The 72,089-nt window shown below is 39.9% G+C and overlaps 1 protein-coding gene across 1 annotated transcript; it reads left to right on the plus strand.

Annotated features, from left to right (window-relative positions):
- Window positions 1-13,898: 13,898 nt before the first annotated feature.
- Window positions 13,899-47,902, plus strand: LOC140244495 (protein phosphatase 1L-like). Its single transcript, XM_072324125.1, has 3 exons — window positions 13,899-14,434; window positions 19,307-19,475; window positions 46,696-47,902. The coding sequence occupies exons 1-3, from the start codon at window positions 13,997-13,999 to the stop codon at window positions 47,214-47,216; spliced, it is 1,128 nt and encodes a 375-aa protein (XP_072180226.1). The 5' UTR covers window positions 13,899-13,996; the 3' UTR covers window positions 47,217-47,902.
- Window positions 47,903-72,089: the final 24,187 nt, after the last annotated feature.

Consider the following 72,089-nt stretch of genomic DNA (forward strand, 5'->3'; position numbering starts at 1 on the left):
CCCTGGATCCGCCATAATCAAACATGAAATTTCAGTCATCAATATTTTACTGCTAAAAATGGCAAACATGTCATTTTGTCCGTCAATAATTCCCGAAATGAGGTGGGGTTTTTTTTCTTTTTTTGATAGAAAACTCTCCAAAGTTAACACCCAAAATGTGCACTAGATCGTTGAATTTCAGCTCTGAAAATGCAAGATATCCCTTGCGTGGGAGGGAGATACCCCTCCCAATCCTTTCCCCATTAGGTCTCCTTCTATAAATTTAGTACACTTGAGAGATTTTCTGAGAGAAAATAAATTTCAGAAATATTATTATTTCATCAAAAACATCAGATCTGTCAATTAAATTCAAATAAATTCAAAAGTTCTCTCGATCATCCTCTTCACTTACCCTTCCCCGGCTCGGTTCTTGTCCATAGATTTAGACTAGGCATACTTATGGGGTTGATAAGTTTCGAGTATTCCACAAAAGTGCGCATCAGATCGTTTCATTTTATTTCTTAAAAATGCAAATGCTCCGTCTTGTCGGAGGGGGCTACCCCTCCCATACCTCCCCGCCCCCGTCAACTTCCATTACACCTACAGAGTGATGTCGCACACGCGGAACAAGAGCTGAAATACCGCCATTTAGTCATTCACATGTCTGGGAATAGGCATGATAGGGGGCCTATTATTTAATTTTTCTTACTTTTTTTAATAGGAAAAATAGGAATTCCACAAAAGTGTGAGTCAGATAGTTTTATTTCATTTCTAAAAATGTAAAAGCTCCGTCTTGTCGGAGGGGGCTACCCCTCCTTCACCCTCCTAGCTCGCCCCCGTCAACTTCCATACCCTTAGTAGGCCTATACACTACACTATGATGTCGCACACGTGGAACAAAGAGCTGAGATACCGCAATTAATTAGATTTTAGTCATTCGCATGTCTGTGAATAGTCATGATAGGGGGCCTATTTTTTTCTCACTTTTTTGATAGGAAAAAAAATTACAAATGTCACCAAAATTGTGCATATATATATATTTATAAAACTTTTGCATCGATTTTCCTCAAACTTTCACTAATGTGTTCTACTAATGTTGCTGCTTTCACTCAATCCACATTTCTCTTTGGATGTTGGTTTCCTTTGATGCAACACCCTGTACAGAATACAGTTGACGTAGATGGCGCTATTCATCCTGTCTGTCGTGGGTCTTCTTTCCCTAGTGTCGGTCTCGTGAGCCTCTTTTGCGTAGTGCACGTCGGTCTAGTGAGCCAGCCCTTTATTGCGTAGTGTCGGTCTCGTTGGTTTTGTTTGGGTAGTGTCAGTCTCGTCAGCCTTTATTTGCCAATTGTCGAACTCATGGGCTGTGTAACTCGTGAGCTGTATAACTCGTGGGCTGTATGACTCCTGGGGGGTGTTTCATAAAGCTGTTCGTTTAGTTACGAACGACTCAAGAACGACTGGTGATCAGTTCTTGTGCTGCATTATTGGAATTCTGATAAGTATAGCACATCAGAACTGATTACCAGTCGTTCGTAAGTCGTTCGTAACTTTAAGAACAGCTTTATGAAACAGGGCCCAGGACCCATATTCAGTGTCGGTCTCGTGGGTGTCGGTCTCGTAGGATGACCCCGTTAAATCTCCCTCGTGTTGGAGGGGGTTATTTCCTTACAACACTCCCCCCCCCCCTCCCCCCCCCCGTCCGCACATTTCCCTGAATATATTTGTTTGTTTGTTGGTGTGTTTTTGTTTGTTTGTTTGTTTGTTTTTTTGGGGGGGGGGGTTTAGAAGGAAAATCGAATATTTCACTAAAGGGGTACACGAGATCTCTGATTTTCAAGTTCGGAAATGCTAGAATCTCCCTCCACACCCTCTCCCATCCCAACACATTTACCCAAATACATATTATTCTTATTATTTTTATTACAAGCAAAAAATCGAATATTTCACTAAATGAGTGCACCCTATCTCTGAATTCCAGGTCTCAAAATACAGTAGTCTCAATAGTGTGGGAGGGGTATCCCCCTAACAACACTCATTCCCCGTCCCAAAACTCTCCTCCGCACATTTCCCTGAACATGGATTGTTTTTACATTACATACATTAGAAACAAAAATCGAATTTTTTACCTAAGAGGAGCACCAGATCTCTCAATTTCAAGTCTGAAAATGCAAAAATCTAGTCCGTGCGGGAGGGAATGTCTCCCATCTCCCTGCAGATTTCCCTCACTATTATTTTCTTACTTTTCATGGAAAAAAATAATAGAACATTTCATTCAATGGGTGCAAATGGGGGCATTTCTTTTCTTCTGTTCGCAGATGATATAAGTCTCTTTTATTCTCACTCAGATCCTTATGTTTTGCTCGATTCTTTGAATAATGAACTTAAGTTGGTGTTTGAGTGGATTCAGGCAAATAAATTGTCACTTAACATAAATAAGACCAACTATATGGTTTTCAGTAACACAATAAAATCTCTTCCAGGTTTAGTTTTAATGAACGGTTTACAGTTAAATCAAATAGATTCATCAAAATTTTTAGGTATTTATATTGACAGTAACCTTTCATGGAAGGTACATGTCGATTATTTATGTAAATTGTTGTGCAAGAATTTTGAAATTATTCACAAACTGAAATATCTCTTCCCAAAGCCAATATTGCATTCTCTTTATACAACTTTATTATTACCTTACCTGAATTACGGAATATTAGCCTGGGGGAATTGCTCAAAGACTAAAATTGATTCGTTATTTTTGGTTCAGAAAAAGGCCTTGCGGATTATAAATCGAGCACAATTTTTTGATCACACTGATGAATTGTTTGTTTCAAGTAAATTGTTAAAAATTTCTGATTTGTATTTATATCATGTTGGAATTTTCATGTATAAGTTGAATACTGGTGACCTTCCTAGTATATTTTCCTCAATGTTTGTGAAAAACAGTGATATTCATACTTACCCTACAAGACACAGTGAATCCTATCATTTTTCCCCTGTTCGTACAGTTTTAGCCCTTAAGACAATTACATCGACCGGCCCTTCTTTCTGGAATGAGTTAGATTCGGTTCGGTTACACTCAAGTTCTTTAAGCTCCTTTAAGAAAAATCTCAAAGCCAATTTTCTAAAATCCTATGTTTAATTATTTTGCCGTAATCACTTGAATTTTTTTTTTTTTTTGCATTTACTCAAATGATGCCTCGCTCGGATGACTTCATTAGTTTGATCAACATGCTACTTTTCTTAGCATTTATACCATACGTTATTCATAAACATTATATACTATATACCTTGTACATCCCGTAAACATTGTAATATTCTCGATATTTTGAATTTTGCATGTTACGTCACTTCTGACATTGATATACTGTACTAAAAACCTATTTTTAGAGCCCACATCCTACAAGCTTTGCTTTTTAGTGGGTTCCTCATATTACACGCCAATTATATGTCCTTATACATTTGTGCATTATTGGTTCAAACTGACCATTGTGTGAAAAACATTTCTGCTTCAACAAAAATGGAATATAAAACTTGTATGAAATGTGGAATATGGAACATGAATAAAAAAATAAAATAAAAAATTCATGAAGCGTTTTGGTCGGATATTTTTCTGACAAACTGTTACAAGCTAATGAAATCCTTGCATCTGATTGGCTGAGAGCAAATTTGTCCGACAACTTTGTCGGACAAAATGCTTCATGAAATGCCCCCCAGATCCCTAATTTTTCAGTCTGAAAATGAAAAAAAAAAAAAATCTCCCTCGTGCTGGAGGGGATGTTCTACACCCTTCCCGCACACCTTCCCTTATTGCTATTTCTCTTGCGTTTTGATAGAAAAGGAACGTAAAAAGAACACCGAACGTATCACCAAAAGTATATTCCAGATCTCTGAATTTAAGGCGTGAAAATAAAAAATCTCCCTCGTGTGGGAGGGGGTATCCCCCCATGTCCCTATCCCACACTTTCTCTGAATACTAGTTTATGTTTTCTTACTTTTTTGATAGAAACAAAAATCGAATGTCTCATCAAAAAGTGTGCCCCATAAATCACTGTATTTCAGGTCTTAAAATGCAAAATCTCTCTCGTATGAAGGGGGGGGGGCCTATTTCCCCTTAATATAAATATTTCTTACTTTTTGACAGAAACAAAGATCGAATGTTTCACCAAATGAAATGCGCTATAGAGATCTCTGAATTTAATTCAATCAATCAATTCAATCATAGTACAAAGTATACATGTCATGAAATGATATTGTTCAAACATTTGCAAAAGATTCATGTAGTATACGAGATAAATTATATAACAACATATCTACAATAATTAGGAGGAACGATGCATATATACTTCGTGAGCGTGCGGAAAGTAAATTCGATTATGGAAAATAGTGATCCACTAGAAAGCAAAGCTTGTGGGACGTGGATCACTAGATAAATAATGAGTAAACATGATATTATTCAATTTTTATAGCTATTGTATTTAATATCAATATTGATTATTTAAGTCATTTGTAGAGATATACATGTAGTTATTTTGAGATACGCAGGTCGGAAAAAAAAATAATAAAGTATCAATGCTAATGCCTAGACACTGTTAACTGAACCGCGTGTACCGGGAAAATATGACAAGGACAACACACTCGTACACACATTCAATTACCCACACACATATAAGACCCGAGACAGTACCGAGAAGAGAAAAGACGATAACAATATACAAGTCTACGAAGAACAAAGGCAGGAAAGGAAGAGGAGAGAAGAAAGAAGAGAGGTCTGCATACAGAACACGCCGAGTGCTGCGACATCAGGACAGGTGAAAGCTCAAGCATGAATTAAAGCAGTTTGAATTAATATCTAGAATTATAAGTAGAGAGTAGGTATTTTCTGAATTTGTATTTGAATGTGACAAATTTGGGGGAATCTTTTAAGCTATTATCTAGATTATTCCAAAGTCTAGGTCCGGTATAAAGAAATGTATTTTGGGCATGTGCGGTTCTCACTAATGGAAGATGGAATTCATCGGATCGTCGCGTGGGATAGTTATGTACATGACTGTTTCGATGAAATGAGTCGTGAAATATTTTGGGTAGAAAATTGCTGTTATAATTAAACATGAACTGGCCAAGTTGAAACACATGCAAATCTTTTATTTTTAATATTTTATGGTCAAAAAACAATAAAGTATCTGTATGTTCTCGGGTATGTAGGTTAAAAACAATTCTGAGCGCTTTCTTTTGCAATAAAAAAAAGTTTATCAAGTAATATCTGATATGTATTACCCCAAGCAAGGATCCCGTAGTTTAAATAAGGTGGTATCAAGCTAGAATAAAGAGTTGATAATGCAGATGAAGGAAGATAATATTTTAATCTGTTCATTACGCCAATGTTACGTGAAATAGTTTTACATAATTATGTTATCATAGTTTTACATAATTATGTTATCAATATGGTTCCTCCATGAAAGCTTGTTATCAACGCAAACACCAAGAAATTTAAAGGAAGAAACTTCTTCTATGGGAGTAGTATCAAATGTTATATTGCCTGGGAGGCTATCTAAGAAGTTACTAAAAAGCATTAATTTTGTTTTTTGAATGTTTAATGTCAATAGATAGATGCTTTAGATAAAGAAACTACGGACAGCCATAGAGGACTCAAAGACTGATGGCATTTTTGCCAGGTGATTTTGAAAAAAAAGGACCTGCATTATATAAAATAGCACGTTATTAATGATGAAACATTACAGTGAATATGATATAGAAAAATAATAAACAATTATTAAAGGAGTTATATTGAAGAGTTAAGCCTTAGAGTAAAATGTAGAGTTAGATAACTCTGCAGAGTGCCAAATAGTGGCGCCACAGAACGCTGTAGTGCCGCTTATATCGATAGGCGCATTTGATAATCATGGGGAACCGATCGAGTTAGCCTCACACAGACAGGCCGAATCCGAGCATACGAATATGGGCATGCCCGAATATGAGTGGAACAATTCAAAATAAAGGGGTAAGAATTCACCGATTCACATGCATCGGCCGAGGTCATGCCCGAGGGCCCCACTAAGACCGTATAACTACTGCAGTACACATGCATAAAACTGTGGCTTCAAGACTTCGGCGAACTCTGCATCAAAATGCACGTTACGGTAGCTGTGTTCAGACGGAGGCAGTTTTCGTCGGAATAACTTCGGAGGAAGGGTCGGAGTAACTTCGGAGGATGGGTCGGAGTAGTGTCCGTCTGAACAAGGTCGTGGTAACTTCCTCCGATCGGAGGAACTTACCACGACCTCTTCCTCCGAACGAGATACTCCTGACTTTTCTCAGGAGTATCTCGCTACCACGACTAGCCGGTCGGAGTAAATTGCCCGTGCGGACAAGCCCTCGGAGTATCTAAGAACTTACATACCTTACGACCTATAGGTAAAACTTCCTGGGTCAAATCGCAATGTTGACATTTCGCGAGTACACGTGCAATTCTAACCTTGTCGATCGCGACGAAGAAGCTAGTCTAGCTTCTGGACTCTTTTTACTCGTAGCGTTGATTCAGTGTACGCGACAAGCCGTATGAGGGCGTGACACGGCGAGGATTGCGATACGCCGAGAACTGCGATACCCGAGAATAGTTGGGCGCGCAGTCTCTCGATTATCGCAATCAGAAAATTTGCGCCCTCTCTTGGTTTATCGCACCAAGGAAAAGGGGACGGAGCCCAGACCACAGGCCCAGACTACGAAGAAGCTAGCGCTCATGCAGAAATTTCCATCAACAAGAATGGAGGAGACAAATGCCACTGGTAAAAAAACAATCGCATGGTCGACGTGCGCGGCGCTACCACTTCCGGAAGTTACACCGACCCTCGCACATAGATTGGTCGGAGTTTCTTCCCACGACCGTCGTGTGGACACAAGGGTCGTGGTAGTATATATGCATATATATGCATATATGCATTAATTTGAACTTTAATAAGCCAGTTCGGGGTTCCACTTTGAGCATGAGCAGAAAAAGGTCATCTGTACCAGCAGAGCATGGTGGTTTTTAAATTCACTGAGATAAGCATCTGTGATGTAATGATTATTTAAGTGATCCCTATAAGTGGTGCTTGCCAGCACATCCACCTGACAGCAAAAGCGGTGTCTGACAATATCAATAGAAAGAAATTGTTAATACATTCAATGCAAAATAATGAAATGGATGCTTTCCAAAATGCCAATGGAAGGATCTTTCTGGTCACCTGACCTATGCAAGTTCATCCTTTATTTGAGCATGACTGATGAATTCCATAAATTGTTACGTTGGGCAAGCTCATGCCTTCTGTCGCTTGAAACTAGTGGAGTGCCTAATCAACTGAGAAAGAAGAAAGGTCATTTGTACCCATGTTCCCATGAGCTAACCCCGAACTGGCTTATTGCAGAGACTCCAACTCTCCCGTTTTCGACGGGAGATCTCCCGCCGAAAACCCATTTTTGCAAAATCTCCCGTTCTCCCGTTTGAGATTTAATTTCTCCCGCCCTGGCTCTGTGTCTCCCGTTGGAAAGGATTTCTTACTTATTGCTATTGTATGTTGAAAAAATAAGCCTTAGATAACACCAGAGGGCATCTAGAACCCTAGAAATTTCGCGCTTCGCACACATCAACTTGGAGTCTCCCGTTTGCTAGGGGTTTCAGGCGGGAGAATCTCCAGATCAGAAGGTGCTATGGGTTGGAGTCTCTGTTATTGCCGTGCCATAAATTTTTACTCCGACTAGAAATACGTCTGAACATGACTAGTGACACATTCAGAATGGCTGACATTTGAAATGCAGTCAATAAATTCACATCGTTGTAATTATAATTAAGGAGACGTTTTGGCTCGAGAAAATTTGTGAAAGTTTATGCGGGTCTGTATACGTCATAAGGCGTTTTCACATCAGCCCGATAAAAATCCAAGCTCGAAATATTTACCGCGATTGCGAATTAGAGCGCTATTTCATTTCTTATTCACATCAGCCCGAAGAGGGGGTAGCCCGAATAGTTAAAAATTTTAAAATAGCTAATTCGACAGCTGAGTATGTGCAAACAGCATCAGTAATATGTGTGTCCTCTCAAAAATTCCTCATGACTTGTGTGCAGTTTGCCTCGGTCAATCGGGTCACACACGCTATATAGGCATAATGGGATTCATCGCGCTAATTTCTCGAGTCGTTTTCACATTATCAAATAGCGCGCTACTATCCCGCTATTTCAGAAATTTCCCGAGTTGGAGTCGAGAAATTTTCTCGATCAGAGCGATACAATTAGCGCGGTAATTTGTGTTCACATTATCAAATAGCGCGCTATTTCGCTATCGGGAAAATTTCCCAAGTCAGAAAATGGCGCGCTATTTGGAGACATCGGGCTGATGTGAAAACGCCTATTGTGGATCTACATAAATACTGTTACGTAAATGACATGATTCCGGATATTGAGTGTACCACAGAACAGGGGACCTGACATCCCTATTATATTGCTATTGAGTGGGGGTGAGTGAATTAACTAGGTCACATATCCACCGGGGCCCGTACGAATTTGTGGATCGCCTGGGTGTGGGCACCTGGGTGTCGGCACCTGGGTGTCGGCACCTGGGTGTCGGCACGGTGTGTCGGCACGTTGTGTCGGCACGTTGTGTCGGCACGTTGTGTCGGCACGTTGTGTCGGCACGTTGTGTCGGCACGTTGTGTCGGCACGTTGTGTCGGCACGTTGTGTCGGCACGTTGTGTCGGCACGTTGTGTCGGCACGTTGTGTCGGCACGTTGTGTCGGCACGTTGTGTCGGCACGTTGTGTCGGCACGTTGTGTCGGCACGTTGTGTCGGCACGTTGTGTCGGCACGTTGTGTCGGCACGTTGTGTCGGCACGTTGTGTCGGCACGTTGTGTCGGCACGTTGTGTCGGCACGTTGTGTCGGCACGTTGTGTCGGCACGTTGTGTCGGCACGTTGTGTCGGCACGTTGTGTCGGCACGTTGTGTCGGCACGTTGTGTCGGCACGTTGTGTCGGCACGTTGTGTCGGCACGTTGTGTCGGCACGTTGTGTCGGCACGTTGTGTCGGCACGTTGTGTCGGCACGTTGTGTCGGCACGTTGTGTCGGCACGTTGTGTCGGCACGTTGTGTCGGCACGTTGTGTCGGCACGTTGTGTCGGCACGTTGTGTCGGCACGTTGTGTCGGCACGTTGTGTCGGCACGTTGTGTCGGCACGTTGTGTCGGCACGTTGTGTCGGCACGTTGTGTCGGCACGTTGTGTCGGCACGTTGTGAATGACAGCTCTGAAATTGCAAAATCTCCATTATCCCAAACTAGTAGGGTACCTAAGGGGGGTCACCGTGCACCCCCCCCCCCCCCAGGTCTCCTCGAAACTTACATTTTCAGGATCCTCATGACATACCAAAGCATAATCAAGATGTTAACAGGAACGCAAAGTGGATGTTCTAGGTGAAATTTAATGTATTCCATTGTTTTCATAATCTCTTATGTATTTCTTTGTTTTTCAACTTTTGTTTTTTCTTCGTTTTTCTATTGGAAATTGTCACTGACCACTTTTCTAGCATAATTAGCACAAAACTAATCAATGAAAGTGATTTATTGTAAAAATAATCAGGTTTTCATGACTTTCATGACAGAGCACCTGTTTTCCATAGGAAATGTACACAAAATCACAAAATTGTGCACGTTTTGGGGGGACATTCCGTTACAATAATGGGCGTGACTTCGCAAAAGTATGCGCGGATGTTGCAAATTTGGTCTCAAAGTTGTGCGAGACTTGAACAAACAAAGTCAAGAAGCCTCGCGACAGATGCACGAAACTTCGAAGGGGGCGGATTCCCCCCCCCCCCCTCGTCCTTAAAGGGTTAATGTTGCATGAAAAAAAATCAATTTTCACATATTCTCATTTCTAAGGAGGTGGTATGCTTTACTAAGTATTTATCCATATCCTTCTTTTTGATAAACCGAAAGTCACTTAACTTCGTGGGTGCGTTCGACATAAATGTATTTCTTCTGTTTCCACGACAACACGGTGTGCTATTCAAAGACCACATTTCATATGTATCCCAATCTGTAAGATTTCATTTGCGTAACCTGGGCTCAATTCGGAGATGTAGATCAGCAGCAGAAAAACTGATGCATGCTCTTATTTCGTCTCGTCTAGATTTCTGCAATTCTCTGTTTTGCAGCCTTCCACAAAAAGAACTCAGTAAACTGCAACGTCTTCAGAATTGTGCCGCTAGATTACTTACTTTCAAGAAGAAAACTGTGCATACTATGACCCCATTACTTCGGTTCCTACACTGGCTTCCTGTAGAAAAACGTATTAACTTCAAGATTCTTCTTCTTGTTTACCGTACATTGCACAAATTTGCCCCTGTCTACTTTCAAAATACTCTTCATCTTCACCAAACACCATGTAATCTCCGTTCATCAAACTCGCTATAACAGTACCTCGAATCAAGCATCATTGGGGGGGATCGGGCTTTTTCATAGGATATGGGCCCAAAACTATGGAATGCCCTACCAAAATCTCTTAGAGAAGCATCTTCCATTGATGGTTTCAAAAAGAATCTCAAGACATATGTTTTCAATTTAAATTAACAATATTGTATACCTGTATGTATAGTATGTGTACGTATGTAGGCCTATTGTTTGTTGGTTTATTGTCTTAGTTTCTGTGATATTGTTGTAACGTGACACAATATGTACTCTGTTCTATAGCGCCATGAGTATCTTTTTTAGGTAGAAATGTGCGCTTTACAAGAGTCTCACTATTATTTTTTATCATTATATATAATATATATATATATATATATATATATATATATATATATATATATATATATATATATATAATGTGCTTGCATGTAGGGCCTACACTGTACATGTCTGCTAATAAAACACAGCCTGGGGCTATCTTGACTATATATAGGCAATGAGTTATTTCACTTGTGCAGTAGGAGTTCCCTTAACTACAATTTGTGAACATCATAGAGATCATGCTGAGCAATAAAAAGATGAAATATCACGTAACAAAATTAATGCAGAGTGCTTTGTGTGAGTTGTATTGGCGGGATACTCTGTACACACTTATAAATGTTGTGACGTTTCGCGCTATAATTCTGTAACGCGAGAAGGCCTCGTCGCGAGGCTTCTTGACTTTGTTTTGTTCAAGTCTCACGCAACTTTCGAGACCATATCTGCAACTTCCCCGCATACATTTGCGAAGTCACGCCCATTTTTGTAATGGAATGTCGTCCCAAAACGGGCACAATTTTGTGTTTTTGTGTACATTTCCTATGGAAAACAGGTGCTCTGTCATGAAAGTCATGAAAACCTGATTATTTTTACAATTAATCACTTTCATTGATTAGTTTTGTGCTAATTATGCTAGAAAAGTGGTCAGTGACAATTTCCAATAGAAAAACAAAGAAAAAAATGTTGAAAAACAAAGAAATACATAAGAAATTATGAAAACAATAGAATACATTAAATTTCATCTAGAACAGCCACTTTTCGTTCCTGTTAACATCTTGATTATGATTTGGTATGTCATGAGGATCCTGAAAATGTAAGTTTCGAGGAGTCCGGGGGTGCACGGTGACCCCCCCCCCCCCCCCTTAGGTACCCTACTAAACCTTCCCATTCTCGGTCGCTCCGCTCCCTCGCACATAATTTTCAAGTGTGCCCCCCCCCCCCCCAGGGTTTTAATTCATTTTTATTCATTCAGGAAAATAGAGAAAACCGATAGATTTACGGAATACTGCATTAAGTGTTACGGTATCTCTTTCTGGAACATAGTCGTCATGGTATAGTTAGGAGTTCATGAATGTGATATCGGACGGAGAAGGGTGAGAAGACATGTTCCTGTGAGATTTCTGCGATAGTTGTTGGTAGCGGGCCTCACGGACTGTTAGTAGGATGTCGAAACATGAAAGACTGCACCAAATTCCGGTTCACAATACGGTTCAAAAGGCTTTATTACGGCGACAGGACACGCGCCGGCTCCAAATTACATTCGGTATAACATTGTAACTCTCTAAACAAGGCGAATACATTCTCCCCAGTGCATGAAGATCTCTCACAAAAGGTCTGTCTACATCAGCCCGAAGTTTCAAAATAGCGCGCTATTTTGCGGTTACGAAACTAGCCCGATATCAAAATAGCGCGCTATTTGTGTGGTGAAGACGCGAATAGCGCGCTATTTGATCAGGAAAATTTCCCCAAAAATCTTGGGCTAGTTCGTGAACTAGCGCGCTAATTCGGGAAATAGCGCGCTAATTCGTTTGCATTTCCATCAGCCCAAAACTGTCTCGATCCCACCATGCAGTAAATTGACATCTGTAGTTCGTCTTGCTAAAGTCGGAGTTGTGCACCTGTGACGTATGCCAAATTGTGTGGATCGTTCCATGGCTTGCTCGTTTTCATTTTTTTTTCCCAAAAAATCATTACAGGCTTATCCTGGGTTTTTAGAATCCTCTCTTTCCAATAGTAGGCATCAAAAAATGTAGATTAGAATTATCAGACAATTAGAAAATGTCAGTACAGTTTTCTTTTAAGTCACTTTAATTCTGAAGACTCACTTTTTTTTCATATCATTTAATTCCTCCACTCATTATGTTACTTGAATTTTATCATCTTTTGTGTTTAATTACGGATACACTCTGATGTATGTCATGTTCTGTACTTTGTACATTGTGACTTTTTGTTACTTTTGTTCATGTCTCATTTCAGCTTTTAAACTAGTGAGTGTGGTCATGGACCTTAGGTCCATGGTGTGATCTATATATTTTTCTACATTATTATTATTTTTACACTATATAGTATGGTTGGGTGTTCATAATACCGGACACCTAGCGTTTTGCTATCAATAGAAACGTGAAAAATCTCACAATTTGCCTGAAATTTTACTCACGTGTGGAGAAAATACTCCGGATTCACAAGCGCGCACTGAAAATGCGATCTGAGGTACGCGCTCTTAGATGGCGGCTTCGAACGCGTGGGGTGTCATTTTTTCCGCACTCAGTTGCCCTGCTCATTTCAACCGACCACCCTGACAATACGTATAAAGGGCACTTAAATGCGTTTTTTCGACAGGCCGATTTTTTTTCTAGCCGTCATTTTTTCTCCAGTAATATTTGAATATATTTTGAATCCTTCGATATTACTTTTGAAGGACTGTTTGATGAATTTGACTTGATTTTCATTAGGAAACTTTTCTTCATCGTAATTGAAATAAATTAGATGAGTCGGTTTGTTTTTTCACATTCATTTCTCGTTTCTGCATCAACTCGTACGGTCGTAGCGGGCGACAAAATGTTTATGTCATGTGTATGTGTAACGTGTGTGCACGATCGTACAAGCGGCGGTGACAATTTTGCGGTCAAAATCGTCAAATTTATTACGGAAGGATACTCTACATCTAACGAGTCAGCAAAGGTAGGCCTAGTTATATGTAGTTACACGATAAACCTTATTCGATTTTGCTAAATTTCGGTAATTTAGAGGGAATACTTAACTAGTTGTTTTCGCCACATTTTACTCGGTAGCGTAGCCCAGTGAAGAATCGAACACCGTTGCGCGTAGTCCCATGCGTACATTTTCTTTCTGTACGCGCAATGCCATTATAATGCGCGGTCGGTCGTTATGGACCCGGTCGGTGGGTTGAACACCTACCATGTGCGTTACTGTATGAATGAGCGTTTCGATCGTAGTAGGCGCTGTTCGTTTTTACACTATAGAATCTACTAGAGGATGAGGAGGATCGAGGGGGGAGGGCTCCGTTGATTCGTCGATCGTAGCCATACAAACACCGTGCGATCCATACCGCGACCGTACCGCCGGGCAGCGGGCGGGTCGCGTCGGGGGTCGGGTGCGTGCCGGTAAGTTACGTACGAGTATACTGCGCCTGGTATTTGTGGTGAAGAGAAACCTTCTGAATGGTCAGTATAATGAATATCATCTGTGAGACGATTTTATGACGATCCGTTGTCTTATCGTAAGATTTATGAAGTGATGTGATACACACTTCGAAATGACTCTTCTAGCATTATTAAGTCGCTTTGTTCGTGGAACATTGCTGAAATACGAAACGCTCGCATTGGTCTTCGCGCTGTTATTTCTCTACGGCTACGTCTTCCACAGGGACCACATACTTCGCTCTGTGTTCAGACGGACTCTCATGCACACGAACACCGGGCCTGGGCCGCCTGTGTTTACGCGGTTACCTGGAGGAAGCAAGGGCGGTTCATCAAACGCTAGATCAACGGGAAATGGCAATTTGAGATATTTTAGGGAACCATGGGAAGATAATGACGCAGTTGAACACTGGGAATTAAGGAAGGATAATGTAGCAGTGTATGCCATACAAGGTAGGAGGCCTGGAATGGAAGACCGCTTTGATTACGCCACTGGAGAAAGGGATGGATTAACTGAAAAATTTTATGGGATATATGATGGCCATGGTGGAGAGGTAATTAACCTGTGTGTATGTGTGTGTGTGTTTGTGTGTGTTTAAACAGTTTCAGTCAAAATGGTGCATGATATATCGAGAAGAATTTAATTTCAAGACAAAGTTGGGCAAAATCGTGAAATAGGCCCCACCGCAGTGCTTGTGCAATCCTTGACCGAAAAATCAGTCTGTATCTGGTCGTCAGGGATATGTTCCACAGAGACTGCATAGCGATATCATCAAAAAAATAAAAGACTCCATCCGACATAATACGTGGATTTCTTCAATTATGTACGAACGAAGGCTGAACTTGCATAGACCAGGTGGCCAGAAATGTCCATGATCAACACAGTCATGTGAAAGCATGCATAGCGTTATTTGGCATTAATTAAATCTTTTCGTATTGATATTGCCAATTACCACTTTTGCTGTCAAGTGGATGTGATGGCAAGCACCATTGAGAAGGATACTTGAATAATCATTACGTCACAGATGCTTATCTCAGTGAATTTCTAAACCAACTTGCCCTGTTGGTACAAATTAATGACCTTTTTCTGCTCACGCGCAAAGTGGAACTCCGAACTGGCTTATTAAAGTTTGCTTTATACGTATGGGACAAATGCCTAATACGTATGGGACATTTAGGTACATGCAGATTGAATGGGGAAAACCTCCTTTTGACATGGATACTATATGTACACGTTGTACTTACATTTGTTTGGTTAATGGTTATCTTTGCAGCTACTCTGAAAGATATGTCTATATATTTGCCTAGAGCTCCTATTCAGGTGACCTCAGGGAGAATGTAAGAATGTCAGCATTATTGAGTCATTCTAAATATATTAAGAAAGGAAAATATACATGTAGAATCTATTTATTTCTATTTTCTTACTTTCATAAAAGGCTGTGCAGCTGGTCTTCAATTAACATTTTTCCTTTTAACATTTTGATATAGGACATTTTCATAATTCAGTTATCATTTTCAACTTTACCTCTCTACAAAATGAATTTGTCCAAGTATGGGATTCTGTGAGCGTCATTTTAGGTACATTACACTGTTCAGCATGTACTACAGCCTCAAAAGGGAAATCAAAACAATTGTGCTTGTGGCGCTCATCAATGACAGCATTACAGGTCTTACTGTATAATAAGCCAGTTCGGGGTTCAACTTTGAGCATGAGCAGAAAAAGGTCATCATTACCAGCAGAGCATGTTGGTTTTTTATTCACTGAGATAAGCATCCTGTGATGTAATGATTATTCAAGTGATCATTATGAGTGGTGCTTGCCAGCACATCCACCTGACAGCAAAAGTTTTATTTCACAATATCAATAGAAAAAGATTGTTAATACATTCAATGCGAAATAATGAAATGGATGCTTTCCAAAGTGCTAATTGATGGATCATTCTACGCAAGTTCATTCTTTGTTTGAACATGACTGATGAATTCCATAAATTGTTACGTCCGGTACGGTAAGCTGAAATACCTTCTCTCACTTGAAAACTCATGGAGTGCCTAATCAACTGAGAAAGAAGAAAGGTCATTTGTACCGATGTGCCCATGAGCTAACCCCGAACTGGCGTATTGTACATGTCTCAGAGTGCTTTAAAAACTCTTTTTTTTTTTTTTACTACTCACCTAGTTGGTCAAGCAGATAATTTCAAATTGTTGCAGAACACTTGCCCGTGCATGAACTTGCCCGAAAAGAAAGTCCAAAGATATAATTAAAGAAAATGATGTAGGAAATCACTTGTAAGTTCAGGGTTTGATGAAATATAATGATTTCTAAAAACAGTACCAAGTGGTTTGCACATTTAAAGACATTGGAGTAATAAACTTGGTTCGATCGTGTGTTGGCGTCACATTGCATTTGGACTTCTTCCCATTAGCGATTGGAAAGTTGCTGAAATGTATCACTACACAGTACACAGTCAGTATGGTGGACTTCAAGGGTTTGGGGGTGAAAAAAAAAAAAGGTGGCTTCAAATATTTTTTGCTTGCCCAATTCGCGCAAGCATTTCTTTCTCACTGTTCCTGAACACTTGCCCGACTTGGATTTTTACTTGTCCCGGGCAAGCGTTCACACAGTATGTACGAGTAGCATGCACGTCTGTGTTCAATTGCAATCTCAATTTGTTGAAATGCTGTACAATTGTGTATGATGCAGGATTCCTCCGCCATGAAGGGTTGATGATATGTTCTGACACACAGTGGGATGCATATCACCAGTTACTGTAAAACCAAATCTTTTGTGCATTCATGAAACATTCATAAATTTCGCGAGGAGCCAAGATTCACAAAGTTAATGTTTTACAAAAGCTTTGTGTTTGTTGAGGGCAACTTTTGTGAACAAAGCATGCATAAAATCTGAATACGCATACAAAACTGGTCTATTACATGGTGCGAACAATGTGTCTACACAATGCATCCATACGTGTATGGCTGTACACTGTCAATGTCAGCAATTGTGAAAATTTCATCCATCAAGCATCCATCAAGCTTTGTGTTTGTTGAGGGCAACTTTTGTGAACAAAGCATGCATAAAATCTGAATATGTACACAGAACTGGTCTTTACATTGTGCCAACATTGTGTCTAAACAATGTGTATTCATGTCAGCAATTGTGAAAATTTCTTCAGCAAAAAAAAAAAAAAAAAAGTTTTGTCTCTGAATAGTGGGGATACAGTGTACAATAAGCCAGTTCGGGGTTAGCTCATGGGCACATCGGTACAAATGACCTTTCTTCTTTCTCAGTTGATTAGGCACTCCACGAGTTTTCAAGCGAGAGAAGGTATTTCAGCTTACCCGACGTAACAATTTATGGAATTCATCAGTCATGTTCAAAGAAAGAATGAACTTGCGTAGACCAGGTGACCAGAATGATCCATCAATTAGCACTTTGGAAAGCATCCATTTCATTATTTCGCATTGAATGTATTAACAATCTTTTTCTATTGATATTGTCAAATACCGCATTTGCTGTCAGGTGGATGTGCTAGCAAGCACCACTAGTAATGATCACTTGAATAATCATAACATCACAGATGCTTATCTCAGTGAATAAAAAACCAACATGCTCTGCCGGTACTGATGACCTTTTTCTGCTCATGCTCAAAGTGGAACCCCGAACTGGCTTATTGTACCTCTGAAGCACAGGGCTTTGTAGTGATCCTCAAATTTTCTAACAGCAAGGAGAGGTCTATACCGTACAATGTATAGATATTGTACATACACCGTACAATTAAGTTGAACCAGGGAGGTGCTAGAGAAGGAGAGACAACTACTGCTCTCCTTTGAAGTCATGCGCGGCACCGCTGAGAAGTTATGCGCTCAACTACAGGTGTTACCCATGTGCTTTGACAAAAGAGAGCATCAATAATCGGGACTAGCGCTCTCACATCTAGAAATACTTGCCCCTACTGCAATTCGCTCTCTCTTTCAGTGTGATGGCAACAATGAATTTGTGTACAGTATTCATCGCATAATCGGGACAGGTTGGGAGTAGCAAAAACGGCCCCTTTAAGCGAGGTGCCCGATTTCGCGATGAGCACTCACCATACACTAACGGCATACGACATGTACATGTAGTGCACACACACACACACACACACACGTCAACACACACACATGCATACTGACGTACTGTACATGTACATGAATACACAACCACGCTACCCCTCGGCGCGACCCTCTAGCTCTCCCTGCATTCTCGCAATGATGTAGAGTAGTCGCAACCGGGTTCTTCTTCTGTCACCTGTCTTCGAACACAAAATATGTGGATTAAAAGCTAGCACTTTCTTAAACATTCGTAGAATTCTTGGACACGTAGGGCGTTCCGTATAAATACATAATCCACAACCATGGGAAATGATTACCTAGAACTGATGTGGGAACGTCAATGAAAAGTCCTTCAATCATTCAATCATCACGGCTTGATTGTTTACTTGCCGCGATCACTGCACTGTAGATGTGTTGTCAATATGTAGCGATCTACAATATGTGTAGCTCGCCATCTTCTACAGAAAAGCGAAGGCGGGCAGCGAGCTGAAATGTACGTGTACTGGATGGACGGAGGTCAAAACACACCAGTCCGAAGCTTGCTTTGCAAGTTCGATGTAAACGACAACTGATAGGGAATCTCTGAAATATTGTTGTGGTATTTTGGTAGATTTTTTGTGTAAAATATCAACAAAATCAAAGATCGCTTGAAGAAAAATTGTCCCGTTTATCAGAGGTCCCCGCCCGATTATCCAGTGAAAATAACGTGCATTGGAAATGTTTCTGGGAAGCGTATGTCATTTAAGCGAGGTTCCCGATTATCAGATGCCCGATTATGCGATGAATACTGTACCTTGAATTGGAGCAGCGAATCAAAATGCAGTGTAAAACTGACAATTTTAACAGCAAATAGTTTAAAAGCACGCTGGAACTCGCTTTAGTGGAGTACTTTGTTTGAAAGATCAAAATATCCCAGATTAAAAGATAGAAAACTAACATGCTGAAATGTGCACATAGCAAAATATTAGGTTTTTAAGAGGGCCTAATTTTCATTTCATTTCGATTTGTGCATTACTAAAAAACTAGAAATACATGTTTATAATATTGAATTCTTTCCTAAACTATTCTAAATCAATTCAAGTATTTCGTTTAAAATTTTACGGTGAAATAAGCTTGTAATTAAACAAAAGGTGAAATGCGTTCTTCGTCTCCGAACTTCGTCTTGCAGTGCAACTAGAGCAGTGCCGAGCTTGACTTAAAAGCGTAGTGGAATGCTAGACATCCCATTGTAACGCCTTGAACCCAAACATGTGTTTGCATGAATTACGAAGAGTTTCCACTCCATCTCTGTAACACCTCCCTGGTTGAACGCTTTTTGACTTGCATTTCAACAGTTTGCAGCAGAGTTCACTGAGAAGCTGCTTTCCCAGACTGTTCTGGCCAGACTTGCTACAGCAAAGAGACGAGACCTCCCAGTCAATCACTCCCGCATCCTCATTGAAGAGATTCTGGCTGTTGATGAGAAATTCCTCACAGTGGCAAAGTCCAATCTGGACATGGCAGGTAAGAGCAGTTACGTACGTAATGATATTGATTGTAGTGATATGATTACGATCATGATGAAGTAATTGAGAGTAGTAGTTATTGCAGTGATGATGTTGTCATGATAGTGATGAGGTGATGGTTACGATGGTATTCATTTAGTAATTAATGATATCATAATCTATATTATAATCGCGTGAGGATCCCCCCCATGCCTTCCCGTGCTTTATTTTGTGCGGCTATCTCCTCTGAAGCCTCGGGCCCCCGAGACCGGTGCCGTCGGCAGCGGGAGGGTCTCTTCTATTTCCCGTTCAGGTCTCGTCCGCGCTCCTCCTCCGTGTCGACGTCGAGAGCGGTACAAAAAACAAAGACAAACAAAAGACAAACAACAACATGCAGCGTTTGCGCGCTGGACTCCCGCTTCAGTGGCGAAAGTTCTATCATCGTTCTTGCGGACACACACACACGCACACGATGTATACGGGTTATATACAGCTCGCGCCAGCTCGCAGGCTCAGGTCGCACACACAGAACTCTATACAATCTGTGGTAGCACAGTGAGCATTCTCGCTCGCCCAGCTGATCGTTCGCGGAGACATGACACACACACTATGGGTACCGGGTATGGGCAATATATCGCAGAGAGATATGTGTATGCATTGAGCCTGTCGCTGTGTTGCATTGCATATCATGATGCGTTCTCGGTACACGGAAAGCTATAGGAATGCCATATTTTATTTCCAAAACAGCAGGATCCTCTGCAGCTCAGCTACGTCATTCAATTTACTCTCAAGTCGGGTATCATTGTACTCAGACCGTTTAGCAGTGATATCGACGGCTGTTATATCCACTTAAATTTTGTCCTTGCTGATCGTGCCTTTCCATATCAGATTACAGGCCTGCGCCTGTGTATGTATTGACGATGGTTACACGAAACACACTATCTGCGTGCACGTGATATGGGCTCTGTATGGTAATACACGGCTCGGTCATCAAAAAGGGCATTTACGTACAATTCGCCATTGGCGTGCCCAAATGAAAACAGCGAATGCTGTTATTTTATTGTATTTTGCACAACTACAGGATACTATGCAGCTCAGGTACGTCATTTAGTTTGCTCTCACGTCGGGTATCATTGTAGTCTGACTGTTTAGGACGGCTAAATATCCACTTAAATTTCCATCCTTGCCGATCGTGCCCTTCCATTTCAGATTACACACGCCGCTGTCCATTAGTTTGTTGTATAGCTGCTGTAAACATGAATATTCATAAGACACGTGCGGATGTAGGGGAAAACCTCGCTTTGCCGACCGCCTATTTTTGAAGCTACAAGTGGAAATTAAATGGGTGGTTATAGTCCGTCAAACCAAGTTTTGGTGATAAAAATAAAAAAGAGGGAGCAAATGAAGACAAAAATATTCTTCTTTTTCCCATAACGTGGGAAAAGAAATATATAATTAAAGAAAAAATATGAGGCCCTGAGACCAATGGATACCCAAAGATGCCTACTTATCAAACCTATAACGACTATATCATCTCCCCTCCCAAAATAATATTTATTAAATGATGATACAATAATAGTATTCATATAATAATGATAATAATGATAATGTACAGTCTGAAGCAGATAAACGGGCGAGGATATGTAAACATATTGTCGTTGTGTGGGTTGTTCTTTTTTAAATGACATACGTGGTAAAATGAATATTATTCATGACATACGCCACTTTTCAGCTTTTTCATGAAGAGAAACACGTGTGTGCGTTGGGGCCAGATAGGGCTCATGTATTTTTTTTTTTCAATGGGCATCGAGACTGAGGGCGAATGGCATGGGGAAGGGGGAGATATGCAGGGCAAAATGTCAATGGCACCCCCCCCCCCCCCCATGCTTCGACGGGAAGAATCTTTGGGTAAAGAAGACAATCCTCGAATTTCCACGGGTGCTGCTAAGTTGATCTGTGATAACAGCAAGCGGGGCGATTTTAAAGTCCCAGTCCAGGAACCGGCTCCTCAGCTCAGGTGTTAGGAGGGGATGGCCATGGGTAGAAGAGGGAGCAAAAGAAGAAAGGAGAAGATAGTAAAGTTCTTTCTTTTTGACTACTAAAAATGCGGCGAAAATAATATGAATAAATTCAAAAAATATGAGGCCCTCAGACCCGTGGATTTCCACGGGTGCTGCTAGTGTAATAATGTTGATGTAATCATGATGATAGTGTAATGATGATAATGGTGAGATGGTGATAATGATGTACTAATGTATGTTGATGTTTGTAATAATGATGATGAAAGTGATATCATAATGATGTAAGACAACAACAATTGAATGAGTATAGTGTTGACACCAAGAGCTGATTATGTTATTTTTGGCTGGTTGGTAGCAGATTTCAAAACAGTTATGGGCATTATGGTGACTCTTTGAGAGATACCCTGCATTTATTACCGTACAAGATTCAAGATTCAAGATTCAAGATAATTTATTGTCATGTATAAAATATACATAAAATTTGTTTTTGGACATACATAAAGATAGAGGTGCATAAATGAAGAATATAAATCATGAAATAACTTAACATGAGTTTTATACCATACATACATAAAATATATACATTTAATACAAAAAAAAAGAATGAAATATTGCAGGAGAAAATAAGCGTATATAAAGTATGCATTTTTTTTTTTCCTTCGCCCCATTTGCCCCATCCAGGCACTTCCATATGCTAGAGCACTCCTCCAGTTGAGACTTTAACACATGTTCTACACGCCACCACTACCCCCCCCCCCCCCCGACTCTCAGAGAGTACACTTCCACATACACACCCACACACACACGCACACACACATACACGCACACACACATACCCCACACCCGCGAGTTACACCCATATAAACTTATACATACATGTACATACATGTAGGTCCAGTACCAGTCTTTCCTTATGACTGACAGTCCACACTGCTGTCTCATCTGTCCCCGAGCTGGGGCAATTGTGGATTCAAGACTATTGTAAAACTAAAAGTGGAAATTTTCACAGTATTGAAATTTTCGCGCATTTCGTGCAACCAGAAACTAGCGTAAAAATAAAAGCACGCGAATATTTTGGCTTGCCATATGTTCTTGTGTGGGATGTCTTGATTCCGTGGAATTAAAAACACACGAAACTCCTCTTCCCCGGCCAAGCGCGAAAAATTTGTCGCGCGAAAATATCCACTTTTACGGTACCGGTAGCTTTTTGTGATACCAGCATTCAAGCAAGTGCAGAATCGATGCAGAATGGTCAGCTGGGTGCTATCAATAGACTGTTTTTGTGTTATGTATTACAATTTGTAGATATCTTTTGTTTCCTACAGCCTAGTAACGAAGCATTTCATTCACCTGCTCACTCCCATTATATTCCATCTTCATAGGCAGGAATTCACTTACAAATTGTAGTTGTTGCGGGGCAGGACAAGTATCCATCAAGCTTTGTGTTTGTTGAGGGCAACTTTTGTGAACAAAGCATGCATAAAATCTGAATACGTATACACAGAACTGGTCTATAATATTACATTGGGCCAAGGTCAATCTCCCCTTCAAATTTTGTCCCCTGACCCCCAGTCTGACATTTAACAAGCTTCACAGGGACACTGGGAGAAGTCGGTCCCTATGAGTGTCCACACTAGACACTAGCTTTAATATCATTTTGAAGGGAAAGACTTGCAGCATGGGACTTTTTTTTGCAATGCGGGACCTCAACACAAATTACATTTGAAACATACATCATGCATTGTTGATTTCCACAGTTTTCTTATTCAAGTGCAAGTTGATGAAACTTCTACCATTGGCTGATCTTTTTTTGTTAATTTTTTAGAGTTTTAAATAAATTTGAGGAAGATATGAAATTTGCACTATTGAAAGTTTTAATACCCTTGGTACATGTACAGTGTTACAAGGTGACTGTTCCCATTAAATTGTACTTGGCACTTGGCATATTTAGAGGGTTCCAGGATTCTGAAAAATTGAGAGCATTGTACCAGTTTGGGGACATCTGTACTGATATGAAAAACACAGCCAGCGGAAGTTCTAGTTGGCAAACACAACTCTGATGTACAAACCTTGGGAGTGCTCTTTAGTTGGTTGTTGGACAATGCATTTTACACAGTGGGTTCAACTGTGCCAGTTTGGAAATAAGGCAAGCAGACCATTGTGTTGTTTGATGAGCACTGCACATGAAGGCTTAGTAAAAAGGAACTATATCGTACAAGTAGAACACAACAATGTTGAATTATTATTGGCAGCCCTCGATTGTATGGTGATGTGTTCCCTCTTTGTGTAATTACAATGTAATCCTGCAGTATTATTCATACCACATTTTAGCTTGAAATCAAAGTCATGGCCTGTACCAGAGCATGTTCTTAATCTATACATGCAGATCACTGTCTTATTTAGCATCCAGTATTAGAGCATAATATTGTGCTCACCCGTTAATTAGGAACCGCTTTAGCTTGAACCCCACTTAAAGGTAGGGAATCCCATTTGCATGCCTTAAATGAAGAGTTGTATAAATACAGTGGTATGTTGAAGAGAGTATCATTTTAGAAACTCCCATAAAGTATTGACAGTGGAAGGTAACATTTAGTACATTTTTATTGACCGTTAGATTTTGAATTGAATTTTTTTCGGGGCTCACCGTAAATTCCAGTACATTACTAGACTACCTTTGCAAGACCCATGCACTGCATGTGTGTCCATCATGTATATTTTGTGAAGAAAGTTCATCAAAACTTACAAACATAATTTCTATATAACATTCTTGCCACACACTCTATATGTTATTACATCAGCTCTTATACTTTTAGATTTGTTTTTATAGATAAAAGATACAGAAGACTGCAACAAAAAGGCTTAAGTGTGGCTGACACACAGAACTACTGAGTGGTTGAGTTTTGTGCATTATTCAAATTGTAGATAACTGTTGACTTCCAAATTTCTCAGCAGTGGCCTAAACAAGTCCCCTGAGGTTCATATTTAATGTTTTGCTGCATTTTGGGAGGTCTGTAAAAGGTATCCCCTACCTTTAAGTGCAACAAAACTTGATGTAACAAATTTTTCATGTGTTATTTCCACCGCTTTATCAGAACCATGAACAGCTTTATCATAACAAATCTCACTGAAATACTTCCATTTTTCGTCATTAATGTCTAAAAATAATATTAAGTGAATCCTTAGAAATAATCGCATGGATTTCATTTCCTTGTCAACCAGAAGGATTATTTTCTAATCAGTTCCCAATAGATTATGCGATTGCAATCTAAACATTTGCCATTAGGTAGTGAAGCGTAGCGCAGAGGCGGTCAGTCATCTTTAAATCGAACGTTGTCAGCTCCAATTCATGCACTGACACAGTACACCCCTTCAGTGCAATACGGAGGTTCACCTTCCCCCGTGTGTGGCTCATACTCTCCCTGTTCGTACGTAGTATGCATGCAGTGTGTGTGTTTGTGTGTGACAGCATAACAAGGGGGCATGAATATGAGAAAAGTGTGTTTGTACCAAAGAGCGTAGAAACCTAAGAGGGTGCACTCTCGCGATTTTGCGCAGTATGCTCACGGGCAAGTGCAAGCGCCATTTTAGGAAGCAAAGCGATTGATAGCGAGCGTAATTGTGCGTGACTTATTATTGAGAGGTTTCTGCCTCCCTTTCATTTTCTCCTTTTTGGGGAGGCATACAGGGTAAAAGAAGAACTTCGGACCTCATTACAGCATTTTAGAAGTATCATTCCTGCCTAAGAACGAAATAAAATTGAAGGAATGCTCTTTATTCTCCAATCTGTAGTCCCTCAAAATTCGAGCTAACTCCTAAAATGTTATATAGGGAGTATACCTAAACCATGGTGTGTGATCATATGCATGACAACTTCAGAGCCCTCCCCCACCCCCTCGCTCTCCCTCCCTCTTAACTCTTCTCTTGGTTAAAGGACAAGTTCACCTTCATAAACATAAGGATTGAGAGAATGCAGCAATATTAGTAGAACACATCAGTGAAAGTTTGAAGAAAATTAGACAATCGATGCAAAAGTTATGATTTTTTTTAATTTTTGTATTGGAACTGCTGGTTGAGGAGACTATTACAGCTTGTGATGTCATATGCGTACGACAGTATAAAGAAAATATAAAGAAAATTCAACATATTTTCACTTTTTTTGCATAATAAAAGAGCACTTGACTTGCGTCTTTCTAAAGGCAGGGGGAATAATATTACCCAAACAGTAACAAGTCAAGGGAATGTGTACTTTTTTCAAAAGATGAAATTTTGTGAAATTCTCTTTATATTTTCCTTATATTGTTGTACTCATGTGACATCATACGCTGCAGTAGTCTTCTCATCCAGCGGTGACTGCACAAAAACTTCAAAAATTCATAATTTTTGAACGGATTGTCTGACTTCCCTCAAACTTTCAATGATGTGTTGCACTAATATTGCTACATTCTCTCAATCCTTATGTTTATGAAGGTGAACTTGTCCTTTAACGATGCAGGCTTATCAATGATTTTTCCCTATAACAACCAATAGAAATTATTGTAGGCGGTCAATAAAATTTTTCCTTTCTATAACAGTCATTTCCAGAAAAGCTGCAGAACACTATTCTATTTCTTCTTTTGGGGGTTATCTTTCTTTCTTTCTTTCTTTCTTTCTTTCTTTTTTTTTTTTTTTTTTGATAAGAGGGAGGGGGATACCGTGGATGGGGCAATAAACCTCTTGATACGTGTGAGCTTTTTTTGCTGTGTTGCACTTTTAAAATTTGTGAATTGTAGGGTAAGGGCACCAGTATTCGGTCAGGCACCGGTATTCGGTCACTTATCACTAGTCACCAGCTAGTACATGTAAGTTCAGCTGTCACAACACACGCAAATCACACTAATTCACATACTTACACACTCATTCACAACAGGAAACTCCCTTAGCCCCCTCCAAAAATCCATCCAAAATCCCAAATTTTACCGTCAAAAGTGTAGAATCGGCGCTACTTTCCAAAAGCGCGCGCTGGTAAGGCCCAGTTTTAAGAGTACCGGTCGCCGAAAAAGCGCTAAAAATCGAGAAATACGCCGTTCTCTCGCGGGATTTTTCGCTTATCGCAAGCTTGGAGTGTAATGGTATCCTCAAAAACGCAAAAGAAAAACAAAATGTCCGTACGTGCCGATACAGTGTCCCAATGTACAAGGGTTGAATGCAAGTGCCGAGGCCCCAGTATTCGGTCACCAACGGTCGCCGCAACTTCCCCGATGCAATTTTGAGCCAACAAGGTAGCGCGCGCGCGCGTTTTTCAGCTGCTTTGAACACGCATTGAATTTGAACGCGCACATATGACCGTATACTGGGGAATTTTCAAGGTGAAATATTTCACGATTTTGTGCAATTCTGTGAGATATTTAACGAAATGAAAGTTGAGATTAAAGAAATTTGATATATTTCACATACATTGCTGTAGATGCGATGTATGTATGTATTATTTTAGTTTGAAAAATATTGCAAAAAAGCTTAAGTGACCGAATACTGGGGATGTTACCCTATGTCTCTTTTTCGTACTGATCATATAGACATGAACATTGTTATCATCCCTGCATAATGGCCTGCTCGTGGTGTATTTGCAACGGCACGCATGTCAAATTTCACATATTTCTTCGTACATTCTGTTTAAAAAGTGAAAATAAAATTTGAATTTAAATTTGAATTGGAAAGGCAATTAACATGGACCAAACTGATGAGTGGTATTATTCTTATTATGTATTGTTATGATGCACGAACATGAGGAACAACCCTTTTGACCGAATCATGTGCCGTCCTGGAGTAAATGAAATTATGACTGGAATAAAAATTTCTTGTTATCAACCATGGCACTCTTCTTCTATAGTACCGTAATACAAAGTATTATTATCTTTTTTGCCATGATCATGATCTTTGTCGCCCTCACCTTACATTTTCACATTACTGATCCCTAAAAACAACATCTCTTATTGATTATAACAACTGTTGATTATTCTTTCCCTAATAGAAAAATATTCCTGGGTAAAATGGCCCTGTGTAGTGATGTGTGTGTTTGGGGGTGGGGGGGGGGGATTGAACATACAATAATCACCATTCTTACATTGAGATTGTCTCTCTTGGCCGCAAATTACCTACCTCCCAGGTCTGATCTGAGGACTTGTCTACGCCAGTGCCCCCTCCATCCCGTCGGAGCTTTTGGATTTTTCAAGAAGAATTCAACAATCTCCGCGGTGCCCACTTTGGTGGAATGATATTTAAAATGTTTTTAATCAAAAAGATTCAGGTGACAGTGATTGGCTGAATCATATTGGTGTATGGTATCTCTGTCACCTCTTGATCTACAAATTTGTACGTTGTCGGTCTTCACGGTGCAGTCTGTATTGGAATTGTGCATGTGTGTGTGTTTGTGTGTGTTTTCCCTATGTAGTCTTAGGGGGTTCAAAGTTGAATCGTGTAAGAATTTTTATTTTAATTAATCAGTATTATTATTATTGTTATTATTGTTATTATTATTATTATTATTATCATTATTATTGTTATTATCATTATTATCATTTATTATTATTATTATTTATTTACCGCACGGACCGCACGGACCTGCGGAAGAACAGCCTTCGGGGCTGAAGTATGTGCCGTGCATAAATAAATGAATGAAATGAAATGAAATGAAATTATTATTATTATTATTATTATTATTATTATTATTATTACGAATGACAACTGTGAAATTATTTGCCTGTAATGATTTGATCCTGGTAGTGGTAGCTAATTCTTAGGTATATTATATTTATTTTTATTAGCCTATGTTACGAAAAAAACCCAAAAAACATGCGGTCGACACAAAAATACGAAAAACAGAATTGAAATTCCAATTCCGCAGATGTATACAGCCTTTAAAATCCTGGCAGGAGGGGGGGGGGGGGAGGGAGAGACGAGAGATGGAGGGAGAGAGAGAAGGGCCTTTCAGTAGTGCTTATAGCTCGAACTTTGATGGACTATACATAGTTTCAAAATAATGGATATTTCTTTATTTTTTCAATTTTTTGGCATAAATGTTGCTTCTAAATTGAATTTTGAGGTCTTAAACAAAGCTAAACCGCTTTTTGCCTCCTTAAAATGGAGAAAATGGAGGAGAGGCAGAATTCACTCCTATAGATCACTTATTATACGCTCGCGATAATCCAACGGTTTGCATCCCAATATGGTCGCCGTTGGGTCCATGGCGTACTACACATTTTTAAGTGTAAAATCGCGAGAGTGCACCCTCTTAGGTTTGTACGCTCTTTAGTCTGTACGATCGGGGACGATTGTCGCAATCAGTGTCATTGTGATGTGCATGTTGACATGTTAAAACAGCATGTGTGGAAGTTGGCATGGTTATAGCTGCCTCTTTCTAAGCATTAATAGGGAAGGCATCTTGACTTTACATATAATGTGTAATTTGAACTCTTTAAAAAAGGGTTATTTTGTAGATCAAATGAATGAAGGTTTGTTCTGATGATGTATTTACCCAAATTATGAGACTGCTGTGTCTTATTGCTGTTTTGTTTCTACGTGTCGTAGCGCAGGTGTACTTGTTGCTGTGGTTATTGGCGGGTTCGATGACTGTGCATACTGCACGCGGGTTCGATGACTGTGCATACTGCACCCGATGTGCTTCATGTTCTGTGGTTTGCACATGCCAATATCAACCACTGTTTAAAGGGGCATTCCAGACAATTTTCGTAATTTCACATCTTGTAGTACATAAATCAACAACTCCATGGATGGATCTGTGAAATTTATACCCCGTCTTAACAGGCCACAAAATGCAGGGTAGCCTCGGGGTAGCCTCGGGTGAAGATTCTTCCCCTGGGAAGATTGTGCCTGTTAAGACGCAACACAAGTTACGTTCAGACGGGAGCCCTTAACCTCGAAGTTAGGAAACTTCGAGGTCAGAGCTTGTAGTTAGGGACCGTGAAGACGCACTCGTAGTTAGCAAACCTCGAGGTTTGCTCGATGTTTCGAGCCACGAGAAATCTTATGGTTAGCGCTCTAACCACGAGCCGCGGGGGGTTCCCCACTCGTAGTTAAGCACCGTGTGGACACAAAAAACAACGAACTCGAAGTTAAGAGTGACCTTGCCGTAAACTCCAGCCCCCACAATTTCCCTCTGCTTCCGGGTCAACCTCCCAAACGTACACCACAAATACACTACACGTGAAAAACCTATGACGCACGACACAACAACATCATCTTTTCTTCCCATGCGCTTGATCTCTGAAACTGAACACGTCGAACTCGCTACTGTATTCTATATTCTTCTCCGACGCTAAAAAAATGTTTTCGACGAATATCTTCATAAAGGCATAAAGTCATCAGTGCAGTGCTATCTCTGCATACCATGACAGAGAACAAGAGTACCTGTAAGCGAGTCCGACAGGGTTGGACTAAAGAATGAATAGACGTCTTGTTAGCAGTGTGGGCTGAAACTTCCGGTTTTGTGGTTTTAACATCGAGTGGGACCCACTCGTAGTTAGGGGGGGCAGAAGCTTTACCTCGAGGTTTCGTAACCTCGAGGTTAAGATTCGTCGTGTGGACACACGTCGTAGTTAGGGGGCAAGAGCTAAACCTCGAGGTTTCCTAACCTCGAGGTTAGGGCCTGCCGTCTGAACGTAACTACAGTGGACAGGCTCGGGGTAGCCTCGGGCGAAGTCTTAAAAAACGCAGGGTAGCCTCGGGGTAGCCTCCGGTGAAGAATCTTCCCCTGTGTCTGTTAAGACGCAACACAGTGGACAGCCTCAGGGTAGCCGCGGGGTAGCCTTTGGCGAAACCTTACCCTTCGATCGACATGGGTAGACGCGGACCGCTGGAGGCTACCCACGATGGTGTCTGTTAAGACGCTCGCGGGGTGAATCTTCCCCCGAGGCGTCACGTGACATGTGCTAAGTGCTAAGTCAGGTGACCAGCACTGCGCCACACAAATCCACGAACTCTCCCTTGTATTAGCACGACCAGACGGTACGCCGTGCATGTGAAGCACGGCGACTTCTGCACAGTGCGTATTGGGCTTGTGTTTACTCACGTACTAGTGATAGGTTTTTTTTTTTTAAATCCCGGTTTTGATGTTTAATAGTTCAAAAACTATATATCAGACAACACTGGCATTGATATGAGTAATAGCTGAAGAGAGTAAAATTTTGTTGGAGGTAATATTAAAAAATGAAAACATTCAAGGATTCAAAGTGTGAAATGCTTTTTGTAACACCTATGTATTTTGTATACAGTCGTAACACTCCTGGAGTTATGTGGGTTGAACAGTATGGTAATAGACGTGCTCTGATTAAACATGCGGTTGACTTCATGACTTCTACTTTCTTTACCTCTTTTTGAAATATCCTTATGAAAAGATATAAAAAGAAAGGCGCTTTCGCAGTAAACATATCATAAGTTGGTCTAATATACACTGTATATTGAAAAGCCTCGGTAGATACTATAGTTCCCACATGCCTGTGTCAGCAATACACACACACACATTAGTACGCAACCACATGCTAGTGCAATGACAATGATGTGCATGTAAAGTGCTTTATTTTTAGCGTACCTGAAATGTGATTGGCCAAGGAGAGCGTATCTTCCCCGGAGAAGGTTTTCAAGCAATGCTTGCTAGAATGTGGCACTTTGGCAGTTAACCCGTGTTTTATGGAATCTGTGGAATGTAATCTTCGCCAGCAAACACCCGGGTGTGCTCGGGGAAGGTCTGTTAAGACGGGGCTGTTGAGAACGTGTATTCCCCGGGGAAGGTTTGCGAGCAATGCCTGTTAAAATGGGGTACTCTGTGTTTCATGGAATCTGTGGGATGTATATCTTCGCCGGGCGCACCGGGCGCGCGCCCGGGGAGAAGGTCTGTTAAGACGGGGCTTTAGTGTGGTCCTTGAGCAGAGAAACATTCTTTGAAGAACCTTAACAAATTACACTGAATAATAGGTGGGTCTTCATCAGTTCGAGCTTGCAGAATAGCCCACTATTTCTGATCCAAAGAATTAGCCCGATCAGAAAATAGCCTGCTAATTTTGCACAGAAGACCAAAATAGCGCGCTATTCTGATCGGAAAATAAGCCAAAGAAATCTTGGACTTATTTGCAGAATAGCCAACTAATTTGCAAAATAGTGCACTAATCTTTCACACATCTTCATCAGCTCGAGCTTAAACATCGGCACTGCATGCGTTGTGCACCACGCAGGAACGTACACCGTGTAGGCATTCGGGTCTGAGTGTGTTAGCGTGGCGGGTACCATTCGTCTAAAGTGCGCATGCACCAGCATCGGGCTTATGAACTCGACCGGGCGTGCTTGAAGCTGGAGCTAGTGAAGACGCGATTGCACGTTTCAGCTGACATCGGGCTTGCAGCATTTAGAGTTACATGTACTCCATGTACAGTCTTTAGTTCCATACTCTCTTAATCCATATATTCATCATGACTTGTTTTAAAGGACAAGTTCACCTTAATATACATTTATGGATTGAATGAATGCAGTAATATCAGTAAAACACATTAGTGAAAGTTTGAGAAAAATCAGACAATCTGTGTAATTGTTAAGAATTTTTGAAGTTTTTGCACAGTCACAGCTGGATGAGAACAATATTAGGAAAATACAAAGAGAATTCAACAAAATCATTTTTTGCAAAAAGAAAATACACATTCCCTCAACTTGTTACTGATGTTTCAAGTTGGGGAGGGAACCAACTTATTTTCATAGTCTTTTTGAAAACACATGGTCCAACTTGTCTTCAATCCTAGTGTGTTATAACAAGGGTGACAATTTCAATTTGTATACTTAGTACAAGATCCCAGAACCCCCTGTTTCAAAAAAGGAAAAAAAAAATATTGTTTAAAACTCAAAATACTCTTAAATATTGAGTTCACTTTCAAAATTATCCAAAGTAGAACCAGGGGTTGGGCAGGGATCAGAAGGGGGACAGTTTTTTAAGACCCTGTCACCCCTTTCGGGGCAAGCTACGCGGGCCTGTTGTACGGGCACAGCAAAGTACCTGTGTTGCAACCGCGTGTTACCTGCGTGGGAGTTGCCTGTGACTTGCAGTACATAACATGTAGCTACGGGCCTCCTACTGGTATTCTACATTGACTTCTGCTGGCAATCCCTGTGACTCAACCACAGCAGGTTGAGCATAATCAAGGGCCTGTCACACCTTTCCAGGCAAGCCTTGCTTGTGACATACGGGGGACAATTTTTGCTATGCAGAGGTCCCTGCAGATGGTCCGCGCCTGGCAGTACCTAGCACATAGTCGCCCGTAGTTGCCCAGAGGTGCGCACACAGGTCCTATTTACCCGCAACCAAGTTTCCAGCATGCCCAAAACTTGTTCTGGGTGAGTCACAGGAATTGCCAGCAGAGGTCTACACAGAAGATCAGTACGAGGCCCGTAGCTGCTGCAAGTCACAGCTTGAAATACGCAGTTTGCCCGTGGATGTATGCCTATGCGCCGGACACACATTTAATCTGCTGGCATTCTACAAGCATTATACGGCTGTTTTACTGACAAGGAACAGTGTCGATGCGCCAACATCTGTGTAGCTGGTCAGTTCTGCGGGCGTGGAACGAGCTATACGAGCAAATTGCGTGCATGCTGAGGGTCAATTACTGCCTTTCTGCTGGTTAGTTGAGAGTCGGCTGTGGCCAAGATGATCGACATTCTGTTGGACCTCTGCCATTTAACCCATTGAGGACGGACAGGTTTTGCTATAACATGCATTTCCCATAGAATCCTGCCCAATTATTCTCGGACTTGTCGTCAATGGGGTAATAGTCCTTCAGAGGGTTTCCTTCACTGAGTTGTCAGCCCTCACAAGCCACACATTCGCCTGACACGCAGATCACAAAGAATGCACGCAAGTAGAACACAATTGCAAATAGCACCTGTCCAGTAGGTAAGATGCATGCAAAACTCACCCAAATCCGTGTCTACCCGCGAAAATTGTCCTGCATGCTGGAAAATCCCTGTATTCAACAAGCCCGCATACAGTACAGTATTCATCGCATAATCGGGACAGGTTGGGAGTAGCAAACACGGCCCCTTTAAGCGGGGTGCCCGATTTCGCGATGAGCACTCACCATACACTAACGGCATACGACATGTACATTATGTAGTGCACACACACACACACACACACACACACATGCATACTGACGTACTGTACATGTACATGAATACACAACCACGCTACCCTCGGCGCGACCCTCTAGCTGTCCCTGCATTCTCGCAATGATGTAGAGTAATCGCAACCGGGTTCTTCTTCTGTCGCCTCTCTTCGAACACAAAATATGTGGATTAAAAGCTAGCACTTTCTTAAACATTCGTAGAATTCTTGGACACGTAGGGCGTTCTGTATAAATACATATCCACAACCATGGGAAATGATTACCCAGAACTGATGTGGGAACGTCAATGAAAAGTCCTTCAGTCATTCAATCATCACGGCTTGATTGTTTACTTGCCGCGATCACTGCACTGTACATGTGTTGTAGCGATCTGGCTCGCCATATATACACATGTACAGAAAAGCGAAGGCGGGCAGCGAGCTGAAATGTACGTGTACTGGATGGACGGAGGTCAAAACACACCAGTCCGAAGCTTGCTTTGTAAGTTTGATGTAAACGACAACTGATAGGGAATCTATGAAATATTATTGTGGTATTTTGGTATATTTTTTGTGTAAAATATCAACAAAATCAAAGATCGCTTGAAGAAAAATTGTCCCGTTTATCAGAGGTCCCCGCCCGATTATCCAGTGAAAATAACGTGCATTGGAAATGTTTCTGGGAAGCGTATGTCATTTAAGCGAGGTTCCCGATTATCAGATGCCCGATTATGCGATGAATACTGTATCTTGCCCAGAAAGGTGTGATAGGGCCTAAACTTGCTGCAGGTTAATAGGACTTCAGTGCGCACCTCCAGGCAACTACGTGAAAGATATATGCTCTGTACTGTCATGTGCGGGCCAACTGCGGGGACCTTCTGGTAGTAAAAATTGTTCCCCACAAGTCACACACAAGACTAGCACGGAAAGGTGTGACAGGACCTTAAAGGGATGGTATAGTATTGGTTGAGATGAGGATTCAGCTTTTAACCTTATTGCAAAATACTAAGAAACCACTCATGAAATGTTAAAGAGCAAGAAGAATTGAAAGTTTATTTGATGAAAATGTGTTTTGAAATGGCTGAGATATCAAAAAACAAAGTAAAACAAACAGTCCTAATAAAAAGTGCATCCTACCTGTTATTAGCACTGCCTTGTTTTGGATATCTCGGCCATTTCAAAACCAATTTTCCTTTAAAATAACTTTGAATTCCTCCTAGAATTATATGCATTTTCATATTTCATAAGAAGTTTCTTATTATCTCACCAAAAAAAAGTTGGAAACCTGAAGTCCTACAGTATATCTCAACCAAAACTATATCACCTTTTTTTTTTAAAACTACATAGTCGAATTTCCTAACTTTATATTGTGTACTTGGCAGGTATTTTTGCCAGTATGATGGAATGCAAATGAACACCATGCCCCCATGGAAGCCCTCAAAGCTGCCCCCGCCATCATGTTTCCAATGTTCTCCAGATAACATACTGTAAAACACGATATTTTCGCGGCATGAAATTTTCGCCGCCTTCGCGGCATGAAATTTTTGCAAGTTGCCTCTAACATTCAATGCATATAGTGTAGATAACGACTTTCATGTGCATTTTGATTTCGCAAATCTTGGCTCTCACAAAATTCATGAAAAATAAAATGCACGCGAACATTCCTCGTTTTACAGTAGTCTGCAAGAATGCGTGGCAAGTTAACTTGCAAATTTTATACTAGTACTCGGGTGAGCGCAAGACCTCTGGCCTTGTTGGGGGTTATATTGTGTGGCAGAGATTTTGCAATCAGGGTATTCAAGTCCATTGCATGAAAAATGCTAATTTTTAGCTCATGTGATCCAAAGGCTTATCTGCAATTTTTAAAGCTATTGCCATACTTCTTTGTCCAGGATCTGTCCTCCGTTGTGCGATGCCCTTCATGCTTTTAATATGCATCATGCATAAATTGTTTACACTTTCAGCTTCTTCTTGAAAACTCTGTGGTATATTTTCCCCAAGCTCGGCAGGTAGCATCTGGAAGGTGAAGGATCTAATTTGTTCAAATGGGCAAATCTGTATTTGGTTGAAAGCACTACATTATTTGACTCAGTTTTTATTTGCCATTACCTCATTTATCCATCTTGACAGTGAGGTACAGGGATAATACCATGTAGATGTTAAATGGTAATACACTGTGCAAGAGCTTCATGTGAACGGACAGTTGTGTCTGAGCCCTGCTTTGTACATTAATAGTTTATGACTTGTCATGTTACAAATAATCCAGTTATGCATTTGTAATAAGGTCAAAGTGTTAAGTTCCCTCTTTCCTCATGTAGGCCTACCTGCTGTACAGTGCTGATGTGTGTGATGACATTGAAAAGAAACACCAGCCATCTGTAGGCGGGGCCCCATATTCAACATGGGGTGAGCCGATTAACACACTAACTGTAGTGTAGCGTGAATCCCTGGCCCTTACTGTCCTTTGTTTACTTACTGTGACGCTGCACACTGGCACTGGTCCGACGGTCCCTGACCAGTAAAGATTACTTTTGGACCAGTAACTTTGTCAGGAATGGTCCAGTAAAACATGGAAAAAATGAGTACCTGCTGGTCCGACAGACAGGTCAGACCAGTAGAAAAAATGGGTAAGTGTGCAGCCCTGCGTACTGGCATACCCACTGGAGTGCTTTTTTCATTGACTGGCATCTGTCTTGAAGCAAGTACTGCCGATAAATAGAGATGTTCTAATTTTGTTAATCCTTTTGTATCACCATGTTTTGCATTAGACTGAGGCACATTGTTATGGCTGATTTGGCTGGCTAACTTAAATTAGATCAAGTTTGGATTATTTAGCTGAATGCTAATGATAAAGCATGACAGTTAAGGTAAGTGCATACACATAAAGCAAATGAAGGTTAGCGAATACTGGGAATTGCTTATGAGTTCCATACATAAATGTGACCATGCATCACAAAACCCACAAATAATCGCACAACCAGATTTTATGTGAGGATTCAGAAAAGGTGAAATTATTCGACTTAGTCAATCTTGAGTTTGTATGACCCCATTTACACATACGACTGACGCCGGCGTGAGGCCGGCCTCACGCCACCTCGAACGTAAGTGTAAACACACAAGTGGACTGACGGCGGCTTGAGGCCGCCCCGGTTTCGGTCCACCTCTGGAGGTGGTTTGAGGTCGGCTTCAAGGCGGCCTCACGCCGCCTTCACGTATGTGTAAACACAAAGCGGACTGACGCCGGTTTTCCAGAGTCACGTGATCATCATGGGCTTGTGCAGTAGTGCGGATACGTCATCATTCATGAATTTGTTGACCTCGGTATTGCTCGTCAGAAATCTGAACGCCGAATGACCAACTACTCGTACAAATAATCAAATAAGTGTTTTTGTTTTGTGATTAACTTTACTCCACTGGAGTCCTGAACTACACTGTTGAGTTTTCTGCTTATTCAGTCATTCTGTATCTTTTTCTTTCTTTCTTTTTTTTTTGCATTTGTGTAGAGTCTAACTTGTAAGGTTTGTATTGTTCACTTCGTATGAGCTCCTTATTAACATCATCGAACTTCATAGCTATGAAGACAACGCGTCCGTTAAAGGAGAACAGATAAGTGAAAAGCGCTAAAGTACTATGTTAATGGTGAAATCGCATAATGAAAATCAACTGATTTGAGATAGAACACGATGACCGCGCGAAAAGAAATAACATGAAGAGACTCTTGAAAGCCTCGCCACGCAGACTGGCCAAGCCGCTGTATGTATAAACGGGGGGTAGTCAAGCCGGCTTCAAGGCGGCGTCCAGCCGACCTTTCTGCTATGTGTAAACACACTTTTGACATTTTTTTGAGGCAGGTAGACGCCGGCGTGAGGCCGTCTCGATAAAGCCGGCCCATGTGTAAATGTGGTCTATGTTTGTATTTAAGTATTTTCTGGAAGAACAATTCTTCTGTGTAATTCGAAATTTTGGAATCATAAAACAAATGGGAAATTGTGGTTTATTTGGTTTTTAGCTCACCTGAGTTAGGCTCAAGTGAGCTATTGCGATCACTCTTCATCCGTTGTCCATCGTGCATTGTGCGTCGTGCATAAACTGTATTTTCATCTTCTTGAAAATCCCATGACCGATTTTCACCAAACTTAGCAGGCTGCATGCCTAGAGGGACAGGATCTCAGTTTGTTCATGGGCACCATGCCCTACCTGGGGGCCCCAAAGCCCCCAAATTAAGGAATCTTAAAAGATCTTCTTCTCAAGAACCAGAAGTGGTTGAGCTACATCGTAAGTTAATACTATGTTCATGGTGGATCAGGAGTGCCCCCTCCCCATGGTACCCAGGGGAGAGGGGTTGGAGGGGTCCTAATGAGGGCCTACAGTGTACATTTTTATCTTTTTCTTGAAAACCCCCATGATGAATTTTCACCAAACTTGGTAGGTAGCATCCCTAGGGGGATAGGATCTCAATTCCTTCAAATGGGCACACTGTCACCAGGGCCTTGCCATGTGTACACTCATCTGGGGTGGTGTTGAAACAGTGATAATAGCTGTAACTGTTAGTTTTATTTTCAGTGCAAAAGATCATCAGCATGTCACCTCTCCCATTTCTGTCTCCAAGACCATATTGGCCAATAGCTGCAGTTTCCTGTTCATGTTGAATTTCTTTTCCTAGCTTTGCATTGAAATCCCCCATGACAACAACATAGTCCCTCTTTTTTGTAATGTTTTAATTGAATAGTAAACAAACAATATAACAATACAATTGTGCATACAAAAGAAAATATATAAACATGTACAGCAGTGCTGTATAGCGTCTGGTTAAACTAAATCTGAAACACAAACTTTTAAAAAAGTAAACCTATCTTACTATTTTTAGAAGCAATGAAATGTTCTGATTTGTACTTGACTCTTATAATTACTCTCTTGAACATGGTATGCTACCATGTTCACAATGTAATGGGGTTATTACTCATTTACTTTTCGTCATTCAACGAGGGACGCCTTGAGATGCATCAGGAGGGTAGATTGCGAAGGAGCTTATTTTGCGGTCGTAGTGTGACAGCCACCAGGTAAGCGCCTTTTCGTACATGCAGTCACGCAGTCTAAACTAGTGATTGTACACCATGGCTAACCGTCGCTGGGTGTCCTTTGATGTCGGAAATTTAAAGAAATTTGTGGAAGCATCGCACCGTGTCGCTCTCCGCCTCTACATTACCAGGTGCGCCTAAATATATATGTTTTTAAGGACGAAGAACTCAATAAAATTAGTGTCTACATGTGCTACAAAATAATGTGTAATTTATCACATGACAGTGAATTTCTTCGGTGTAGGATATGGCTCCACTTAAAAAAACATTGTGTCTAAATTTTCTTATTCAATTCATCTAGATTAGATAAAATTATATGATAGATAAAATATCAGAGAATATGACATTCGTATAGTTATTGGTACATGGAGGAGGGATATTCCCCTCCCACACAAGGGATTTTTTTTTTTTACTTGAAAGTGAAACATATCGTGCAAATGTTTGGTAAGATATTGAATTGTTTCCATCAAAGAGTAAGAAAAATATAAAGTAGTATTCAGGGAAACAGGCAACAGGAGGGTGTGGAAGAGGGATTCCCCCACCCCCAACATGAGGGAGATTTTGCATTTTCAGACTTGATATCCAGACATCTGATGCCCGATTGGTGAAATATTAGATTTTTGTTTCCATCAAAAAAAGGGGGAAAAAATATAATATTCATGGAAGTGTGCAGTCATAGGGTTGCCCGCTCCCATACGAGGGAAATGTTTTGTATTTTCAGATCTGTTGCACCCATTTGGTAAAATATCCAATATTTGTTTTCTATTCAAAAACGTTTGGAAAAATAAATATTACGGAAAGTGTCAGGGAGGGGGGAGTCTGGGAGGAGAATAATCCTTCCCATACGATAGAGATTTTGGCATTTTCCAATTTGAAATTCAGAGATTTAGGGCACAATTTTGGTGAAACATTTGTTATTTCTTTTTGTCATATAAGTAAGAAAATATATATTTATGGAAATATGAGGGGGAGTTGTATGAAGTGAAGCACCCTCCCACAAAAGGGAGATTATTTTTCAGACCTAAAAATCTTGGGGTTTATGCTGCACATTGTCGATGAAAAAATAGATTTTTTTTTTCTATTAAAAGTGTAAGTAGAAGAAAGACTAGTACATTCAAGGCAATGAGCGAGTGGAGGATGGGGGGGGGGGGGAGGGACCCCTTTCGACTAGAGGGAGTTCTTGCATTTTTATGATCATCATTAAACAGTGCACCCTTTGTGTCATAATGAGAAAATTGTCCATCCTCAAAGAGTAGATAATTCATAGCCTCAGTATCCCCAACCCCTCCAACACGAGGGAGCTTTTACACTTGAATTGAAATGAAAATAATTATATCATTTGCACAAAGTTAATGTAATAATTAATTATAGGAATTGTTAATCAAAGGGGTATTTAATTCATATCGGGGAAGTGAGCGGTGGAAGGGTTAGGAATTGCAAATCACCCTCCAATATGAGGGAACTGACTTTTGCATTTTGTATTAAAGTGAAAGATCTGGGGGGTGTTTCATCAACGCTTGTCAGCGCTGACAACTGTCGGGGCTGACCAATTTCAGCAAAATCCTTGGTTTTGATTGGCTGAGATGCTCTGGTCAGCGACTGTTACTATGGTGATTCAAGTTGTCAGCGCTGACAAGCATTGATGAAACACCCCCCAGGTGCACACTTTTTTAATGACATACTTGGAAATTTGTCAATCTCAAAAGTGTACAAAGTCTATGGAAACAGGCTGAGCGAGGAATGTTTTTCATTTTTATGATTGCAATTCAATGACAAAGTGTATGTACTTCAGGTTGAATATTTGGAAAATAATGATTGTACAGGCCATCCTCCCCCCCCCCCCCCCCCCTTTGCATCCTACCCAACCTGTAGGCCGACCCATGTTATGCACATTTAAGGGAAATATTCCACTGGACCTTCTGAGTTGTTGAATCTCTAATGTTAAATATTGAATTTCTTTGTCTCTTGAGACATGTTAAAAACAGCAATGTTTTGATAAAACAAAATGGCGGACATTTTGGGCAACATTTGGTTTTCGGGAAGAACTCGCATGGTTTTATTGGTACTTATGTGCTTCATGATCTCTGAATAAGTAATTCATTGGGTTCCTTATGTCTCAAAGTATATATTTAGACATTTCAATGCGTATCGTGGTTACGTAGTTGCAGGTTTGTGAGAAAACACGAAATGACGGCCATTTGGACTCCATTTTTTATTTCTGGAAGTGCTTAAGTGCTTTATGTGTGTTTTAAAATCTCTGATATAAGTATTATATTTGGTTCCTTGTCACTCAATTCATATATTTTGACATTCCAAGTGTATACAGAGGAAATCTATTTTGCAAAATCGTGAGAAAAAAAATCAGAAAATGGCTGCCATTTTGGACGCCATCATGGATTACGGTACTTGCGTGCTTCAACAACTCTTAGCATGTACTTCATTGAGTTCTTAACGCTTAAAAACATATTTAGACATTATTAAAGACATTTGAATTTTGTATTTGGGTTCTGCGGTTGGAAAGTTACAAGAATTTCAGGAAATGGCGGCCATTTTGGACACCATCTTGGATTGCGGAAAACGCTGAAGGAGGATTTATGAGGACTTTTAGTATGTTATTCTAGACATTTTTCTGGACCTATCCTGAAAAAATCAGCTTGTTACCAAAAATGTCCAGGTTAAAACTAATACTCTTAAGGCGGTGTCACACCTGTCCGGCCAAGCTACGCGGGCTTGTGGCGAGGAGGTAGTTTAAAGCACGTAGAAGATTTTCCGCAGGCGGACAAGAATGTTTGCAATTTTCGCACTTGTTTCTTACTTACTAGACGCGTGCTACTTAGCTTCTACTTGCGTGCGTTCCGTGTGACTCGCGTGAGAGCTTTGAAACCGATCCATTTTCTGTTACGAGTGACTTACGGGGATTGCGAAGTACCTGCTTTGCAGTTGCCTGTGAGGTGCTACCGGTAAGGGTTTCCTACTTGTGTTCTGCGCGTACCTCTACGGGCAACTCCCGTGACTCTTCCGGAACAAGTTTTGAGCATGCTCAAGGCCTTGTCATACCGTATCTGGGAAGTTTTGCGGCTTGACTTGCGGGGAAACAAATTTGCTACCCGGAGCTCTCCGCAGTTGGCCTGAACTTGACAGTACCTAGCACTTATCTCGTCCTTATTTCCGGATGAGTCGCGAGGATTGCCCAAAGAGTTCCACGCAGAACACCCGTAGGAGGGCCATAGCCGCTGCAATTCACAGGCATTTGACCCACTTGAAGTAGGCAAGTTGCCCGCTGATCTATGCCTATGTGAAGGGAGTGCGTGCCATTTGTGGGCTCATTCTCTTCTTTGTCCTCTGTCCTCTGTGGCGTCGAGGACTACCTGGTCCCTTTCGGACAGGACTTCATCCAATGAATGGACTTCAGCAGCAATTTGATGCATTTGCTGTGAATCTTCCGGGCTTTGTGGCTGTCCATCCACTGGACGTTCTCTGCCCTTGTGCACTTTCCGTCTTACGGGGCGTCTTCACTTCTTGAAAGCTAGTTGACAAATGATTGTTTGCCCATCCACTCGAACCAGCCTATTGTTCAGGCTAGCACTCACCTCGCAGGCGACTAGTACGCAGATAACACGCAGTTGTGGCGCAGGTACTTCGCAGAGCCCGTATGTCGCCCGTAACTGACATAAAAGAAGCTATCACGAAGCTATCACGTGACACCCACACGCCTAACATGCAGTTCAACGGAATACACGCAAGAAGGACTTAGGTATCACGCGTTTATCATGTAATACCCACGCCAAACTCGCCCTAAACCTTGTCCGGCCGCAGAAATTATTCTGCGTGCTGAAAAATCCCCATACGCAATAAGCCCGCTTAGCTGGTGTGACAGGGCCTTTTTTGGCAGCGGGTAAATAGAACCAGCGTGCGCACCTCCGGGTAACTACTTTTGAGATACATGCTAGGTACTGTCATGTGCGGGTCATCTGCGGGGACCTCCGGATAGCAAAAATGTTCTTCGGAAGTCGCACGCAAGGCTGGTGTGACACGGCCTTTAGGACTAAATATCTTTTTGATTCTGTAAGGTTGACTGCGTGGGTTTTTTGAAGGAAATTTGAAGTGAAAAAAAACCTGGTGGATTCAAAACTTCTTGCTTGCCCGATTCGGGCATGCATTTGTGCTCATTGTTCAAAAACACTTGATTTGATTTGATTTTCACTTGCCCCGGCCAATCAGGCAAGTGCTTATGTAGCACCCTGTGCCGTTGCTTGGTTCACAGGGAAACTCATCCACTATGTACTCAACCACAATCTCGCTTGCCAATTGTAGCCTCGGTCAGTTTTATGGCGCCAACTACTCGCCAGTCGCAGAGAAGGTAATAACAGTCTATGTGCACTTTTAGTATTTAAAGGACAAGTCCACCTTCATATACATGTGGATTGAGTGAATGCAGCAATATTAGTAGAACACAACAGTGAAAGTTTGGGGGAAATTGGACAATCCGTTCGAAAGTTATGATTTTTTTAAGTATCTGCACAGTGACTGCTGGATGAGAAGACTATTACAGTGTATGATGTCACATGCGTACAACGCTATAAGGAAAATATAAAGAGAATCTCACAAAATCTTACTTTTTGAAAAAAGGGCACATTTCCTCGACTCTTCGCTGACATATGTATGTTAAGGGTAATATTATTCCCCTTGCCTTCTGAAAGAAGGAAGTCAAGTGTTCATTTTTATGCGAGAAAAGTGAAAATATGTTGAATTTTCTTTATAGTTTCTTTATATCGTTGTACACATGTGACATCACAAGCCGTAGTAGTCTTCTCATCCAGCAGTGATTGAGCAGAAACTTCAAAAATTCATAACTTTTAAACGGATTGTCCAATTTTCCTCAAACTCTCACTGATGTGTTCTACTAATAAATATTGCTGCATTCACTCAATCCACATGTCCATGAAGGTGAACTTGTCCTTTAAAGGCAGGGAATCCCATTTGCATGCCTTAAATGAAGAGTATAAATACAGTGGTATGTTGAAGAGAGTATCATTTTAGAAATTCCCATAAAGTATTGAAAGTGGAAGGTAACATTTAGTACATTTTTATTGACCGTTAGATTTTGAATTGAATTTTTTTCGGGGCTCACCGTAAATTCCAGGACATTACTAGGCTACCTTTGCAGACCCATGCACTGCATGTGTGTCCATCATGTATATTTTGTGAACAAAGTTCATCAAAACTTACAAACATTTCTATATACATTCTTGCCACACACTCTATATGTCATTACATCAGCTCTTATACTTTTAGATTTGTGTTTATTGATTAAAAAAAAAAAATACAGAAGACTGCAACAAAAAGGCTTAAGTGTGGCTGACACACAGAACTACTGAGTAGTTAAGTTTTGTGCATTATTCAAATTGTACATAACTGTTGACTTCCAAATTTCTCAGCAGTGGCCAAAACAAGTCCCCTGAGGTTCATATTTAATGTTTTGCTGCATTTTGGGAGGTCTGTAAAAGGTATCCCCTACCTTTAAGTTAGCTGTGGCTTGCTACTGTAACTCCATTTACAACCTTCCAAACTCTGCATGGATGCAGTTTGACATCACACCCAGGACAGAGTTATAGCTAGCTCTTGAGAAAAATGAAGAATAAACCAATTCCATTTGATACTCTTATCTTTCTTCAGGCCTTTAATTGAAAGCAAAATTACTTCACCGTAAATAACACATGGGGAGGCAGTAGATTTCGTTGCAGCATTTGGACGCATACATACATTAGGAATCTACGGAATCTACATGTTTAGAGGCATGCATGATGTGGCTTGATGAGGACTCGGGGCTGCATGCAGGTTTTTTGCAAAATTACGCTGATGTTAACACTAAGACCCCGATTACAGTGCGGGGCGCGGCCGAGCCCCTCAATTTTGTCCGTTTACACTGCCGGGCTCGGCCGCGCTTTTAACCCTTTAAAGACGAGTCCTGAGTATACTCAGACATGTGTCTATGGGAAATGCGTGTTGTAGCAAAATCAGCCAGTCCTCAACGGGTTAATTCAAACCTTTCAATATTTTGTTGTAGTGGCGTCTGCTTGTAAACAAACGCAATTTGGTGTCGTCTGGTTTTAAAACCCTTTGCCAACTGGATTCCGTGGCGACGAAGTCGCCGTTCGGGCATTATAGGCCTTTGCCGAAGGAAAAATCCTTTCCAGGACAAAACCACCTTAAACTATACTAGTTTTCGACGTTGAAGGGGTTAATATCCTGAATAGCGAAATAGTACGGGCAGAGGGTCTGGAAGCCAGACTAAAATTGGCCGCGCATTTGGCCCAGTTTGCGCATACACTGAGAAAAGGCCGGGCTCGGCCGCGGCCGAGACCACCTCCAGAGCGTGGCCAAATGCGCGGCCAACTTTGGTCCCGCATTTGGCCTTTTGCGCGTTTACACTGAAATGAAGGCGGGCTCGGCCATGGCCAAGCCACGGCCCAGCCCCGCACTGTAAACGGGGTCTAAGGCTGTTAATAGTGTTATGTGACTTTAGATGAGATGTAGCTGTTAAGTGACATACCATGCTTTGTGTCTGATGCAGAGAGGTGTGTGACTAATAAAATATGTGGTGTCTGTGCTTTGTGAATGAAATGGCTGTAAAAATGTTTGAGCAGGGTTAATGTACATGTACATGTACATACGTACACTTTTCAGGAGATGCCATCACTGGTATACAAATGGTGTATGGTTTGCTGCCATGCTGATGACTGGACACTGATGTTCCAGGCAGGTGATACTGGATAGACTGGTTGTGTCACCAGGAGGGAATCTATTTTATGCAATTTGCTGTGATGTTAACTCAGGGCCACCGAGTATTAAAGAGGGAAAGTGTGAAGAGTTACTTTCTCTCGGTACTGGTCCCTTACAGGAATTCAAGCTTTTTACAAGCTTGTAATACGATATGTAAGCTTGCCATGAGCTTGCAGCAGTTTATAATAGTGGATAAAGTTGCACGTTAGTGATTATAAGCTCACAAAACTTGTTTTTATGCATTCGCCACAAAGTGTTGCCCAAGGCATATATGTTTCAGGTTGTCTGTCTGTTCATCCTTCCATAAGAGGTATTGTAGAATGTGCAAACAAAAAATTCCCCAGACTCATCATGCATTGTTCTACATATATGTCCATTGCATCATACAATTTGTAGTTACACATCGTCAACCCAGCAAAGATTGCACAAACGTTTTCCTTGTGTGGAGTTTGTAGGAATTATGTGTACAAATGCAGTATTGTAGTATAAGTGGTGTATCCTATATATGAGTAGCAAACACAGGGTCTTTGCCTGGCAGATTGACCAATATTTCAGTGAAAGACAAAGAGAAGAATGTTCTTTCTTGAATCACTTGACAAAATGAGTTTGGCTTGGTACAGAAATAATAATCTAAACCTCAGGACATAAAATTAACATTTGTTCCAGCAGCACTATCAAACCTGTTACCTTCAGTTTCATAGTGTTTTTTGCATTTGCTCATATGGATTTTGAAATGTTGAATCTTGAATTTTGTATTTATAAATGCATTTAGTAACACTGATTCATTTAATTGACTATCAAAATTCATGTTTCCATTTGTCATGTGATCACGGCAATTATGGCACTGAAGGACTGTTCAGTGCAATTATTTCTGCCATTATACATGTCTTTGATAACTGTCATACAAGTCATGCAAAGTCAAATTCTGAAGAAAGCTGCACTGCTGTTGGAAGTCAAATTGTCTTGCTTGTATCCAAGTACAACTGTAGATTGCAATTACTTGAGACAAAAATCTAAATCTGCATGGAAATTGTAAAGATTTATAGAGATGGTTAAAACTTAACAAAGCTGCTAGCAGTTGCATTCCACTGTGGCTCTATATCCACACACAGAGCTTGAATGTGAAGAAATTGTTTTGGATAGCATGGCAACATGTTTTGTGCCCTCTATATGTTAACACCATTAGATTATTTTCAAATTCTTCTCTTGTTTTATCAGGATCAACAGTGCTGGTGGCCCTTGTTACAGATTCAGATGTGATTGTTGCTAATGTTGGCGACTCCCGGGGTGTCATGTGTGACCACAAGGGGAAGACAGTGCCACTGTCCTATGACCACAAACCTCAGCACCAGCAGGAAAGAAAGCGCATCAAGAAAGCTGGAGGCTTTATCACCTTTAACGGTGTTTGGCGCGTTGCTGGCATCCTCGCAACATCACGTGCCATAGGAGATTACCCCCTCAAGGATCTCAAGTTTGTGGTTGCTGACCCAGACATTCTGACATTTGACATCGAGGAACATGACCCACAGTTTCTGATTCTTGCCACGGATGGATTGTGGGATACGTTTACCAATGAAGAAGCCGTCCAGTATGTCAAAGAGCGTTTAGGGGAGCCTCACTTTGGTGCAAAGAGCCTTGTACTACAAGCCTTTTATCGTGGATCCATGGATAACATCAGTGTCATGGTCATAAACTTCAGAGGACAGCATTCAAATGGGAATGCAACAAATGTGCAATAGTGTCCGTGCTTTGAGTTTTTAGGGGATGTCACAGTTATATCCTACATTGGTTTTCTATCAGTTCTACAGAGTGGGAATTTCACTTTCATACATTTTTGTTTTAATCAGTTCAGTTTTACATAGGTGTGCATGCTAACAGTACTGCATGCTAACATTGTTCTTTGACTGCTTTTCAGTGTTTTGAATGGTAAAATTTTGAAATACATGTTCATTCCTTTTCAGTCCAAAGTCATGTCTATTCCTGATAATCATATCACAAAGTGTGTGATTTTTTTTTTTTTTGCTGTAAATATATTTATGAAAGACTAAATATTACTAATGAAAACAATACACAATGTATCCTGATTCTACTGAACTCGTATTGGACCCTTAAGTTTTATCCTAAAGTAGCAGTTTTAGTATCATAATTGAAGTGCCATTTCATACAAAGGTTGGATTTAAGAGTGAAATCAAACTGACAGAATAGATTTCTTCAAAGTCAGGTTGAGGACGGGCTGATCTTGCGAAAACACCCATTGCCCATAGACACTTGCCTGAGTATACTCAGGACTGGTCCTCAACGGGTTAATGAGATAGCTACAGCTGTATGATAATTTAGTGATAAAGTTGCAAAATATTTTCATGCAAAAGTGATACAAGTAGAGACCACATGTGCGAATTGGATAAGGTGACAATGTCACTGGATGATTTCGTTACGTGTATGGTGTAGATGCTAGTGCTGGCGTTGGTGCTATCTCAGCATGTAGCACTAGCAGTAATCCGGAACTGGAAATCAGTTGGTGTTTGGTTGACCTCAAAATTATGAATATTGGTAACTAGTGTTGGGCCTCGTGTTGAATGTCGTCTCCTGAACTTAGCTTCACTATTTTTTTGTTTACATGCTTTTTTCCCATTGGCTAGCAACAGCTCTAAGGAATATCAAATTTGTCATATCAAGTTCAGCTTTGGTGTAAGCGCTGTGAATATACAAGGCCCGTATTCACACCCAAGGATTCATGATCCCCCCACTCATATCAAGTGCAATGTACTTGTATAATATAACATATTACATTAATTGTGTACAAGCAAAGATCCTACACAATGTAAGATGATCAACTCTCCCAATTTTACATGGCCGCTGGTGAAACAGAAGTGCCTGCCACCCGCTAGCATTGAGCAGGTAAAAGAAACAATCTAGACTCTAGATATTAACTGGAGGAATTAAACAATCGATTATGTACCTTTCATACACTTTGAAAATAAAACATTCAACTCTTTTGTTAATTGTGTTGTTTGACTCACTAATGCCAAAAATCTGTAAAATCAATGGAAACAGAAATTGTGCTCATTCTTAGATGACAAAAGACATTTTCTTTGAAATACAATGTATACACCTGAGTGACTATGATACGTGAAACCTTTGCATGAAGGAGTAATGGAAGTAGTTACGACTAACATTGAACAATTATTACTAAAGTTAAAGGTCTGGGTAAAACCTAGTTTAGACTTGACTAGTCCTAGGCAAGCCTCAGTCATATCCTACTTTTCCACATTTGTAGGCCTACCTGCCTATTTGTTACATTGTTTATTCCACACAACACTTAGAAAAGGTGATTAGATAAATATTAGATGGCCAGACAGCATAATCATGTAGGGCTATTGCTGTCTGAGAATCTAACTTGTTACAGTCATAATATAGTCGAGATATACAAATGTAAGAACAAATTCATAACATGCCAGGCCTAACGTTAGGTTAGATCAGTAGGCCTATACCAAGATGTTGAAATTCCGAATGGGTCCTAATTCTTAGAAATATGTTCTTCTTTCACAATCACGTAAAATTATTTTGTACCTTAGTACTTTTGCCTCCTGCTGGTGGCTTCTTCAGACTGCGTCGTAGATGGCGGTATTACGCTGGACATGAGAGAATGGGATCATACATGTGAGAGAATATATTGGCCCGAGTCTCTGTTCATTGTGTTAGCTGTTTTCCTGATGTGAATTGCCTCCCTTATCCATCTTCATGGGCGATGATCTTCTCTGGCAAGAATACGGCTCTCTTTCCATTGGATGGAATGGTTATTGATGGCAATGTATATGATCCCATTCTCTCACGTCCAGCTTCATACCGCCATCTACGACGCAGTCTGAAGAAGCCATCAGTAGGAGGCAAAAGTACTCACTATAAAGGTACAAAATAATTTTACATGATCGTGAAAGAAGAACATATTTCTATGAAATCACCAAACAGATCAACCTCATCCAGGGTCCTAATTCTGTGTGCAAGAATCTTCAGCTTATTGAAGGAGGCAGACTTAACAAGAAGAAGAAGAAGAGAATTCCGAATGCGCAACTTTGTTACTCAAAATTCACCATATACATGAGAATTTTCTCACTCTCTTTTCACACATTTAAGTCTTTAATATGAAAGACAAACTTGGGTAATTTTAGTGGAATTCAATGCATAGGCCCTAAGTTGAGTAGAATCAGACGGCAAAAAGTCTGAAATATTAAAGTGATCGGAAATACAACCCCCTTAATTCTAGTTGACACATTATTGCCCAGCTGTTGGGTGTCCGGACAGGTTAAACGTGTAAGAGTTAGTTTAGACAGTGTTAAAAAAACATTTGGGGGAAAAAAAAATGTTCACACATGCAAAATCTCTTCATTTTTTTGCACAAATGTTAGACAATATCATAGAGAACAATACATATTGATGACACTTAGCACTAATGAATGCATAGTTTTTGTTAAGTTTAAAGACAAAAAAGGCGGCTTCATTTTTGTCGAGCTCACTGGAGGTGTGGGGAGACTAAGGGATCGCCTGCAGCGTCTGTCCGTCCGTCCGTAAGGCTACAAAAACTTGAATAACTCTCTACTGAGGACTTCAATTTCAATCAAACTTGGAGGGAAGAGTGGCTATACAAAGTTACACATTTTACCAAACATGAAGGTCACCTCAAGGTCAAAGGTCACAGGCAGGGGTCAATGAACTTTAGGACCCAATGTTAAGTTTTTATGGTGCGTTTTGATTGTGGCTCATAACTTTTGATCCCAATGTCCGTTTGTGACCAAACTTGGATGGTAGATGTCCCGTGGAGAGTTGAAGTTCATCACAAGGTCAAAGGTCATAGACAGGGGTCAACAAACTTTTAGGGCCCAATGTTAAGTTTTTACAGCGCGTCTCGATTATGGCTCATAACTTTTGATCCCTATGTCTGTTTTTGACCAAACGTAGCTGGTAAATGTCCCTTGGGGATTTGAAGGTCACCACAAGGTCAAAGGTCATAGGCGGGGTCAATAAATTTCCAAGAGTTAGAAAAACAGTACCGGTAATTTCTTCTACGTGAATGGGCGAGACACATTTTGGCACTTGCCTTGTCTACTTTTCCAGGCACTCTAATGCCATCCTTACGTTTGATAGATCTAAAGAGAATCTACATCTGACATGAATGATGACACACATTTCTTACATTCCTGGATCTTTTGGAAATCAAAATGATGATAAACCTGTTAATAGTTTGGTATAGCTATTGGTGCAGTTTAATGCACTGCACCAATTCTTAGATTTACTCATAATTCTTTACAGAAAATTCCTTCCTTCTTGTCATAGCCTGCCTTGGTCTCACACAAACATATCAGGAAAGTACAGCTCACCTGGCAACTTTACCCACTCAATGCTAGTTGGCACACTCCTCGGCAGCGTTTCACTTTTTGACAGAGAGTTGGCCATCTTACTTAGTGTAGGATCTTTGGTACGATGTACTTGTACATTAGCATATATGTATATGATAATACAAAAGTCATTTGTGAAAAGCATGTGAACACTATAGAAATGGCCACATAAATCTATGCCAAAGAGCTATATTAAGATCATTGCATTTGGAGGTCTTAACACATGCAAAACTAGTTCCGAGTACATACATAACTGTACCAGGGGCGGATCCAGGAATTCCTTAAAGGGGAGGCGCCTTTACAAAATTAAATGGGGGTGCATGCCTCCCCCTCTTTTTATTATCTTTTGTTTTAACAAAAAATAAAGAGGGGGCACGCACCCCACCCGTTGCGCCCCCCTCCCCTTGATCCGCCACTTTGTACTGTTAATAAGTGAGCAGGCATGTCTATGGGAAACGTGATTGTGCTATAGCAAAATTAGTTTGTCTTGAATGGGTTAAGACTTTTCAGTTCTTCTTCCACATAATTTGTCTAAAATAGAGCATTAATGACTGTCTGCAACTATATTCATTTGACTTGAACCAGGCACAATCACTTTTCATTCTGCAATATTCTAACATGATAATGCAAAACTTCACATCGGGAATCTGTGCTCGTGATTGCTATCACTTACATTAATCTGACTGTCAGTTTTGGAGCGAGATTTAATGCAGTTGTGTGGGAGAAAACCACCACAAGCACTAGCACTGAACTTCACACAGTGCTTTACAGGTCTCCAATTGATCAACTCTAAATTTTCTTGGTTGACAAAATCTAGAAGTGATGGTCTTTTGAGTAGGAAGGATTGCAGTGCTACAATGTAGATAAACCCAAAACATTATTTTTTTAATAATTTTCCACCATCGCCTACCCATAGTGTATAAGAGTAGCTGAAGAGGGTATGCAAGAATCACTCTGAGGTTGGGTGGTAGGGCAGTCATGAGGCTTGGCAATCGGTTGGTCAAGTGGTCAGTTGACCAGTCGGTTGGTCGGTAGGGTCAGATGATACATCAGTCCATTGCACAATCTTGGGTACATTCAAATTACTCCCTTAGTATTTGAGCAATTATCCTTAAATATGGCTTTTAAATGGGACCATATACCACCACATACTATAGGTAAACATGAAAGACACTTTTTTTTTGGTCAGTATGAACAAAAAAATCATACAAGATACTGTGTACACATACATGTACAATTGTACATAAAGTACATCTGATATGTTATTTTCATCTCTCTTTTTTTTTTTCTAATCAGTTCGCAAAATCTAAAATTATTCTGTGAATCTGCCGTAACCAGCACTTGAAAAGTATTTCACACATTGTGTTCTTGAAAGCATTTTGTGAGCTGTTCTCAAGTCCAGATAAAATTTGCTATCATAGTTAACTTGGAGATTGCATGCTTTCAACAGAGCATATTTTGTGACAGAAGATATGTTGAAATCTGAGGGACTTTGACTTTTTATAGTTGTTTCCCAGTTGCTTTGGATGTTGGTGCACAGTGGGGCCTCTTCCCAAAAAAAAAAAAACGTCTGTTGCATTTAAGTGACCGGACCTGCTCAACATTGGAAGTTTCAGTGATGTGATACTACAGAAGTAAATCATCTGTTAGTATTCAAAGATTGTTGTCAAGGTAGTTGGAGATATTGGGTCCTTACATGTACATAGCTGTAAATTGAGTCTTAGTTTTATGCTGTCATGCATGCACTATGTCATAATTATGTGAGCTAGAGCAATGAATTTTGTGATTGATGATTCTTCGTGATCTGCAGCACCTCATAATGTATGATTTTGCCACTCTAATATACTGCTCATTGTCTGGAGGTCACTAAAAGTAGTTTTGTTGTTTGTTAGTGTGTGAGTTGTCTTGTGTAATTTCAGATGGTGTAGTGTTTCAAGCACTGTTTTAACATGTTTGCTGTGAAGACGATCATTCTGTTTTGATTGGGAATACGTGTATTTCTCTTTTCATATATGCTGCTGCAATTGTAGCTGCTCTTCAGCTACTAGAGTGCCACTTCCTGTTTTGTAAAGAAAAAAGGGAGAAAAAAATCAAGAGATTAATATGCAGATAATCAGCAAAATCTTTCTGTCTTGGTAATTTGAAAACATTCATCTGTTAGCAGTTTTACGTTCTCCATTGTAGATGTTAACTATTTGCTGTTTCAAAATCAGCTTGCAGTATCATTGTAATGTTTTAGTGACAATTTGTAGTAAAGTGTGATTGATGGTTGTTACTTCAGTGTATATTAAGTGTTAATGTGAGATACAGTAACATATATTTCTGTGCCATGTGCTATGAGTTTGATATTCTATCACCCTCACCTCTCCCCTGAATCTTTCAGTTTCTCAAATGGTAGATGCTGAAGCTCTTAAAGGGAACTTATACTTTCAGATTAAGTTTCAAATGCATGACATATTTAATTTATTCATTGCAAATTTTGAGCTAAATCGGACAAGGAATAAGAGAGCTAGAGCTGTTTGAATAGAACCATAGCGGGCGACAAATGAACTCAGGATGGAACTTGAGGACAACTCTCCTTCATTTCTACACAAAATTTCACTATTTTAACGTTTTCTCTTGATTCACATACTATATAAATGCATTCTTTCCCGCCATATTTGGACTTCAGACAAGGAGTTACGCTCATTCTTGAGAAAAGTTGAAAAATGTGAAATTCTATGACTTGAACCTTTGGAGACATGTTCACAATCATGTCACAAGCTGTCTGCTGCCCTCTACTGACTGTTGAACTTTGCAAAGCTGGGATTTCCATATTCCTTGCCCAATTTGCCTCAAACTTGCAGTGATTAATTTAAACATATCAAGCATCTGAATAAGAATAACTTCACATGAAGGCTTTGGTTCCCTTTGATGTTTTGTATGTACATTGTACACTGTATAATTTTTTGTTTCCTTATTGCCTGACTCTAGCCGTGTTTTGCCAATGACAAGTGATTGACCTTGCCATTGCTTAATAAGCTGTGGCAGTGGTTTTGTAATAATGTTCTATACAACAGAAGATAGGATCAACTGCCCATGCCCAAAGTAATACAGATGATTAAATCAGGACAGCTCTGTGAAATTCTTTTGTGTATTCCTGGCATTATTTAATTTTTGTAATGTTACTTTCACCTTGTTTTACTGTTATTTGAATGTCATGTTCAAGTCCACTACCTGTGTTGTGCCTGCTTAATATACAGTATGTCGTTGTGAAATACTATAGTCCAATGATATTTGTGTGTGTGTGTGTGTGTGTGTGTGTGCCTGATATTGTAAACCCAAATTTGTAATGGTTTGGGGTACATTTTATTGTGAAAAGCATCACATTGACTTTTACAGGTAGTAGACATGGTACAGGTCTGAAAATGGAAGCACCCGTCACACATTAGTGTGTCCTTACAATTTTCTGTGTCACTTCTCTCTTATGAGACACAAAACACACCAATTACACAACTGTATGCAGGTGTCTTGAAATATTCTTGAAAAAGGAGACAGCATCACAGTGATGATTTGGGTTTAAAATGACAGAGAGTTACAATTTCAGTAAATGTAATTGCAATCTGCTTCTATAGTAAAAAAAAAAAATAATAATAAAAATAAAAATGTAATGACATTTAGGTTTATTATATACTTAACTATTATTTTTCACCTCACTTTGATGTAATGTGCTTTGCTGAATTGCAGAGAGAAATGCATATGTATAGGTACTACTTTGAATGTGAGTTTTCTCTGTGGAGGAATTTTTAAAAGGTCTGTTCACTTGTTATATGCTCTGTTGAAGGCTATGTTTCCACTTGGTGGAGTTGCAGTCTCGAGTGATGGCAAGCTAGCACCAGCATTTACTCGCGTGTACTCGTGTGGAAATTTTTCAATGTGATAGCCGAGTTATAGTGGCAAGTTATGGTGAGTTGTAGCGCATTTCCTATTAAAGGTTGCAAAGTAGTTGAAGTCACAAACAACTTCTCAATTTTTGAACAAGTTCAAAAACTTTACCAACTCATGCTAAACTCATAATGCACTCGCATTACACTCGCATGGACTCTATATAACTCATAATAGCTGGCATCCTTCCAAGTTTATCCGAGTGCTACACTGTATACAAGTTTCTAAGATTGGAGTATGAGCACTAGACTGTGTTGCGAGTCAGGCTGGGTTGCCCATGGAATTAGTGCACGTTTACAGTGAGTACTTACACCAAGTTTGCATGAGCCTGTCCTGAGATACAGCACAAGTTTTGCATTGACCCTATTCATAGTGTAGTTCAAGTGTACCCTGATGTGTCAGCTGGCACATAAAATGTAGGGATTTTCATTTTCTTACTCGCACTAATCTCATGAGCAACTCGGCCAGACTCGTAACGCAGTGGTAGTGCTTATACTCCACTCTTGGAAAATTGTGTAGCACTCAAATTAACATGAAGGAGGTGAGTTATTCCAAGTTATATCGAGTTTATCTTGAGCTTGTTACAAGTAATGCAAGTGCGTTAAAAGTTTAGCATGAGTTTCAGCGAGTTGCAACAAGTTGGTAAAATTTTTGAACACGTCTAAAAATTGAGGACTTGCTCGCGACTTCAAGCAGAGTTGTGCCCAGTCATGCAGAGCTGTGTCAAGTTGTTGCGAGTTATTCCAAGTTAGTAAATGAAGAGCTTTATGTGAGTTACCATGAATAAGCAACTTCCCATAATGCACTATAACTCGCCACTACAACTGGGCTATGTTAAGTGGGAACCTTGCTTAACTCCAGGCTTAGTAGGAACCTGCTTAACTCCGGCCAATTTTCAGACTTTTACATTTCAACAACTAGAAATTGGGTCTAGTGGGTACAGAGTTTCAGAAGTTACTGGGATTGTAAGGAATAAGAATGTTTTCAAAATTTAAAACAAATCACAACGAACAAGGATGAAGACATAGCAGCTTCTCAATAAGAATGCATGAGTGGGGGCTCAAGGAAGCATAACAAAAGAAATAAATTCTACAAAGGTGACCTTGCTACATTTCTGAAATATGTGAGCGTTCCACTCATGCATTCTTATGGTGAAGCTGCTGCCTTGTTCACTGTAATCTGTTTTGGGGTTTTCAGATTATTGGTTTCTCTGCTCATGAACCGCAATTAATTCCACAAATCTAAACATGGAGTTGTTAATTATGTACTGCATGATGTGAAATTGTGAAAATCACCTGGATTTCCCCTTAACTGCAACTGTGAAAAGTTTGCTGGGATGTAAAAGCTGATATATCCACATTATGCAGGGAAATGCATTATATATAATTTCAATATCAAATGTTGAAGGTGGATGAACATTTTCTTTCTAGATGTTATTTTTCTTCATAATTTGTACACTGAACTGCTACTGTACTTGTAAGTTAAGACCAATGATTTGGTTCTTGCCATAGTTTTCATCAGTGTTAATGTTTCTTTGTGACCATGTGGAGAGAGAAGTCATGCAGAGTCTGGAGTAATCTGTATCAGTTTTAATTTTGTGCGTATTTGATGTGAGAATAACATGTTATACATGTCATTTTTTTTTTCAAACTCAGTAATATTTTAGTGAAATGTTGTTAAGTATGAGTAATAATATATAGGTGTAGTACAATCTGTTTACTGCCAATAGTTGGGAGGGATTAAGCATGTATGCATAATGGTTCTTGTAAAAGGTGTCCAAATTTTGATTCACCAAGTGCATGATCATTTGCATATCCTCTGTTTCAGTAATGCAGTGGGATTCTGTTGAATTGATGTTTAATAGTTTAGATCTTGGGTACTTTATATGAATGAAAATTCAATCAGATCAGGAAGTGCATTGACCACCACAATTGTTATAAGTCACCAGATTATGTGAATGAAAGGATGATTTGTGTAGTAAAGGTAAAGATTATACATGTGCATGAATTATTTTTGATTGCTACCAAACAGTATTAGGATTGTGATTGGATTGGATGGCTGATATCCATTCTCTTACCAGAAATAAGATCATGAATTCAATTGTTGGATATGACTATTTATCTTCACTATTGCAATATTGATCATGTGTGAATTTGTAGATGTACAATGTACAACTGTAATGTGCGTACATCATGTACATCATGTACACTGATTGATAAATGTCGACTAATGAAAATTATGTTTAACACTTATGTTGCATGTAGTTTATAATACAGCTGCATTATCACCTCATTTTTCAGTTGATTTTACAGATGAGATCTCAGTTGAAGGTTATATCTGACAGTCTTGCTCCAGTACCCTTTTGTTATGGTCCACTCATCAAGCACTTGTAGAAGTGGTGTATAACAGAGCTGCCATCTATACATGTAGTACATGTGTGTCGTTTTGCCATAAAAATAAAAAATAAAAAGAATATCCTCCTTTTTTTTAAAGAAGTTTTTTTTTTTTTTAAAGCACGCTTAGTATGTGCAATTATCTAATTCTGAAATGTATGATTTTTTTCTTTAAACTGATTATTCTTAAAGGCGCATAGTCCCAGTAGTGTAGAGGGCGCTGTTGATGATACTGCCGATCACCGTTAGCATTGATACGAAAATTACCGAAGTTGAACTGTCATCAAGAGTAAAGTGCGTAGGTGTTGCTAAGTAACGTTGCCTTCGTTGTCTTCTCTGCGCAATGTGCAGTCTGTAGTACTAAGTAATACTGGTCAGGGTGCGTGCATATGTGCTTGTTATTATGACATCACAAAAGAAGTTTGCTAAAGCCATCATCCCCCTCAGCCGAATCATGAGCCGAACTGTTATCGGACCACTGACTACAGTGGATAGGACTTCTTCGGACTCGGGGAAGTGGGTCACAGCGTGAGCGCTAAAGAGGAGTCGATAGCGTACGCCCGCGTACGCATTCGACTAAACCACCGGGACCATGTGCCTTTAATGTGTATCAGTATGATTTTGATCTGCAGAGGTTATCAGCCCTAGTGACATGGTATCAGATGAATAATGAGCTACATATTTATGCCTCCCCAATGAAGTTTTAATTGCCGCAGGCACCATGCATGTTTTTAGGTTGTCCATCCTTCCGTTCGTCTGTCCACAATCAGTTTTGTGGACGGCGTAACTTAGGAACTGTTTATGAAACTTGGCATTTGTATGCATACCATGAAGCTGTGCTTATCAATGTTTTGGTGCACATGCTGTATGTCAAAGGCCTAGGTCAAATTCTTAAAATTGTATTATTTCCCAATATCTCTGTAAGAGTTGGCAATATTGTCATGAAACTGTGTGTGTATGCATTTATTACCAGACAAAGATTCTCAAGAAAAGTTTTGGGCCATTGGATCAAAGGTCAAAAGTTAGAGATAGCATGTAAAGGCTAAATGTCACTTTTCCCCCCATATCTCAGAAATCACTCAAGATATCTTCATGGTCCTGGTGTTTTAGTCAAATGCGTACGCGGGCGCACGGCGCAAGTTTCCTATAGAGACCTACGCTATCGACTCCTCTTTAGCGCTTATGCTTTGGCCCACTTCCCCGAGTCCAAAGAAGTCCGATTCACTGTAGTCAGTGGTCGGATCACAGTTCAGCTCATGATTCGGCTGAGGGGATGACAGCTTTAGCAGACTTCTTTTGTGATGTCATAATAACAAGCACATATGCATGCACCCTGGCATTACTACAGACTGCGCGATGCGCAGAGAAGACAACGAAGGCAACATTACTTAGCAACAGCTACGCACTTTACTCTTGATGACAGCTCAACTTCGGTAATCTTCGTATCAATGCTAACGGTGATCGGCAGTATCATCAACAGCGCCCTCTACACTACCGGGACTATGCCCCTTTAATAGTACATATGCACAATAGTACATATGCACGAACTGCCTGACAGTGATTGTCTTGGAAATTTGTGGGTCATGGGTCAAAGATCAGATTAAAATGCTAAAATTCTGCTATTGAATGCTGAAATTATACAACCTTATCCACACCTGAAAGATTACTCAATGTATACATAAAATAACACTGGGCATATATATGCATTACTGCACAATCATTCTGTTGGGAAAGATTGGGTCCATGGGGCCAAAGGTCAAATAAAAGTGTTAAACTGTCATAATTTCTCCCAGATTTTGAAAAAAAAAAAAAAACTCAAAGTATTGTCACAAAAATTGGATATTACCAGTTAGTGATTATTTGAAGAAAGTTGTGGGCCATGAGGTCAAAGGGCAAAGGGTAAGAAAAATGCCTGAATTCCCAAATGCTTGCTCTCTGAAACAATTATTTTAGCCATCCAGATGAAACCAAGTTCAAGGGAAGGAAACACTCAACACATTTGTGGTTGGGCCAAACTGTCAAACACTTCATATTTATTTTTAAGAATTGTGTGAAACTGTCCTCTCACATTGTCAAGTTATGCAGTAGACTACTGGGAAAACCGTGCAGAACAATGGAGGCATAGCAGATGCTAGAGCGACATTTCCAGTTCATTGGATAAAAGCTATCGTTTGCTGAGCTGTTTGAAATGAAACGGCAGTTTTAATGTCCTTTTGTCATGGTCTGAAAACTGAGACCAGCTGCCCTTTGACTTAATTGCTCAGTTTTGAAACTTAATCTTTAATACATGGCCATTGTGTATGCTGTAACTTGTTTTGCCGTGGAGGTCCCCAACTCTGGCCAAAAGTAGTTAATATCTATATTTAATCCCATTAATGAGTAGGAAATTATCCCTCCAGCACATGCAGTTGCCTGCAAATGAATTCATGAAATATTTTATTGAAAATTCTGTACCAGTGGACAGCTGAAGTGGTTAAAAATTGTGTATCTTCAGCGATGTGACAAATATACCAGGAGATGAAGATGTATGATTTCATGGTGACTTTTAATCACAGTGGTGAGGCTTCATCTGTTGGTATAACATATTTATTCATTTGCATATTTCATTTATGTTCCATATTATTGATCGGACTGTCAAGTTGATTTTATGTACTCTAAGCTCCTGAGGAATGGTCATTCTAGTATAACTCTACCAATGACATATGGTGAAGTGACGAGTCCTTGTAGGCCGGTATACTTCATATGTTATGTGTAATGCAGAGTTTTGTGGACTGATATTCAGTAGTCATGAAAGAGTAAGGCGTTCAAATTTCATTTAAAGGTCCTGTTTACCTTTGGGAACAGTGATTTAAAAAATGTTCAAGATATCACATTTGATGCATATGTGTAGGTCTGTTGTATCACAAAACATCCTACCATATAAAATTTTGTTTGCAATAAAACCTAAAATATAAGGAGATATCAGTATTTTTCTCAATAAATCATAGCTGTAGACGGTTTAGTCTGGAAACATTTTTATTATTATAACTATTGTTCACATTTTGTGTATTTAACAATACTTACATCAATGATACGGATTCAAATTTTTACAGTGGTTGTTACTATCTCTAACTCGCATTTTAGAACTACTTTAAAGCACTAATGCTTGGTTTTTGTTTCATCTGCAAATGGTAAATTATCCTTTTAACTCACTTCTACTTTCACAACTCTTCCCTACATACTATGGATACATGTACATCTATTTGAGATGTCCTGATCAAGTTTAAGATATATGATTAAATGGAATTTGAAATGATTTGAACCCAAATCCTTTCAGTGCAATGCTATTTCATGATAACATCTCTCTGAATCTAGCCAATCATTGCATTTATTGAGCACAATGAAGACCGTCTGACGGTATTATGAATCACATCAGTCAGACATAGATTAATTACCAATTTGAATTGCATGTGAAATCATGTCTACCATAACCCTTAGTTACTTGTTTTCCCTTCATTTCTATGTATAGGGAAGGTGCTGGTGCTGCTGAATTGAATGATTTGAACCTTTACAAAATAGTGAAAGAGCAGTATGATTATGTTCAAAGTTCCCTTGTATTTGCAAATTCTGTCATATTCGATTGAGGTTCGTTATTCCAAAACATGCAAATTCCTCATACCCAGATCTTTATCCTAAATTTGAAAAAGAAAGGTTTTGTTAATCCGAATATTTATGGCATTATTCCAAGTTTGTTATTCTGAAGGTTTGTCCATCTGAAAATGAAATAAGGTTCGTTATTCTGAAGGTTTGTTTTAAAGTCTGAAATGCAAAAGGGTTCATTGTTGCGAAGGTTCATTACTTAAAGGATCATTGATTACAGTTTGTTAATCCAAAAATGAAAAGAAGTGCATATAACCTTCAGAATTACTGACCTTCACTCATTTTTTGACAAAATATGTCCATTTTATAGTTGTGATGTCTTAAAGACAACATCTTATAACCCCATATGCCCAACATATACCAGTATACAGTTGCATTTTTTTTTTCATCTGTAGATAACGGTTTGTGTACAGTTGTCAGATGGATGAAAACTGTTGCTGTATGTTGACATTCATGACTTCTGAAATGGAAAATATTTGGCAGCATGTGTACGATTTGACATTGTTACAATGAAGAATTCTTGAAATTTGACATTTATACATCTCCATTTAGTTTGTTGATATCAAAAGTGTTTTTTTTTTACATGCTTTTTATGACATGATTTTTAAAGGGGATGGCTAGTAACTGATCAGTGGGAATCAGTGGGAATGCTGGGGGATGATTGTGCCAGTTCTTGTGGGATTAATTTAAGAGTACATTATATGTACATTATGCAGTTTAATGCCCCATCACTGTACAGGCATGCTAACCTGGAAACATTAAACTGCACATTACTTGAATATGAGACCATTCTGAAGCAAATAATTTTCACACAACAATAGATATATAATGCACTCTTAAATGAATTCCACAAGGTTTGGAACAATCATCCCCAGCATTCCCACTGATCATTTACTAGCCATCCCCTTTAATGGTAATCTATGTGCATCAGTTATATCGTGTAGATGGTTCAGTGAGTTTGATTTTCATCCAAAGAACAAGAAACAATATGTGTGAATGCTACTGATTGTCAGAAATTAAATGCTACAAGTTTCTTCATGCCATGTAAATGTGTCACTATTTGTCTGTTTCTTCCACAGTTAGCAGAAATTAGAAAAAAAAAATAAAGTTTGCTCACATAGTTAATTCTTGAAAAAAAATAATCCACTGAGCTCCCCCCCCCCCCCCCATTCTCTTTCCAGGAAATTAACAAAAAGGGGTTGAAAATTTGCCGAGTACATGCATTTTTGTGCCTCCGCCACAAAGTGTCGCCGGAGGCATTATGTTTTCGGGTTGTCCGTCCTTCCGTCTGTTCTTCTGTCCATCCGTCCTTCCATCATCTGTTCTTCCATCCGTCCATCCGTAATTAATTTGTGGACAGCATAAACTAAAAAACCATTTGAGGTATCCTATAATGAAACTTGGCATGTATATTATGTTGAGCTATTCACTTGGGTGCACATGCCCAAGGTCAAAGTCAAGGTCAAATGCTAAAAATTTCACTACTTTTCCCATATCTATGCAATGCCTGAAGGTATTCTCTTGAAACTTCGTGTGTACATGTACTACCAAATAAAGATTCTCAAGACAGAGTTTTGGGTCATGAGGTCAAAGTTCAAAGGTCAATTAGTGAAAATTTCATTTTTTTCTCCATATCTCATAAATGGTTCAGGGTATCTTCATGGAACTTAGTACATATGCATGTACTGACCAGCAGTGATTGTCTAGGGAATTTGGGGGTCATAGGGTCAAAGGTCAGGGGTCAAAGGTCAAAGTTATCTCCTCTAAATTTCACTTTTTCCCTCATATTCATGCAATGTCTGCAGGATTTTTCTTAAAACTTAGTGTATACATGTATTACACAATAGAGATTCTCTGGGAAGTTTTTTGCCAAAAAGGTCAGAGGTTAAGTGAAAGTGCTAAATTTTACTTTTACTAATTTTTCTATGTATCATCATGAAACTTAGTACATATTTTTGCATGTTCTGCCCGACAGTGATTCTCTTGGGAATTTTAGGGACATAGGGTGAAAGGTCAAGGGTCAAAGGCCAGGTTAAAATGCTGACAATTTACTATTTAATACTGAAATTACACCTTTTCTCTATACAGCTGTACTTTGAAAATTACTCAATGCATATAAAACTTATATGTCAAGTAAAAATCCTCAAATCCCCAAATAAATGCTCTCTTTAGAAAATATAGCCATTCATCCAATTAAACCTAGTTCAAGGAAAGTGAACATTCAACACATTTGTGACAAACATGTCACTTCAATATTTTGTCAGTTTTGTTAAACTGTCATTATATAGATGATGACTGGCGGGGGAGGGAACATACCGAATGTTCCAACCGAAGGGTTTGAAATATTATTGAGGGAGGTTATAAGTCCCGAGACGAAGTCGAGGGACTTATAGCCTCCCGAAATAGCATTTCAAACCCTGAGGGTGGAACGTTTGGTACATGTTCCTGACAACAAAAGTCATCATCTGTTATATTATATGGGTTAGTCAAATACGTCAAATACGTCAACGTCAACCACCAGCACAACGCACTCAATCGCTCGCGCAGAGCCAAATTCACTGTGCGCGCGGGGGTACTTCTGTACGGAAGCTTAAAAGTGCCAACCAGATGACGAGATAAGAAGACGAGAAGACAGGTTAAATACCGAGAAGCCGAGTTATTGCAACTCGGCAAGTCGACTTGCTTGGATCAAGAAGACAAGATGACAAGTTGTTGAAACTCGGTAAGTCGACTCGTTTGGGACAAGAAGACATGATAACGAGTTGTTGAAACTCGGAAAGTCGACTTGCTTTGGACAAGAAGTCAAGATGACAAGTTGTTGAAACTCGGCAAGTCGACTCATTTGGGACAAGAAGTCAAGATGACAAGTTGTTGAAACTCGGCAAGTCGACTCGTTTGGAACAAGAAGACATGATAACGAGTTGTTGAAACTCGGAAAGTCGACTCGTTTGGAACAAGAAGACATGATAACGAGTTGTTGAAACTCGGAAAGTCGACTTGCTTTGGACAAGAAGTCAAGATGACAAGTTGTTGAAACTCGGCAAGTCGACTTGCTTGGGACAAGAAGTCAAGATGACAAGTTGTTGAAACTCGGCAAGTCGACTCGTTAGGGACAAGAAGTCAAGATGACAAGTTGTTGAAACTCGGCAAGTCGACTTGCTTTGGACAAGAAGTCAAGATGACAAGTTGTTGAAACTCGGCAAGTCGACTTGCTTGGGACAAGAAGTCAAGATGACAAGTTGTTGAAACTCGGAAAGTCGACTTGCTTGGGACAAGAAGTCAAGATGACAAGTTATTGAAACTCGGCAAGTCGACTCGTTTGGAACAAAAAGACATGATAACGAGTTGTTGAAACTCGGGAAGTCGACTTGCTGGGGACAAGAAGTCAAGATGACAAGTTGTTGAAACTCGGCAAGTCGACTCGTTTGGGACAAGAAGTCAAGATGACAAGTTGTTGAAACTCGGCAAGTCGACTCGTTTGGAACAAGAAGACATAACGAGTTGTTGAAACTCGGAAAGTCGACTTGCTTGGGACAAGAAGTCAAGATGACAAGTTGTTGAAACTCGGCAAGTCGACTTGCTTGGGACAAGAAGTCAAGATGACAAGTTATTGAAACTCGGCAAGTCGACTTGTTTGGGACAAGAAGACATGATAACGAGTTGTTGAAACTCGGCAAGTCGACTTGCTTTGGACAAGAAGTCAAGATGACAAGTTGTTGAAATTCGGAAAGTCGACTCGTTTGGAACAAGAAGTCAAGATGACAAGTTGTTGAAACTCGGCAAGTCGACTTGCTTGGGACAAGAAGTCAAGATGACAAGTTATTGAATCTCGGGAAGTCGACTTGTTTGGGACACAAAGACATGATAACGAGTTGTTGAAACTCAGCAAGTCGACTTGTTTGGGACAAGAAGTCAAGATGACAAGTTGTTGAAACTCGGCAAGTCGACTTGCTTGGGACAAGAAGTCAAGATGACAAGTTATTGAATCTCGGGAAGTCGACTTGTTTGGGACACAAAGACATGATAACGAGTTGTTGAAACTCAGCAAGTCGACTCGTTTTGGACAAAAAGGCATGAAAATGAGTTGTTGAAACTCGGGAAGTCGACTTGCTTGGGACAAGACGTCAAATGACAAGTTGTTGAAACTCAGCAAGTCGACTTGTTTTGGACAAGAAGACATGAAAACGAGTGGTTGAAACTCGACAAGTCGACTTGTTTCGGATAAGAAGACAAAATGCCGAGTTGTCAAAACACAAGTCGACTTGTTTTGTAAAAGAAGACAAATTGGTTAGTTAGTGGAACAGAAAAGTCGACTTGTTGCGGACAAAAACACAAGTCAACGAGTGGTTGGAATTTGTTTAGGACAAGAAATCAAGGTGACAAGTTGTTTTTCGACATTTGGGGTCTAGGAACACTACCCCCTGGAAAACTACCCTCCGGATAACTGCCACTTGGATAATTATCCCTCAGGACAATTCCCCCTAGGGCAACTACCTGCCGGACAACTAACCCCATACGGCAATTACCCTCCAGGGCAATTACCCTCTAGGACAACTACCCCCTAAGACAACTACCCCCTGGACAACTATCCTCTTAGGGCAATCACCCCTCTGTGCGATTCCCCCTTAGGACAACTACCCCATGGATAACCACCCCCACGATGACTACCCTTGGATAACTGCCCCTTGGATAACTACCCCCAGATAACTACCGCCGCAGATATCTACCTCTTGGATAACTACCCCCCCCCCCCCCCCCCGATAACTACCACCAGATAACTACCCCCGGACAGCTACCCCTGGATAACTACCCCCTGGATAACTACTCCCCGGATAACTACCCCCCCCCCCCCCATAACTACCCATGGATAACTACCCCCAATAACTACCCCGGATAATAATCCCCCGGATAACTACCCCCTGGATAACTATACCCCCGGATAACTACCACCCGGAATACCCCCCTCCCCCATTACTTGCCCCCCCTCCCCTCAGAAAAAGAAATCCCCTGGATAACTTTAGGGCCTTTACATCCTGGTTGAATATCTCACTCAACGTGAAAGACGTTAGCAGCTGTATCCACGTTCTCCGATATAAGACATTCATGTACTATAGTACATTATTATATACATCTTTAACACATGGAGCCTTCTTTTATGTGGCCTAAACTGAATGATGATAGATGTTCAGTTATTGGTTTTCAGAATCATATGTTAAGTAAATTCGATCATTAATGATGTTATGTCCATATCGGTCCTGTCTCTAGCACTTGTATACTTCATCAAAAACAGCCCGTAACTTATGTGTGATAGTCGATCACGAAATCTCATATCGAAGTCATATAGCTCAAGTTCAGCGGAATGTTAGATATCAGTTGGGTTATTTAAGTTTCAAATATACGATTCCTCTTTTTTGATGTTGTTGTTGTTGGATCAAAATCTGCAGCTGATATCAACGGCATAAATCCGTACGGGGGGGGGGGGATGATCGGCGATAGTCACCATTACCACGGTTACAAGCCAATAACCTGACCGGCGCACCCTTTTGTTTTTTGTTTTTGTTTTTTGGAGGGGGAGAAGCTTTGTGACCCCCCCCCCCCCCCCGACACACACACGCACACACACTTTACAGGGAGCGAATGTCCCATTCTTTTGCATGAATTATAAAGTGGGAGGGAAGTGGCAGCAAAAATATGTAGTCTTTTTGTTCTTGTTTTTGTTTGTTTGTTTTTACTTGTCAGTATGAAGACTTTTTTGTTGTTGTTTCTCTTGTCTTTTCATTTCCTTTCTTCTTCACTGAAAGGTAATTTTGACCCCCCCCCCCCCCCCCAACCTTTCAAAAATGTGGCGCGGCCCTGAATAGTGCCCAAATAAATTCAATAAAATGGTAACATTTCTTTTATGTAATAAAATTATGTACAGACCATCCCCCCCCCCCACCGCCTCCATTACAGGGGGAATTTACGCCCATGGCTGTTATGCTTAATCATTCTTTGCCTTCTTCTCGGTTGGGTTTTTCGAATTCGGTATTGTGTAAAAAAAAAAAAAAGATGTCACAAAAACGTATTAGTACATCATTCGGTTCATACCCTTTTCCACGTATACCTACTTTATTACTGTCATCTATAAAATGTTGAAATCCAAACTTAAAACGTATCTGTTCCCCTCACAATAAGGACTATAAACTGCAATATGTAATGTTCGGAACGATTGCAATCTTTATCTGGTATATGTGGTTGTTTGTTGCTTGTCATTTTCTTCTGTGTTTTCTTGTTTGAACATGTATGATATCTGAAAATTCATTTTTATTTCTTGAAACGCCATCGAAAAAAGTAGACCTGCGCCCTGTGCAAGTATAGGCACCATTATTAGTATTTCTTTCTTTCTTTCTTTCTGTATTATTATTATTATTATCATTATCATTCAAGTTCAAGTTCAAGTTCAAGTTCAATCATAGTTTATTATCATTATCATTATTAATATCATCATTATTCACATAATCATCATTATCATATGTGAAGCAAGCAAGCTTTTCACGATTACATTCCTAGACAGAATGCAGAAATGGGGATCTCTGAGCGTTAGCCTTGGATGACCAGCACGACCGCTAAGTAAGCAAGCAAACAAGCAAGTCAACAAAGGGACAAGACAAAAAAAAAAAGATGGTTAATGTATTATCGGCTCTGAGCGGCTCGGGAATACCGAGATCATTACAAAGAAACGAATAATTAATCACTGTGATTTCGAAGACTTCGTTGATACCCGTTATTTTTCGCTGTTCACAGAATATGAGTTTTTTTTTCCGACTGAAATAACAAACGATGTTAGAAAATTTAAATGGGAGTGGTAATTTTCTTCTGTCAAATTAATTGGAGGAGAGGTGATTGTTTGGGGCCTTATATTAGAAAAGGGCAATTTTTAATAAATGGAAATAATGTTCTGTGTTACCTATAATGTAGTGGTTACTGCAAAATGATGCAGCAGGGCAATACTGAAATGAATGCTATAGTCCGGCAGCCGAGGGGGCTAAGTACTTTTTCTCTGATATATATATTTTTTTTTCTTTGTTGATTATTCATCTTTGGGATCTCTACAATGATATTCAGGTGGGTGTGGAGCTCTCACCATTGGGCAATTTTAATTATTCAAAGTGGCGTCCAAAATGGCCGCCATGAAGCCTATACAAGAGTCAGAAAAATGTCACTAAAACACTAGTACTTCAATTAGAACACTTATCTAAACGGCCAGTAATATTAGTACAATGTCTTTAGTCGAACAGAATCTGGTTGCCATGGTAACCATCAAATACTTGGAACAAACCTCAAAAAAGTTAGCAAAGTATGCAAAATACACAAAAATGCCTGTTATTTGTGCGACGTCAACGAAATATCAATTACCTGCATACCTCTTACAAAGAAAACCTTAATGAAGTTACCATTATTCTAGCCTTAATTTATATTTATAGTTGCCATAGCAACCTAAACTTGAATTTAATTGTGAATAAATGCCTAAGGATTGAATTGCAGTATAGCAATGATGTGAAAATGTGAAATATCATATTTCAGGTCTTTACTCCACATATGCCTATATTGGTTACACATACCAGTACCTCCCTCTGTTATAATTATGAAGTTGATATGTCCTGGTTGCCATGGTAACTGCTCAATGTCACTTTCAAGGACAGTCCCATAACATGCATATATATACACATTGCAACAAAATTGCTTGACACTATTAAAATTAGATGGCAAGAGACTAACATCTCAGTGTGTAATACTTATTGGATGGATAAACCGACTGTTAGCTGGGATGTGCATGTTTTCATTTGTTTCCAAGTTGTAATACGAAAATAAAATCATACAATGTGAAATATTTTCATGGTTTTGTCAAATTATTGGAACATACATTGCAATATTACAGCCTGCATAAATTTCCTTAAAACTCGTTCATTAAGTGTTATGTGAAAACAACATTTCAAAAATGAGACTTCCTATGTGGTACAAGGTGAAGGCTATAATGAAATAACTTTCACATTCATGACATTGACATAATACATACATTGTTCGTAATAAACTACAGTCCTTGAGAATGAAATAATCCAGTTTGTTACATGATTTCCTGTTAATTATCTCACTATACTTACCTGTAGTTTTTATTCATGAGTCATGCATATTGATTTAACCGAAGTTGATATGATACAAGTGTATAAGGCAAAAACACTGTGACAAAGAAAATATGTGTTTGTTATAATTTTCTGTAAAAACAAAACAAAACAAAACAAAACAAAACATATTATGACTTACTTTTCTTGTTTCATTTCTGTAGTACATGTAGGTTTCTAAATTAGGTCATGTAAGTTTTTTTAAGATTCAGGTTCCAGTTCTGATGAGTAGCTTATTTTTCTTTGCTTCATTATGCGAGGGACTTATAGTATCGAAGACATAGGGAGGGGATGAGCAAACTTAAAGAATCTTGAATATCTTACTTGATTCTCACTCTGTTCTTTCTTACCACTCTCTCTGTTCCCTTTTCTACCGTCTCCACTAATAGTACAACTTCAACTTCCGATCCATTATTATCCCACGCTCTTCACTTTTGCCCTCCTTACTATCCCCATATGTCGCCTCTCTCTTCAATTCCCCTTTTTCTATTTCTAGTCTCTTCTGCCAAGCAACGATGCAACTCCCTCAAACTTGAAGAAGTTCCATTGCAAAATATCATTACGCAAAACATTACTTTTCACTGTAATACACAGAGCCGACGCAAACAAAGAGTGAGGACTCGCCTCAACTTTTTTTTTTTTTGGGGGGGGGGGGCATAATACATAGGAATATATAGGGTCTTACCACCAGGATCCCCAAACTTTTTTTATACTTAATAGGCACAAGAAAAGTGGGATAGGCCCCCTCACCTTTTTTTTTTTCTTGTCAGCTGATTCAGCCTATTACCCCGGGAAGTAATATCAGAAAATAATAGTTAAAGGGATCGTACAGTTTTGGCTGAGACCTAATTTCAGGTTCCTAACATTTTTAGGTGAGATACTGAGGAACTCTTCTGAAATATGAAAGAGCATGTAATTCTATGAGGAATTCAATATTTATTTCATGAAAATTGGTTTTGAAATGGCTGAGATATCCAAAAAAGAGCGATTCTTATAAAGTGTGGGACCCACACTTTATTACAATCGCTTTGTTTTACTTTGTTTTTTGATGTTTCAGTCATTCTAAACCCGATTTTCATCAAATAAACTTTGAATTCCTCTTGAAATGGTATGCTCTGTATTATATCATAAGTGTTTTCTTTATATCTCGCAAAAAGTTAAAAGCCCAATTTTCATCTCCACCAATACTGTACCATCCCTTTAAGCCCTCTTCCCCCCTCCTTTACTTTTCTTTTTTTTTTTTTTTTTTTTTTTGCTTGTCAGTAAAACCCAGAAGTGGCACCAGAAATATAAACTGGGCCGCCTCACTTTTAAAAAAACATAGCGCCAGCCCCGATATGAGTGGTTCTTATATTAAGGGAAAAGTGCATTTTGAGTGTTTGAACTTCTTAAATTTTCATATCTTTCTATGCTTGAATTTAGGATAAAACCGATTTTGTTAAGCTAAGATTTATTTCTGGCTACTGGCTACTTGTAAGCCGATTTTGTAATCTAATCTTTATGGTTTGACATCGTGGTTTAACTCTCAAACAAGTAGCACATGTCTTCTAAAGGTGGCCCAACTCATGGCTTAACTCTCCTTGCTCTGCAGAGTGTTGACATTTATTTTTCTAAAGAAAGTTTTTTTTTTTTTTATTATTATTAGGCAATTTCCTAGAAGAGTAGAAGAAATTTTCATAGCTACAAGACAGGTTTATAGTTGTTCTTCAATTTGGTAATATCATATATTCATATATCATATAATTTTATGATGCTTCAAGACATCGTAGGCAATTATCTCTTCAGATGATACTCTCATGGTAACATGTATAACACCAAGAAAAAAGCAAATTCGGAAGACAACGATGTAGTCAGTTTCTTTTACAGATTGATAAAGCTTCCTCTCTCTCTCTCTCTCTCTCTCTCTTAGTCTGGGTGCCAGAGGCTGAACCTTGTTTTTGCCGTCCACCCAATGTTTTTTGATGGTTTTACCCTATTTCGGGGGTGCTGAATCCGAATCTGGATGATGCAACTCTTGCATCCTTGAGGGTTTTGAGATAGTCAAGATGGCCGCCAAAATGGCCGCCAAAATCGAAAATTCCCACGTATTTCCTTCTAAATGGTGAGATATTGAAAACAATTGATGGTTCTACCCTAATTCGAGGGTGCTGAATCCGAATCTGGATGATGCAACTCTTGCATCCTTGAGGGTTTTGAGATATTCAAGATGGCTGCCAAAATGGCCGCCAAAACCGACAATTCCCACGTATTTCCTTCTAAATGGTGTGAAATTGAAAATAATTGATGATTCTCCCTATTTGGTAGGTGCTGAATCCGAATCTGGATGATGCAACTCATGCATCCATGAAGTTTTTGAGATATTCAAGATGGCCGCCAAAATGGCCGCCAATTAAAACTGGAAATTCCCATGTATTTCCTTCTAAATGGTGAAAAATTAAAAACAATTGATGGTTATGCCCTATTTCGAGGGTCCTGAATCCGAATCTGGATGATGCAACTCTTGTATCCATGAAGTTTTTGAGATATTCAAGATGGCCGCCAAAATGGCCGCCAATTTAAACCGGAAATTTCTATGTATTAGCTTTTAAATGGTGAGAAATCGAAAACAATTGATAGTTTTACCCTATTTCAAGAGTGCTGAATCCGAATCTGGATGATGCAACTCTTGCATCCTTGACGGTTTTGAGATATTCAAGATGGCCGCCAAAATGGCCGCCAATTAAAACCGGAAATTTCTATCTATTAGCTTTTAATGGTGAGAAATAGAAAGCAATTGATGGTTTTACGCTATTTCGAGGGTGCTGAATCAGAATCTAGATGGTGCAACACCTGCATTGTTGAAGATTTTGAGATATTCAATATGGCCGTTAAAATGGCCGCCCAAAACGGAAGTTCCCATGTATTTCCTTCTAAATGGTGACAATTTGAAAGCAATTGGTGGTTTTTCTCTTATTTTGAGTGTGCTGAATCCAAAGCTCAGGATACAAATCTTGCATCCTTAAGGGATTTGAGATGATGAAGATGGTCGCCAAAAATGACCGTCAAAAACGGAAATTCAAATGCAGACCCACTATTTCCTTCTAAATGGTGTAAAATATAAAACA

This window comes from Diadema setosum, chromosome 21, assembly GCF_964275005.1.
Source record: "Diadema setosum chromosome 21, eeDiaSeto1, whole genome shotgun sequence".
NCBI lineage: Eukaryota > Metazoa > Echinodermata > Echinoidea > Diadematoida > Diadematidae > Diadema > Diadema setosum.

What these genes read in the sequence shown, in the direction of transcription:
- LOC140244495 (XM_072324125.1), top strand. Translation starts at nt 13,997, where the DNA reads ATGACTCTTCTAGCATTATTAAGTCGCTTTGTTCGTGGAACATTGCTG. An exon ending in ATGATGGCCATGGTGGAGAG is followed by an intron (nt 14,435 to 19,306) that starts GTAATTAACCTG and finishes GCATTTCAACAG; the next exon opens with TTTGCAGCAGAGTTCACTGA. An exon ending in GTCCAATCTGGACATGGCAG is followed by an intron (nt 19,476 to 46,695) that starts GTAAGAGCAGTT and finishes TTGTTTTATCAG; the next exon opens with GATCAACAGTGCTGGTGGCC.